This window comes from Channa argus, chromosome 14 (assembly GCF_033026475.1).
Source record: "Channa argus isolate prfri chromosome 14, Channa argus male v1.0, whole genome shotgun sequence".
NCBI classification, from domain to species: domain Eukaryota; kingdom Metazoa; phylum Chordata; class Actinopteri; order Anabantiformes; family Channidae; genus Channa; species Channa argus.
In genome coordinates this window covers 8,256,657-8,317,604 of record NC_090210.1, presented here as the reverse complement: position 1 = coordinate 8,317,604, position 60,948 = coordinate 8,256,657, and the positions used below count along the sequence as shown (strand labels likewise).

General features: G+C 38.3%; 5 protein-coding genes and 1 non-coding gene across 16 annotated transcripts; 1 reads left to right on the top strand and 5 right to left on the bottom strand.

Annotated features, from left to right (window-relative positions):
• Window positions 1–635: 635 nt before the first annotated feature.
• Window positions 636–14,899, bottom strand: kdm4ab (lysine (K)-specific demethylase 4A, genome duplicate b). 5 transcript variants are annotated; one of them, XM_067474507.1, is made up of 23 exons: window positions 14,796–14,899; window positions 13,641–13,809; window positions 13,353–13,528; window positions 13,117–13,231; window positions 12,761–12,954; window positions 12,551–12,600; window positions 12,370–12,473; window positions 12,131–12,268; window positions 11,704–11,930; window positions 10,367–10,530; window positions 9,590–10,269; window positions 9,138–9,245; window positions 8,732–8,849; window positions 8,454–8,629; window positions 7,477–7,690; window positions 6,836–6,915; window positions 5,920–5,975; window positions 4,377–4,485; window positions 3,364–3,555; window positions 1,997–2,167; window positions 1,776–1,895; window positions 1,261–1,353; window positions 636–1,132 (listed from the first exon to the last, which is right to left on the bottom strand). In XM_067474507.1, the coding sequence occupies exons 2-23, from the start codon at window positions 13,779–13,781 to the stop codon at window positions 995–997; spliced, it is 3,564 nt and encodes a 1,187-aa protein (XP_067330608.1). In that variant the 5' UTR covers window positions 13,782–13,809; window positions 14,796–14,899; the 3' UTR covers window positions 636–994. The 5 variants fall into 5 exon arrangements, with proteins under 5 accessions (XP_067330608.1, XP_067330607.1, XP_067330609.1 ...); XM_067474506.1 differs by having other exon boundaries at window positions 14,697–14,856; XM_067474508.1 differs by having other exon boundaries at window positions 8,732–8,846; window positions 14,697–14,856.
• A 650-nt stretch (window positions 14,900–15,549) lies between these two features.
• Window positions 15,550–22,117, bottom strand: abhd8a (abhydrolase domain containing 8a). 2 transcript variants are annotated; one of them, XM_067474515.1, is made up of 5 exons: window positions 21,798–22,117; window positions 18,627–19,445; window positions 18,349–18,519; window positions 17,931–18,147; window positions 15,550–17,805 (listed from the first exon to the last, which is right to left on the bottom strand). In XM_067474515.1, exons 2-5 carry the CDS (start codon window positions 19,439–19,441, stop codon window positions 17,593–17,595), a joined length of 1,416 nt encoding a protein of 471 aa, XP_067330616.1. In that variant the 5' UTR covers window positions 19,442–19,445; window positions 21,798–22,117; the 3' UTR covers window positions 15,550–17,592. The 2 variants fall into 2 exon arrangements, with proteins under 2 accessions (XP_067330616.1, XP_067330614.1); XM_067474513.1 differs by having other exon boundaries at window positions 18,627–19,449; window positions 21,798–22,116.
• Window positions 22,118–26,812: 4,695 nt separating this feature from the next.
• Window positions 26,813–29,749, top strand: LOC137098061 (DET1- and DDB1-associated protein 1-like). The gene is made up of 5 exons (XM_067473827.1): window positions 26,813–27,328; window positions 27,589–27,669; window positions 27,792–27,843; window positions 28,053–28,114; window positions 28,228–29,749. Exons 1-5 carry the CDS (start codon window positions 27,320–27,322, stop codon window positions 28,330–28,332), a joined length of 309 nt encoding a protein of 102 aa, XP_067329928.1. The 5' UTR covers window positions 26,813–27,319; the 3' UTR covers window positions 28,333–29,749.
• Window positions 29,750–30,214: 465 nt separating this feature from the next.
• Window positions 30,215–46,617, bottom strand: ano8a (anoctamin 8a). Of its 6 annotated transcripts, none has more exons than XM_067473822.1 (18): window positions 46,277–46,617; window positions 41,638–41,748; window positions 40,195–40,327; window positions 39,494–39,632; window positions 39,234–39,330; window positions 38,717–38,833; window positions 37,885–38,012; window positions 37,487–37,648; window positions 36,632–36,784; window positions 35,871–35,997; window positions 35,598–35,653; window positions 35,434–35,508; window positions 33,691–34,188; window positions 33,253–33,432; window positions 32,936–33,127; window positions 32,688–32,819; window positions 32,259–32,369; window positions 30,215–31,728 (listed from the first exon to the last, which is right to left on the bottom strand). In XM_067473822.1, exons 1-18 carry the CDS (start codon window positions 46,461–46,463, stop codon window positions 31,069–31,071), a joined length of 3,258 nt encoding a protein of 1,085 aa, XP_067329923.1. In that variant the 5' UTR covers window positions 46,464–46,617; the 3' UTR covers window positions 30,215–31,068. The 6 variants fall into 6 exon arrangements, with proteins under 6 accessions (XP_067329923.1, XP_067329925.1, XP_067329921.1 ...); XM_067473820.1 differs by having other exon boundaries at window positions 30,216–31,731; XM_067473821.1 differs by having other exon boundaries at window positions 30,216–31,731; window positions 33,253–33,429.
• On the bottom strand, window positions 37,094–37,166 carry trnak-cuu (transfer RNA lysine (anticodon CUU)). The gene has a single exon. It is a non-coding gene; the product is annotated as a tRNA-Lys (tRNA).
• Window positions 46,618–52,845: 6,228 nt separating the features above from the next.
• On the bottom strand, window positions 52,846–56,675 carry plvapa (plasmalemma vesicle associated protein a). Its single transcript, XM_067473826.1, has 6 exons — window positions 56,006–56,675; window positions 55,598–55,667; window positions 54,711–55,423; window positions 53,994–54,573; window positions 53,468–53,525; window positions 52,846–53,145 (listed from the first exon to the last, which is right to left on the bottom strand). The coding sequence occupies exons 1-6, from the start codon at window positions 56,396–56,398 to the stop codon at window positions 53,109–53,111; spliced, it is 1,851 nt and encodes a 616-aa protein (XP_067329927.1). The 5' UTR covers window positions 56,399–56,675; the 3' UTR covers window positions 52,846–53,108.
• Between the last annotated feature and the right edge of the window lie 4,273 nt (window positions 56,676–60,948).

Here is a 60,948-nt window from a genome sequence, read left to right as displayed (position 1 = left end):
ACAATGTTGATCTCTATTTAGCTTTGGACAGAACATACAGATGCCCACACACACACACACACACACACACACACACACCACACTGTGTGTGTCCACGGTTTGTCCACGGTGTGTGTCTATGGTTTCTAGTAGAAACCATGAGTCTAGATTAGAAAACACTAAGCATCTTGTGGCAGGAAGTCAGAATAAGTGCTTTTTGCTTAAAAAGGGGAAAGAAAAAGAAAGTCTAAAAATCCAAACAGGATGTCTGAAAACCTATTGATATAATAAATATAAATACATCTCAATTTTTCTACATATTGTGAAAAGTACATGACAAAAATAGTTTTGTTCTCAAACTGAATGCACTCACATAAATAGTATACTAATAACATTAATTACAGAAGTTATAATAAACCTTAAGCTTTAGGAAAAAAAATGCACTTGGCCCTTTGAAATGTAAGGCTAGGGCCTTTAAAGGTCTCATTGGGCTGAAGAATACCATTAAGAAGTCAGTCTAAAGCACATTATTCTTCACTGCAAAATATAATGATAAATTATTAATATAACATGAGTCTTCAAGTTAAAGTACACTGTAGAAAGTTGTTTGACACCTGCTAAATGTGGTGGTAGAGAAAAAGAAACATAATGCCCCAGTCAGATAGGCCAACCATTTCCATATTTAATGATTATTAATGGCTTCTTACTGAGGAATAGAAAAAAATAAGATGAATGTACAAAACAATTTACAGAGCTTGATGGCAAACAGAGGTCTATGAACATTATTCAATGCACACAAAAGTCATTGTATTCCCAGCCGTAGTTTATAAATATGTAGCCTGATAGGCTGTGGAAGAAGAAGATGAAGAGGAAGAAGAGACGAAGAAGAGGAAGTGGAAGAAGAAGAAGTAGTTGGTTGTTGCCGTCAGAAGAAGCCGGAAACAGAGAATCCAGACAGGGACACCTTTAGGTTTCTGTTGAGTCAATGAGTGGGAAAGCATTTGGACAAAGAAAATCACTCCATGATGGCTCGGTAAATGACAGGCTCAATGTAGTCCTCTCTGTATCGAGAGTTTATGACACGCTGCCTTTTGGAGTTCTGTTTCGCGTCATCCTTTGTGAAGAGCTCAAAGCGCATGTCTGATGCCACCGACTGAGGGTGAACAAAATATCAAAAAGACAAAATACTTCCTTAAGCTGTAGTTCTCAAACATAAACATCTCAAATAATCTATGTCAAAAATGGACCTTGTTTAAGATTTTTAATAACGATTTTAATTACCATTCGCGACTTCACTCGTTTGGGCAGATCTTCATCCAGAGTGTAGATATCTTCTCGCTTGACAGTGATTTGTGAGCCATCCTCAAACTCCACCTGCATTCACAAAGTTCATTAAGTGCTAAATCTTTTAACAAGTATTTGCATGAAGGTAGCCTTCAACACTTATTACACAGCAATTTAACCATTCTATTACCGCATACTGCAATAAAACTTTATACAAAGATAAAATCTGAGATAATGCAGTTTTTTTCACATCACGATATCTTTCAGACAGAACACTACATAATTACAGGAGAAATGCTAGACTAGAAAAAAAATGCACTTCACTGTGGGAATCAACATGTGATATATGTCAAACATTTTTTACTTTTAACTAGGCAGATCTCCTACATTCAGAGGTTGTGTAAGAGAACCCACTATTATCTAATGTGGTCTGAATAACAGAGGCCTTATGGGATCGTGCAAGTTCATGTTAGCTGAGACCGAAATTGAGAGACAGACAAAGACGGTCTTACCATGTACATGGGGATGGAATGAGACGCTACAAATTTGGCTCCATATATCAACCCATCTGTCCAACGCACTTGAACAACATCGCCTGCGGCAGGTGGACCGAGACGGACACAGTCACGGTTCTGCCAACACATCAAGGGGTGAATTAGGCTAAGGGTCAGATTACAGAAGTCACTATACTATGGAAATTAAAATTTGACAGTTTGAAAACAATTTTACTAACTTCAATGTCCTCAGGGAACAGGTTGTCACTGTATGACCCGTCGTCGAACACCACCTCGTAGAACGTGGCTGTAGTAAGTTCAGAAACATCGCTGTGGTAGTAACGACCATTTTTGTATTTGCAGATCACCTTCTGCCCCACTGCCAACTCTTGCATGGATGCCTTGTTACGCTATGGGAAAGAAACAGAGCATTACTCTTTAAAACTCAAATGCCACAGTAAAAGACAGTGGTTGTAGTACATTAATCAGCTTCAGTCTCAGTCAGAACATAATAAGAATTAGCTTGTGCTGACTAAAACAATATTTGATCAGTAGTATGTACCCAAGAAATCTATGAACAAACTTAATTTGAACATTTCATCAGGAGATTACCATAGTCAAGCTCAGACCTGGGGTTTGAAGCCATGTGACATCAGCCGAAAAGGAGGAACCGTTCATGTGCATTTGCATTCACTGAACATTAATTTTGTTGTTTCTTGTCTCTTGACAAGTCCAAACACATGTCTAATGTAAGAATTTACAATACAAAGATATAGAGATACCTTCGGATTCAAGATAAATGTTTTTATCATTTAAAATAAATAGGAAGACATATTCTACTTAAGATTGGACTAGCAATTATACTAACCAATGATTCAAATGGTAAAACAAATTAAATTAAAGCAGAATACAACTACATGGTTTCCTACAGCATTACAAAGTGGGATATCCAAGTGAAAACTAGTGTGTATGTGAGAATTAAATATTATTTGGTCTCCAGTGGTATTATGGGGGGAACAATTATGAACCTCCTTGCAATCAAAATAAGATTATTCACCAATTACTAAAATACTCAGATGATCACAGTCACACAGCCCTATAATGTTGTTACATTCTTTTCATGACAACATAATGTTAGTAAAGAACATAATTTAAAGCTCCTTCAAATACACTTTTTATATATTTTATATACAAAGCTTTGCACACTGCTTTGCACAAACTTGCTGTACAGGATGTTGCCTAATGCCCGTCATCTTTTTTGGGCAGTGGACCAGAAAAAAGGATGAAACATTTGAGTAGATTACGTTTGTTCAGAAAATATTAATTAACTTAAAAGAGTAGTAAAGATGATAACTCGTTACTGCATGTAACTGGTAATGATGCGACTAAATTAAAATGAGGTAATGCTTTATATCACATTATATATATTGCAATAAAAAGTGATATATATATATATATATATATATATATATATATATATAAATATCTCTCTATATATAAAATGCTTAACACGTTACTTTGGTAAGGTGTGGACATTTTGGCGCATAAAAAACAACAAAAAAACAATCTAACATTCATTATTAGCTTGACTGTGCTTCGGTGTTACCTCAGGTAAAACAGGGGCTCTGTGTCGGTGGCATGTGATGAAGACTATAAACGGCCAGTCATCTGGGTGCATAAGGATGCCAGCTGCTTGAGCGCAGGTGGGGTGAAATGCTGTGGAGCAGCGCCCATGGGAGCACTGTACACAACAGCCTGTTACTTCCCTCTTGGTTCGTTTCCTGCAGTACACACACTTCTACCAGAGTGACAAATGAACGAGGGTGGAGAAAGATGAGGGGGGCAAGAGGAAAATTGAGAAGAAGCGGGTTAAGGGATGTATAGAGAAAGAAAAGCAAAGCACACACGCCAAGTGGGGAGGATGAGAGTTAGGAAAAAAGTAAAAAAAAAACACAAAAAACAGTTTTAAGGACATGCAGACCAACACACAAACTGAATCACAGACATGCTAGAGGAAATTACAGAATTTCCTTTTGATAATTTAATGAGACTGACATCACTTGTACTTTTTTTAGAAACCTCCCCTGAGATGAGGGGTTCTAACAATGGAGACAATGAAGAAATTGTGACAAACTGCTTAAAAATGTGCTCATACACAACAAAATGCAAGCCTACTGTCAGCCTTTCACATAAGCTTTACGTAAAAACACAGGTAAACACCCAAGAACCAAGACTGAGAATTAAGACAAAGTAACAAGAGTCAACAAGTGCCAGTCAGTTTCATTATAGTGGAAAGTTTGTCCTTAAACAAACTGACACACAGGAGATGTCAAAGTCCACCGCTTGTTTATAAAGAATTTGAGATTTCTTAGAACCACTAAACCAATGTTGCATTTATTGCCAGTCAGTACTATTTATATGAAAGAAATCAGGAGGAGTTTTGAATAACAGAATCACAGCATACATGGATACAGGATTCTGTACATCTAATCAAAATAAATCATCTTGATGACTTAGGTTAGGGGCAGTTATCTAAACTACTGAAGGGTGAAGAAAAAATACATTGAAAAAAAAAAAAAACCCACCCCACAACTATACAGGAACTACAGTGTGTCTTACCAGTCTGAATCGTGGTAGTGGGATGGCAGAAAGGTCAATGGGGCTCCGGTCAGTGATGTTGACAAAGCGAGCTTCTAGCACAGTGATAGCACACAGTACATGAACCCACCTGTTTGAAAGGCAAACATGAAGGATTCAGGATAAACAGTCCAATGGGCAGAGTTGACTATTTCTATTTCTGTATCAAATTTAAACTGCCAAAACTTACTTATTAACATTGTCATTAATTTCAATCAATTTGTATTGACAAAAATTGATTTAGGAACAAAATCTATTTTGTTTCTGTTTATAGGCATTTCCTGTTACCTGACTTAAAATTATTTCTTGGAGATGCACCCTAACATCCCAATTGAATTCAATACCCTAAGCTAAACCTAAACAACTCCTTAGTAAACGGAACATGACAGCCCGCCTTAAGGACTCTCAATAAATAATAATAATTATAAAAAATAATAATAATAAAAAGAAATTCTCTGGTCTGATGAAACAAAGATTGAACCCTTGTCCTAAATGCAAAGTGTCACGTTTGGAGGAAACCAGACCCTCTGGAGCTAAGCCTGGGGTGACGGTTTATCTTTTAACCAGACAACGACCATAAGCACACAGCCAAGATAACAAAGTAGTGGCTACGTGACAACTCTGTGAATGTGCTTTGCAGCCTTAGCAACAGACTTTAACCCAACTGAACATCTCTAAAGAGATCCAAAAATGGCCGTGCACCAATGCTCCCCATCCAACCTGATGGAGCTTGAGAAGTACTGCAAAGATGAATGAGACAAACTACCCAAAAATAGGTGTCCCAAGCCTGAGGATGTAATTACTGCCAAATGTGCTTCAACAAAGTATAAAGTAAACGTGGTTAATACTTATGTACATTAGATGTTTTTTTAAATTTGCAAAGATTTCAAAAAAACTTCTTTCAAGTTGTCGTAATTATTATTATTTGTGGAATTTTGAGAAAAATTATGAATTTAACCCATTATGAAATGAAGCTGTAACATAACCAAATGTGGAATACGTTTTATGAATACTTTCTGAATGCAGTATTTTCTTGAAAGCACAAATGTGGCACAAGGTAAAACTGCTGAGGGCAAAAGGAGATTAAGACATGCACTAAAATTCTGACATTATTCTGACTTTGTCAGGAACAGGTGTATGTGTATCCGGACTTCATCCTTTCAGTCTCCTAGTACAATGTCAACTGCTGTTATCTTAATTAAATGCATGGCTCTGATGTGCTGTAAACAAAACACTCTTTCCCACAGCTTAAATTTTCTACAATGTTGTGTTCTGATCATGCACGAAAACTGAGAGGATTTTCACATGTGAGGACTGTTCTTATACGGACAATCTCCTGTGTGTGTCACATATCTGAAACACCACTCTGAACAATGTCAGAGGTTAAATTCTCTTGACATTGTCCAGCGTTCATACGTAATACAGGCTCTAGAAACCAGTACATCTTCAGTAGTGCCGTCATTATACTTTTAACTAATGTTAAAAAAATGGCATCACTTCATCAATGTCTGCCTGCATTACTTACTTATCATTGTTGGCTTTCTGTAGAGCTCCACCTCTAAGGGAACATAGACAGCAGTCCTAAAGTTAGGGAAACAAATTAATGTATGTTAGATATGAAACAGCAGCTCTGGCAGCTGACTTCTTTATCTCAATAAATCCTGTAATAAGGATAAACAAAGCTTGGCTGTATTTTGACATTAAACTGAGGCTAACGTCTTTTTTCATGTGATCCAGTCTTTTCAACTGGATCACATGTATACAAAAAGTAGCAAACAAAAGTTACATTTTGTTTCCTGTAAGCTGCTGCACAACTGGTATGCCAGGTGTCATTTTTTTAATATCTGTGGCATTAATTGTTTGAATAAATCTAAAAAGACAAATGGTTAAAAAACAATCATAACATGATTTCATCATCACAGCTCAGATTCTTCAACTGAAAACCTAAAAAAACTGCAAAAAGCAACAAACAGTAACAAATAAAGCCCCTCAAGTGTCAGAATAAACTTTACAGTGATTCATAGCCCACTGGTCAAAGGTGTATGACAAGGACAGGGCCACATACCCAGAATTTCTCATGTATTGTTCTGAGCAGAACAATAGGAAGGAATACTAAAAGCTAAGTATTTTTTTAAAGGCAAGTTTCATAAACAAAGTTGCTTTTACAGACAGGAAGAGCCTCTTAATACTGTGCAAAGGGAAGCTCACTTTTATTTAATTCTTAAACGTAATACAGTGCTGCTGTAACAATAAGACATCATTATGAAGTTAAACTGTGAGCACTTTCTTCTACATTAAGCTCCAACATCACAACAGGTGTTTCCATGCTGAAAAATTAAACCCCCCAGATATTATAAAACTTAAGGCTTTCTCTGTTGGCTGTATGCTGGCCAGTTAAAATAATCTGATAACCTATATATTTCTGGGCCAAGTTAACTAACCTCAGTAATGGCATCAGCTTCACAGCGGGCACACAACCATTTATCAAGTTCTGCTTCCTCTGCTGACACACCATAGCAACCTGAACAGGAAACGGAACAGAGCATGTCTCACATACACAGTAGCTATCAGTATTGTATGGCAGCTTTTGTTTTAGAATAATATGGGTCTGGTGGTCTTGTTTTGTTTAAGTGTTGTCATTGTTCACACCTACACTTAAATCTGCTTTTATTTATACAGCCCAGTATCACAACTTACGTATGGCCTGTTCTTATTTTATGTCAAAATTAAGATCTGTGAAGCTTTATAATAGATGTGGTAACGTAAGGAAAAGGAACTTAGAATTATAGTGTGCATAACTGTTACTCAGCGACGGCAAAGTATCTGTGACTATTTGTGGGTTCTTCTTGAAGAGTGCCATTTGAAAAACTATTTTTTACTTATTAATATAGGAAAACAATGTAAATGTATCATTCTAATAAACCTTGGTAAAACAATTCACTGAAGAATAACAACAACCTAATCAAGGGTTTGCAAATTGTTTAAAAATCAGGAGAATCATTAAAATGCAATGCTCATAAGACATATTTAATTTAACAAGCCCTAAAGTATTTTTATCAAAAAAAAAAAAAAAGGAGCTTACTGGTATGTACACAGACACAGCACTGAGCACAGCTGATCAGCCGGCTGGTCCCATCCTCCTCTACATTAGGATTAGACAGCTGCCCCTCCCCACTGTCGTTCATCTTGCTGGACTGAGTGTTGAAACACATTTCTGGGATGAGTGGTTTAGACCACTTGCGGCCCCCTGGGCGGTTCACTAGTGTCACACTGGAACTTCCACTGCTGGACTCAGACTTAAAGGGGAGAAGGGAAAAGAAAATAAGGAATCCGGAAATTAGTATATTCTCTCTCTCTCGCTCTCTCTCTTACACACACACACACACACACAAAAACATTTAGCTAGTACAAATGTTTCTTCATCAGAAATATTAATTGATTCATTAAATGGATGCAGACTTTGGCACCAATACACCAATTTTTCTGTAACTTTTTTTTAATACACTCCTTGACTATTTGTTACATCTGACGATGAAAGAAAATTTGTACTAACTGAGTGTCCACTGTTAATACACTAGGATTAGGGTTAAGTTTGCATCCCCTTACATGCCATTTTAATGTTATGCATGTTATCCCTCTGAGAAATTAAAGAAATTACTTGACTTTTCAAATGATTTTTCTGATGAGGAACATTTGTACTAGCTCAATGTGTGATTTAAAAAAAAAAGTTTTACTCTTTTTGCCATTTCAAAATAAGGTATAAGAGTTTTTAGAACGGAACATTTAGTGTCTACATGATTACAGAGATTTAAATTAAGCAATAAAAAGAGTAGCAGTACTAGTAGTAAGTTATAAATAAAATGCCATTATAAAAAAACAAAAAAAACCCTTGGTTGTACCCCTGCACTACATTGTATCATGACAGATTGTCTGAAATTACCAGTTTTCTGCCATAAATGCTATATTTTGAAGTGTTAGGGTTACTGTTAATTGATAAATAGTAAAATAACCAAACCCCTTAAAATGGATAATATACATTTAGTTCTTATTATTTCTCACCTGGTGGTAAGTGTAGAAGAGCAAGCAGATAGAGCAGTAGGGGGCTTGCTTGCCCATGCTCTTGTTGTACTCCCTCTCAGCCTGAGGGTTAAATGGTCGACACTGCCACAGTTGAGTTAGTGGTTTTGCCCACTCTTCCTTCTCCTCTTGCTCAACCTCCACATCTACATAAATGTCTAAAGACAAGATAGTGACAGTGGGGTGAAGTGTAAATGATGGTTGTTCAAGCATTGGGTTTAGGGTGAATTGAAAATATGAAGATAAAATAAATTGCATACCATCATCACTGTCCACCTCTCTGATTAGAGGATGGTGGCGAGGCAGTTTACGGAGCTCTGCCTGCTGCTGTTGCTTCTTCACCACTGACTTGCAGTATGACTGCTCTTCTGACACCTGCTGGGGAAACAAGTGTATACCAAGAAAAATCTTCCAATACAAGCTTTACACTATTCCCCGATCAGGCATAAGAATATGACCACCGGTGAAATTTATTGCAATCCATTACAGTGGTCATGTTATGCCTGATCGGTGTATTGTCTAGAGCTATTCACAAAACATCAGTTTTCATAACATCTCCTCGTAATGTGTTTTTCGGGAGTTCTGTACTGGTATGCATACATTTCCTGGTAATCATTAGGTCCAATCATGTCTCTGAGATTTTGGTTACACATATAATCTACTTACATGAGTATTCTGAGCCTTCACAGTCTTCTCATTGTGGACTGGTTTCCTTACAGGAATGTTGTCTTTCATGATGATAATGCCACTATCCACAAGGGGGCATTGATTACTCTGTGGTTTAAACAGTTCAAATAACATTGAACAATAATGATGGATTTTGGAATAACGCCTGAGAAAATGTATTCTGCAACTAGAGAGATTTTCAATGATTGGTCTGTTAGTATTAATTAGCAATCATGCCAAGCTGGAACAGAATAATACTTTAACATGCGAGGAAAATACACCAGTACAGAGCCACCAAAAAGTCTTTTTGCTGTTTTTTGTCTACAGCACATTCATGCACAACACTACTATAAGCTAAAAGATGGCTAAATTGTGTTTAATTTGACCAAAAACAAAACAGACAAAAAAAAAAAAAAAAACAACAACAACCAAAAGAAAGAAAAAAATTATACCTTTAGCTTATTACTCTTGGGACCTTCTAACTCCATTTTGCTCAACTCTTTGTCTTCTATTTCTGTCTGGGAGAAAGCAGACTTGCTACTGGGTTCAAATTCAGGTTTCACCACCACAGCCTCTGCCTCAACAGATTTTGGCCTTTTGGGTTTGTCCTCCTGTTGGTCCTGCTCAACAGGACTCTTTGCATGTAATTCATTTGGTGCTGCTTTGGTAAGAATGATTTCAGCTTCTGGCTGCGGTACTGTTTCTTCACACTTTTGTGCTTGAGATGGACACTGAGCTTGAGTATGTGAAACTGCGCAGGTTTTGGGCTGGAGATGACGGGGTTGATGCTCTCTGGCATAGCTATGAACTTGGAGCTGTGTGTGAGGCTGCTGATGCTTCTCTAAACTATAGCTGTGTACCTGAAGAGTGTCTTTTGGACTCAGAGTCCTGTGAAAGAGCAGGCTGGCTACCCCCATTTTGCGGGCTGGCCGAGCTGTGGCATCTGTCCATGTAGGTGCCACTGAAATTGATAGATGTCCATTTCTGGTTTGGGACTGAGACGAGATTGCAGGTGCACGAGTCTTGGTGTAGTGAGGGGGCCGGCCTCCATCACTATGAGTTTGGGCGAAACCCCTGTGAAATGGATCCATTAAAGTGATCTTGGTCGGCGTGACAACCAACTTTGGAGGGCCTGTAAATTTAAGCAGATTTCCCCATTTAGGTTGCGAGGGTAAAAATACACCTTAAATTTGACTTAACAAGAAGTAAGACTGCACAGGTAATAATACCTTTATTTCGCTTCCCATCTTGCAATGTAGTGCGTGGGGGAATAAGGCTTAGTCTTGGGCGCTTTCCATACTGCTCCTCATCTTCATCTTCATCTTTGGGAACAACATCCTCAGGCACCTCCAGACATACTCTATGTCTCTTGGTTTCTATCCTCTGTGTAGTGCTGAGGGTTTCCAAAATATAGATGTAGAATTAGAAATAGCTGAAAACAGAAGACATTAATTACTTGTCCTTTTGCTTTTGACCATGAGGGAACTGTGCAGGGGACTTAAGCTTAGTTTATACTTGCTTCTCAAATCCACGCAGTGGCCTGACATGCACCATTGTTGCACCAATGCAGACCTCAAGAACTGTGCTTGGTCCACATGGTCGTTCTCCCTCAATCTCCTTCACTCTCTGCTCACTTTCCTGCCTTTCAGTAATTTCAGTAAAGGTAAGTCTGTTCATTATCTTCTAGCTCCAACTCAACAAAATCTGCTCGGTATTATTATAGTTTGCAAAACACACAAAAACAAACAAAAACAACCAAAAGAAAGAATGAAATTTTACCTTTAGCTTATTACTCTTGCGACCTTCTAACTCCATTTTGCTCCAAACAAACAAACAAAAAAAAAACCAACAACTTTGCCACAGTTGTGAAGAAACCCCACTGCCAATCACTGGTTTACCAGTGCAATTAAAGCACAAAGCCCACTTGCAAAGCCTAGAGTTAGCCTCAGTGTAGATTTGACACCCGAGCATGCATCAAGTTTAAGGCCATATTCAGACAGTCTTTAACAGAATTCAGACTTTCCTCTCATTCCTTTAATGCAGTGGGGACCAGCCAAACATTGAAAACCTAGCAAACCAATGCAGTTTTGTGAGAAAAAAAAACACAATTATATCCAACAGGGCACTGTGTCAGCAAATCATTTTGATTACTTTGCAATATGATGGCTTACCCTGAGATCAACACGAATGTGTATAAAAAAGTTACTGCCAGGATAACTTTGGAGCTTTTGCAACCTTGTCTGTGACTTACAAACAACTGTACTGTGTGTTGGCATCTCAAAAGGTGTGTAAAGCTTTTGAACACAGACATTTCCATGGTCACATTTCACTTTCTCGCCTGAACATAAAACAACACACGACTGCCAACCCTGCAATCTGCATATTCTTGAAAGTTCTTTAAAAAAAGTGGGAATCTTGGTGGATATAACAATCCAGTTGTACTGATGGAAAACAAGATGGAACCAAATGCATAGAGATAAAGTCATACGGATGATAATGATTTTCAGTGCTTATATAATCTTAAGCTTGCACTACATTTCATTGTATATACTGAACAAAGTCACACCTCCTCCGCTCTCCGTCCTCCCCACAGCTCTCAGCAGAGCTACCGGTATTGTTGGTGGTGAAGTCATTGAAGGAGTCCCCTAGGAACTCCCTAGCCTCTGGGGTGGGCCGCGAGTGGTCGATGGGTACCACATCTCGCCCCGCCAACCACTGCTCATAGCGCTCTGGCTGGAACTTCTTTACAAACACATCCATGGAGATCTTCACCATGTCTTTACGGCATGAGCACTAAATGAGTAAAAGGGTAAAACATATTGTAATTCAAATGATGAATATTACAGATTCTATTACTACTACTACTACTACTGGTACATGTAACATACAGCTTATTATTCTAATATATGTTTATATTCTTAATGACAAGATAAAACTGACATTAAATTATCAAATTAGAAATAGATTCTATTCTTTGATTTGGTGATGCTCACCAAAACTGCTTGTTTGCCATACTCAATCCATCTTTCAGTGGCAAAGTTGGTAGATTCTGCACAGTTGAACCCATGGTTGAACCCAGCATGATAAGCATAGGGAAATGTTATCATGAACTCACCAGCCTCTTGAGTAATCTTAGGAATAGATAATAAAATAATTAGCAACTGCACCTCTATGCAATTAGCTTGAGTTGTGGAGGTCTACACACACTATTTGAAATACATATTAAAAATACCTTTTCAAAAGGAATACCATATTTCTTCAGTATTGAGGGAGAGATAAGAGTCATCTTGTGCCTTAAAAAGGCCTCACAGTTTTGGGCGCTACCGGGAAAAAACCCTAGAACAAGAGAAGGCAGATAGACTAGGAGGTCCAAAACTCCATGATAGTTAACATAGTTTTAAATATTCTCCTACCTTTAGCCAGACGCTCCAGTCTTTTCCCATGTTCTGGAGGAACACAGTACCTGCAGAAAGTTAAAAGATTTAGTATAAAAAGCTAGACTCAACACAGACAACTTTACTACAATACGTGAATATAATTCACTTACATAAGAATGCATACTAAACTAAAGCTTTATTTTCTGCATTTAATCAAGAAAATAATTGTTTGTGTTGTGTCTTTACCATGATTTTGGCTCTCCAAAGTGTAAATAGTTGATGCTGTAGAGGTCCATGTCCTCAGTGTGCCATGCAAAAGTGGTTTTCCACATGCCAAAATACAAGTAGGGTGTATTAACACCCTCAATAGTAATGCCGCTTTCATGTTCAACCGTATCCAAAATGGTACCCAAATGGCAAATGTTCCACTCTTTAACTTCCTGCATAAACACAGCAAATACACATATCAACAGACAAGAATCGATATGGTGAACCCAGTATAGAGTAATATCTGCATTCTGGGTCAAGAGGTTCACATATAGCAAAACAAAACAAATGATGAATATGCAAGACAATAAAATATATCACAAATATTTACTCACAGGGTCATACAGGCTTCCATTAACATCTGCTCCATATATGGGAGGGTTAAATGTAACATTCTTCCAGTACTTCCTTTCCAACTCCTCAAAGTCATCATAGTGTGGACTACAGAATCTATAAAAAGTTAGTTCCAAAACCATAAATCAGCTTTTATCAAAAGGTTATGTAAAGTACATTTGATTGTATCAATTTGAGAACGAAACTGATTTTATTGATAATCTCAATGGTTTCGCACTTGTCACTGTTGGCAATCTTGCGAAACTCTTTGACAGGCATAGACTTCTTCTGAATGTTGTATTGTGTGAAAAGGCCCGACTGGCCGGTCACCACCTGCTGAATGGGTGCAGGTATCACCAAATCGTCTATATCATCATAAGAACCCCTAGGCTTCCATTCCTTTGGAGGGACAATCTTTAAAGGGGGGAAGTGAACAGTGAGTCAATTTGTTTTCCACTGATTAACAAGATTATGCATGTAGCAAACTAAAAATGATGGCACAATGTACATACACTGTATTACTTACTTTAGCTAGGCCTGCTTTATGTGCCCCTTGGGACTCTATAAAAGCAACATAGCGGCTGAAGTTCTTGAATTCTTCTGCAGTGGGGTAAAAAGTCATGATCCCTCTGGAGTTATGGGTTTGGGAAACCATGTCTGACGCCATCCTAAATCACAGTGGCAGCTCCTGCACACTGTAAAAACCAAATGGGTACGTTTATTATATAATATAGCTTATTATTTGGCACACACAAAACAAACAAACAACGTGAGGTTAACGTGACTGATAATGAAAATCAGATCACTTATACCATAATCTTAATATTACTTAGCCGTATGTATTATAATGTTATAATAATGTATGTATGTTAGGCGTACATTTTCTTACATACGTTACGAGGGGGACAGGCCCGCCTAGACAGCACTAGAGAGAGTTATAACCAACTCTGATTGGTTAAGCCCGAGTTTCAAGAGTCTCTTTAATTCGGCCCGACTGTGGAAGCACAACCGCTGAACGTTAGCTAATTTGCTAACATGCTAAAGAAACGAGCTAATTCGGACAGCGAATGTGCAATGACACATTACGTAGCATTAGCTAGCCCGGTAGCCTAGTAGCATAAATAGCATAGTAGTTACATTAAAAGCCCTTTTAGTTTAGGTCACATTCACGGTATAGAAAATTAACGCATGGTACAAAAGTAAACTTGGCATTTTCTTTCATAGTGTGTTAAATGAAAAAACTACGATAACAATACGGCTACGGGATTCGACTATTTCCTGTATCGAAGCAGCATCCCATCAAGCTCAGTTGTACAGTGTGCCGTTAGCAAGCTTTGCCATTTTTACTGCACAACTTAGCAAGTTATACAAGTGTAGCTAACAGTAACATGTTTTTAAAGACGAGAGCTGAGGTGCATTTTACAAGTTGATACAAATCATTTGTCAAGTCGGTGATATGAACCCCGATCCGCAACAACGATACCGAACGGTTCCGGCTAGTTTAGCATTCGGATTAGCATTATGGTTTGATAGGCGACCATTCTGGGACGGCCGTAAAGTAACTCGATGTGCAAATACTCACCCCCTCGTGTCAGGTGAAGTTGAACCGGGCACTGTAAATAGTTAGCAATCAAAAGAAATACCTGTTTTGAACAGAAGAGGAAAATGACCGCTTGCTTACTATGCCCCTTGTGAATCCAGCACCATCCTCCATTACCACTTCTACGCATGTACACGCACCTCGGATTTTGTTTACCACCATACGCATGGGACACGCTCAGCCAATCAGAAGGGGCTTTAGTAGTCATAGTTGGGTTAATAAAAACACGTTTTTTCGTAATTCATGCAGCCTAAAATTTTAACTTGTTATAAATGTTCTTTTATTGTCCTATAATTATACTTTATCAAGATATTGTCTTTTGTCCTAGGACAAGTGGATTTAAGTGATACATGAACATTTTTCTAACATTACCAAAGTTTTCTTACACAAGAAGATGTCCCTGCATTTCAGGATTTTGTAGTTTTTGATATTTTAAACACATCAGAATAATACGTTTCTAACATTTTAAGTCAACCACGTGTTCTTGCCATCTGACAAGCTCATTTAATTTAGTTATATAATAACTTTTGAACACTAACACGAACAACATTCAAATGGATAAATTACCTGCTATAAATGTATTAAATATAATTAGAAACGACATTTTGATTATACTGATATGATTGTACCCTGGATGCTGCCATAGCACCCCTTCTCTACTATAATTATTGTGAATAATCACTCAAAATAGCCTTCCTACAATGTTTACAGTGTTTTCATGTATTTGTTTTTATTTTCCACATTTAATGCATTAGTTTGGTTTTTACTTTTTAGAATATTTCTGCTGTTACAGATTATAATACTGTGAACGAACAAGCAAGAACAAATACCTTAAGACTGTGCGCATCTGTTTTAATTCATGCCAGTAAAGGCACATTAATACACCAAATCCAACTGTTTTGATAAGATATATAATGTTATATGCATCTACATTCTGGCAGTGCATATATTAGGATTTCCATGAATAAATGCAACAATCACATTAACACATTTTTTTAACCACAAAAAGATATACAGTAGCACATATGAGCATTGACAATTTGTGTATATGCACACTTTTAGCATAAGAGGAAGGATATGTGCACCCTGTAGTCCATACAGTTTTACTGACCTTTACAACAAGGAAACATACAGTACATTGCATCAGCAGCACTTGTTGGTTTTTAGGAGTCCATAAAGAATATATAATGTTGTAGAGGCGCTAGGATCAGTTCAGTTTAACTTCAGTTTCCCTCTGTTATGTTCTAGTTGCATAAGTCCAGTCATGTTGCATCCGCATTCCGTCCAAATGCATATACTAACAGACCAGCATGGTGAATAGAATTGTCCCTTTTTTAAAGGTGACCTCCTCCTTTGACTTACTCATATTTGATTTCAAGGATGCCCAGTTTCAAATCCATTTACTTACACCTTGTGCTACTCAAAATGGCATGAACTGTCTAGTCAAAAGATAACCACTGTCAGGGAGCATACTTGACTATGTTTTGCCTTGCACCTTACTGTCCCACTATGAGACAAAGCAACACCCATGAATGAATGTCTTTCATAGAGCATAATATTTAGCTCATTCTTTCAGTCTTACACTATTAAATAAATAGGGTGGACTGGATAATAGTAAGGGGGACAAGCCATTGTTTTGTATTTCTCAGCTAAGAGAAACAACAGCTTCAAGAGGTCAGTACAACAACAGTTTGTTATGCCAGTTGCTGTCATTTTAGAATAAAAGCAAATTAATACTTATGTATAAAGAGAAACACCAATTTTATTAATGAGGTCTGAACTTTTTTTTCAATATGAGAATATATTGCAACTGGCTGAAACAACCCTGATGGGTTTTCACATTCTGAACTTATGCAGGGTTTCAGTACTTTGTATCCTTAGGATATTTTGTAGTATTGAAGAAATGGCTGCTAGAATAAAGAATAAGGGCCTTTTGTTAGCATCTTTGCAACCAGTTCACATACAATAAATCTTTCATGGAATATTATTTAATTTTCATGCAACTATGAAATATTGTAGTTTTTTATTTAATATTAGTGAGGTAAAATGGCTGTAATTTGGAAAGATATAAGTACATTTCATAGAGCACTAATTTTCGGAGATTAGAGAGGTTGTGATGTATACACTCGACATAGAGGTGGTTATGTGTCTGGATTGCAGGCTAGCAATTCGTTTTTATGTTTAGGGAGTAATGTAATTTATGTATTCATGTGTTGCAATTATGAAATACATTTTGCATATATTTAATGTCTTGCCACTACCAACTTGTCAGTATTTGATAAACTATTATTATTAACACCTTAATTGTTTAATAAGCTGTCTATAATGATCATACTGGCAAATAAAATCTGTTCCTCAATCCATTAGATATTTCTTTGCCAGCTTCTTAGTGAAAGCAGTTGTAATATTGGCCCATTTAATAATAATTTCATTAAGGTAGAACAAAAGCTCCACAGCACTTAACAGAGTATTTAAGATAAAGGTGAGGAAACTCCGATACCATTTCTTTGATTTTATGCTTTTTGCATCAGTTCTTCACCAGAAACATTTAATACACAAAAACACAAATGGACATAGTCCCTTTGATCTCCATGTACTGTATCATTTTGCAAACGTGACAGAGCAAACGTTTGTATAAAAAAGCAAAGCAGAAATAACTGTGTGTTTAATCTGTTCCCCTTGTCTTTATGTTAGTTCCATCATTCTGTAGTTGGCACCATGCCTAAGTTCTGCTTTATCTTCTAGCACCAGGGGTCGTCTGCATCCTTAAGATGTGGCCCTGTATTTAACAGCTCTCAGCCTAGGAGCAGCCTTAAGAACATATGCCACCTGCCCAAAAAGGCCTTCTGCTTGGTTCCATGATAAAACTCCTTGCTGGTTACTTGTCCACAGACCTAGTAATTTTCAATGTGTGGAGAGTGTCAATTGTAGCAACTAACTTTTCTGTGTCTGTTTTGCTGCTGTCTTTTCTGGACATGTCAGGCTCCCATAGAAAGAACTCGTGGAGTAGGGTGTTGACGGTATCGGGACACTCCATCATGACCATGTGACTTCCTTCCTCAATGACTTTTAAAAATGCAAACAGAAGGATCTACAAAGGGAGCCAAAATAAAGGCAGAGTTTTACAGTGAGTAAAACCACAACACAAACAAGACATTTTACTTTAAATATCAAAAGAGAAATTAGCACTTATTACCATATGATAACAAACTATACCTCTGCCATGCGCTGGTCTTCATCCATGGGCACGAACTTGTCACACATGCCATGAACCAGAAGGATAGGCACGGTGAGCTCGGCATGGTAGACTTCGTCTCCTTCAGGCCAATACTGGCCACTCATCATGGCTCGCAGGACAAAGGGAGACACATTGAAGGCATTGCCTTGCTTTAACAACTGCTTTTCTTTTGCACCCTGACGGGCAAATCCAGCTCTATTAATGAGAGAGAGAGAAGATGTTGGGTGTACAGTTTAATATTAACATATTTTGCATGGATGCTTTAAAGTTGCAGAATTATTTGAAACTTTTCTTTATTTTACAAGTAATTATATTTTTCTGTGTTGACAGGTGTTATTACTTTATCCTTTATCCAGTCTACTGTCAAGTTTTGTTCCATACAAATGCAGATCTTACTTGAGGAAGCTCCAGGCCAGACAGGGTGACAGACAGTGAAGGACACAAGATGGCAGCTGAAAGATGGAACAGAGACTGGGCTCTAGAGCTGTGGGACCCCCTCCATTGATCATCACCACCTTATGAACCAAATCAGGATATTCATGGGCTAAAAAGGTGCAAAATGACACTCTGGAAGAGATTCAATAGAGTGGGAGAGCATATTAACAGCATGAAAACTTACTAGAATGTTTCAATCAGGTGCGGAATTTCAATAAAAGCCTCTTGCAAATTCTCACCCATATGAGTGGCCGATGAGAATGTTACGTTTACGAGAATATCTCTTAAAGATGGCACGTAGGTCCTCTGCCAGGGCATAAAAAGTATAAGCAGCTGCTATCTTTGGGGCGGTGCTTGCTCCATGACCTGCCAGATCTGGTGCAATGACCTCATAGCCCAGCCGAGAAAAGAAGTCTAGTTGACTGTTCCAAATATCCAGAGATCCTCCGACACCGTGTATGAAGAACAGTGCTACGTCTGAGTGTGTCCCTTTGCAGCTTGAAATTACCCTCTTTGAATCGATAAGCACTGTGCGTTTGGGCTTGCGACGGCGGCGGCGAGGAGGGGGAGCAGGTTTCTGTTCCCCAGGAGGTGGGGGAACTGGAGGAGGAACAGGGTTGGGGTCAGGAGAAGATGCCATTTCTTTGTAGTCAGCCAGTTCTAACTCTACAGTGCTGCAGGGCTCGAGATCCCCGTCCTGACACTGCAGGATCTCAGAATGCAAAACATCACCAAGATTTTCAATCACAAGCTGGCCATTGCGGTAGACTGTGATCTTCCTCTTGCAGTGGACAGTGCTGCCTATGTTGCTTTCATCATTTGAGTCCTCAGGGGAGCCATCGCCACAGTTCATTTTCTCTTTGCCTGCAACTTGCTCTTCTGTTACTGCAGGCTGACGCTCAGGGATGATGTGGCGCACTCGCAGGACTCTCCCAGGTTTCACCTCCACAAACTCAAAACCATCAGAGGGTTCTGATGACTCCAGAGGCAAGACTAGACTGGCAGCCTTCCCAGTCAGGCAGCAGAGTATCCCCTCAGTGATGCTAGTCAGCATAGTGCTTCCTTACATAAACAGCACACAGACAAAGGAAAGCAGATTATCAATCAGTAACAAGAAACAACAAATACCAAAAAACGAGATAGAATAGTTTGATCCAAGGGTCACATGTTGAAGTGTAGTTGAGCAAGACACTGAACCTTAGTTGCTTAGTGTTGGCCAGCTGCATAGCAGCTCCTCCATCGGTTTGTGAGTGTGATTCTAGTTGTGAATGGGTGAATGAGAACCAGTGTAAAGAGCTATGATTACCAATAGGTAGAAAAACGCTTTTACCATAATCATTGTAACTAGGTTCAGATTTATATCATGTTGCAGGATTTGCTAAAGAAATTTGGCTCTTTCTTGGTTGCCTATAAAAACATTATGCAAGCTGTTTCCTAGCAACACTGTTACAATGCCATGCTCTTCTTTATCTTTCTATCAGACCACAGGCAGTTTTGTGTAGAATAAAAACACAGAAAGACCAAGGATGCTTTCAGTTTAACATCCTGCACACCAGTATCTGAAATGGAGATACCTTTGCCAGTGCAAGTGCAGCTGCAACAGCCTCAGGAAAGCTCAACAAAACACTCACTTTGCTGAAAAAGAAGCTAAACAATAATAAACAGATGACATACTCCTACATACTCCTGAGTGCACTTTTAGTGTCATTCAGATGTATTTTAATTAACCTCGCCTTTTCACATGATCCGTATCAGGATATATTTATCTAAACACCAGTCATGGCACATGACTGTGAACATGCCTGTGACCTATATATGTGTCATAACAGTATGATAGAAGTTTTCCCAAATTTACCATTTCAAATGGGACAAAATGGTTGTTGCTTTCAAATCTAAAATGCATTTCTTTAAAAAAAGCTACATGACTGTTCATGCGTCATACAAACTCTAGCTGTTATCTCTAGGAAACAGTGTGGGAGAACTCACATCTATACATGTTAAGGCTTTGTTGTCTTGTTGTCATCTTGTTACAGAACAAATGAGAAAAGGAGTGGAATATATTTAGTACTGCCAGGGAAATATTTCTATCACTGCTCAGAGTACATCATGTAAGATGTAGTTCAGTTTAGTATTGTGTTTCAGTAATGCTCCGTGCTTAATATAGTCAATAGGAATGCTAAACTGCAACCATGCCTGCCCTACCCAGAAGCTGGAACACATCAAATCACCAAGTAGATTTTCTCCTAAAAGTTAGAAAGTGTTGCTGTTTACATAAATAATATATATATTTTTTTATTTACCACTTTTTTCAGTAAATACATTTAAAAAACTACATTTGTATTATTTCATCTTGTTCCATCTGTTTTTGGGTAAATAAAAAGGTAACAAGGTTAAGACTATAACAACAGCTTAGCTCTGCCAAATCAAGTTCCTTTATATTTTAGCAGGTATTATCTCCATGGAACATGCATTGTGTATATTTGCACCTACTTTACACAGGAGGTTCATGTGTGCATATATATTTGTGATTCTCTGCTACCAACAATGTGGTTTTGTTGGTAGCAGCCAACTTCAATGAATTTTGTAAACCTTCAAATATCAGCTAATTAGTACATGTTGTAGTTCTCTACTCTTGACATTGAGCCAAGCAATAAAAATGCCGTTGCACTTCATTAAGACAACCTAACTACATCACCACACTACAGCCTTGTCATTAAGATGCCTGATCATGCCTCATCGGTTCTTGAATATGGCTGAGGGGAGCAAGGGGAGAAGCATCGACCCTAAAAGTGAACAGTCTGAGAGTTCCTTGGCCATGTTTATATTTTGTCTGCATTGCAGTAGATAGCCTATATGTTGTTATGTCTGCAAACTGTTACAGTAACACACATCTACTACGCGTTGTACTGCCCTGTTTCCACATGGCTTGACAGGCACTAGGCCTATTGCGCAGTCTGACATATGATGAATAAAATGCGTATAGCCTATTTGCAAAAATAAGACCTTTATAATCTATTTCAGCCTAAAAGGTCATATGCATGAATCCTCCAGATTGCCTTATCCTGCGACTGCAAAACATCTAGTCATAAACTGCAGTAGAAGGTTATGTATTTCAGTAATTTGATTATTAAATGTTTTGTTTGACTATAATACAAATAAACAACAACAGAAAAACCGTTTTAGCAATGTAGGCAAAAAGGCGAAATGAATAGCAGCACTTTACTGATAAAAAAGATCTGAAAATCTATGGGAATCCCGTGCATAAGAAAATCATTACTAAGCTTGTATCATAGATTATTTTGCGCTTTCACCAGACACTGTGCAGTTTTTTATTGATGCTGATGACAACAAGCTACATAACAAACATTAGCTAATTAGACAACATATTGCAATAGAAATGGCATCCTTACCTGCAGAATCAATGATTAAGGGTGGTTGGAAATATGCACAAAATTATGACAGTCAAGGGCTGACGAATCTGAACTGAGCAAAGCGCTGCATTTGGTGCAACAATTTGCCTACGCTAGAAATGCTGCAAAATAGTGAAGGCGTTTAATGAACCTCATTAGACCACTATCACTGAACACGAAGGGCTTGCACTGATGATAAACCATACATCCAAAGATCTATGCCCAATTTTTTTCAATAAGACACCCATTACGATAACAAACGTTAATGTCTTTTCTGCCTCAGAATCCACTGCGTATCCAGGTCAGACCCTACCCACCCTGGCTGCCCTGCATCCACCGCAGCCTTCGGGCAATGTGTCGCCTGAGTGGCAGTGAAGAGGGCGAATAGAAGAACTGTCTGTTCTGAGAGGAAGCCAATGGAAGAAGCGTGTTTCCTTGTTGCTAAGGCTGAAAAAAGCGCAAAATGCGCGCGTGTGTACGGGTGCATGCAGTGAGGGAGAGTGAAAGAGATTGCAAAAGGTTAGTCCAAGTAATTATCTAATATGCTAACACATGGGCATCAGATCATGTGTAATGCCATTTCGGATTTTGCACCTGAGTTTAAATCAGCCTCTGTAATGCATCATCAAAAACACACCTGAAACACATTTCAGTTGCTGCATCACTGCAGAGAGAATTGACCTTTAAGAATTAACCCATTGCTTTAAGATGTGCTGCCTTTCTCTGTTACCCTTGATTTACTGCTGGGGCAGTCTGGTGCCTGTCACTATGACGTTTATGGAGGGGTGGGGTGGGGGTAACAACTGTGGATTGTTATTGTCCTACAACAACAATTACTGTTTCATATTTACATCAATTACTCAATTATGTTGAAACAAAAAGACTGAAATCAATTAAGGCTGGAAATGTTTCTATAAGTAAACATGAAAACAAACTAGATTTATTTACTAAAACTCTAAAATAACAACTCTTACAGCGTGTAAACCTTAAAAAAAAAACTTTATTTATTCCAGCTTTGACTTCAAAAGGACAAGGAATTAACCAGTCTCTCCTTTTTTGAGATAAAGATATTTTTTTAATTTGCTTGTATCTTGTAGGTGTTTTCTAAACTTGAACTCTGTGGAACTCCCAGGGCCACCAACCTATGATAGATGAGCTTGTTTCACAGTTGTGACACCATTAATTCAAAAACAAAAAATTTTCCGGCATCGTATTTTATGGTTTACATTCTTATTATTTATGTATTGTATTTATCTATTTATGTATTATTTATCTTATTAACACCAAACTCACATGAATTCAATTTACCTGCACATACTAATTGTCTCTCTTGACATGCTCATTGCCTGAATTAACAAATTCCAAATACCAAATATATCCCAGCATAACTTTCGAATTATTTATGAGGACATTTAGGGACATTTATCAAAGGAGCTTGATCTCACAGTATAAGCCGAAAGGACAAAAACAAACAAACAAACAAAAAATTAAATGTTAAGTGTTTTTGCATCACCAGATCTGATTAAGATAAAATGCTATATACTGTACAAGAGTGCAGTAAGTTTTTGCTTTTATTATTTGTTTCCACAATAGAACCTAATTTACTTATGTTTGTGTGTGTGTGTGTGTGTGTGTGTGTGTGTGTGTGACAGAGAGAGAGAGAGAGAGAGAGAGAGAGAGAGAGAGAGAGAGAGAGAGGAAGAGAGAGGGAGAGAGAGGGTGAGAGAGCTACAGCCTTGTCTGGCAGCAAATAATACTGCTTACTGCTTAATTTGTAAATTAAGTATTCCTTTTGTGATTTTAGAAAAGGACTCAAATTGATGATGCCTATATTGAAATTATCCCATAGGCACATATCAAAACAAACTAGAGATGGCTTAGGAGGCTCATTGCAACTTAGTTTCTGTTGTGTAGCACTGTAGCCTCTTTTGTACTCACTCTTTTCTACTCAACTATGACCATTAAGTTAAAACCGTAAACATTAATAATAAACCGTTTTATCAGTAAATCACTAGTAGTTGCTTCAGCGTTGAACCTTAAAGACGCCACTCAGGGAATTTGGCCACACTATCTAGCAACAATCATTTCCATTGGCTGAAATAGCGCAAGCCAATCTCTTTGCTCCATGTACAGAGAGTGCTTGGTAGACTTGTGACATTCATCGTCTCATGTGTTTGTCAGCTGTATAAATATTTAAAAATGAATTTAATTCTGTCGACTTTTTCCCGACTGCTAGGAAGAAACTGTTTCAGCAGGTAACAGTGTTTGTGTATTTGCATGATAACCGAACGAGAAAGTAATTGTTTACATGCTATTAATGCTAAAATAGCCTAGCTGTGCATTAGCAGCGTGGCTAGTAGATCATACATGAAACAAGAAGCTATTAAACTTGACTGAGCAGAAATTATATTCAGTTTGGTGATCGCAAATTAAGCTTGATGTCAGCTACTCACGCCAAAGTTCATGTCAAGATAATATGAAGTCATTACAGTTGTAGGCTGCCTTTGCTTTAATAACGTTATCAGTTAGTTTGCACAAATATCGTGCATCCTCAGAGATGATATGATTTCCTAGAGAAATTGAGTTGAAACCAACGTTGAGATCCACTTGCATTTTTTAACAAGCTTATAATAAAACTACGCTTTTCTAAAAGGTAATAACTTTATTCTAGACTTGAGTAGCTATTAAGTCACATTAACCAAATTTCATTACGTTGTTAGAGAAACTGAGGCATGGGAACCCTGAATTATAACTCTCACTTTAGTATGGTGATATTTTAGCAAAATTTCGATTTTAGAGAATTACATTTGTTTGTAATGTTTTAATCTTTTAACAGCATTCCGGCGGGGAACCTTGCAATGGCTGGCACCCCTCACCTTAGATTATTCAGCAGCTGGATTGTGCCCAGAACAACTGCAGGACCTCTGTTTTCCAGATGTGAGCTGCTTTCTGCACAAGCTGAAGGTTCAGGAGTGTTCCAACAACTTCCGTGGCAACACCAGCAGGTACGGACTCGAAAAAGAGGCACAGAGTATCAGCCAAAGAACATCAAACGCAAAAGGACCCATGGCTGGATCAAGAGGCTCAGTTCAAGAGGTGGCATTGAGGTCATTCTGCGCCGCATGTTGAAAGGACGAAAATCGCTCTCACACTAAGGGTTCCTATTGCAAAACCTGCTATGACTTTCGACCAAGAGACATTATTTCTGAAATGCTTGTGGTGCTGAACAAGCAGGAAAGAACATATATATATATATATATATATATATATATATATATATATATATATATATATATATATATATATATATATATATATATATATATATATGCGCTAAAGCATTGATTCTTGATGTGGGTTTGGCATTCCTACTGCATTAGTAATGGGCGAGACAGTAGAAACTGTCTATTGACAAACATATTGGATTTGCATTTGATTTCATATTTTTAAGCAGTACTCAACATTGACATTAAAGTTTGGTCAATTCATTAACTCCAGTCAATATGTTCATTTTTAAAAAAAAACGTTTTTCATGTGTAAAATGATTTGGTTCAAAGACAAAATGGTATCTTTGTATCTGTCTTTTAATAATCTTTTTTTTCCAAATGAAAAAACTCAGGATGACCTGGAATTTTAAAAATTCCCTGGGCAATGGCTTTTTGATAATGATGGACCTTAACCCTAACCCTAATAATAATACAATAATAATTTTCTGTAAGTTGGCCCAGCCATTCTGCTGCTCTAATTCTGGCATTTAAAATTGGCTGCCATAAATTCCTTTTGATTTGGTTTTAGGAAGTTTTAAAGAAAGATTTGATTTTTGGGGGTGCCGGGAGAGGAATACTTTCAAAGAGTGGAGGCCTTTGTGATTACTTGTTACATATAGCAGGGAAAAACAATTCCATTATAAGCTTTAATATGGAATCCAAGATACTGTTGAAACTAAAAAGCTGACAACTAAAAATTGAAAAAAGAAAAAAACAAATATTAACTGATTAGTTTATATGCCTGACAATAACAAACACTCAAGTATTGGACATATTTTCTGCTTTCACCTTTTAGTTTGTTTTTGCATTTTTGAAAATGCTTTGTAATATTCAGAGGCTATGTATAAAGTGTCTTTATGTGCAGCCTATGGGAGTAATGCAACCACAAGGGGGCACAAGCCACTGTCTTCTTGTGCCAGTTCCAAGTCTGGATAAATGCAGAGGGTTGTGTCAGGAAGGGCAACCGACATAAAGTACATGCCAAATTAAACATGCAAATCAGGACTTCCACACCAAATCTGACTTCCATGACAGATCGGTCGGGAACTGGGTTTACAACGATGCTCTTGACCTAAAGGGTGCCGGTGGAAATTGGGCCAATGTTGGTTAAAGAAGGAGAAGATGAAGGCATGTTCACAGGCAGAGAGAGAAGAGGAAAGTCAAAACTGTAGGACTGACAGCAGGGACCTTGAATGTTAGGACTATGACAGGCAAGGCTAGGAAGCTGGTTGACATGATGCAGAGAAGGAAGGTGGATATACTGTGTGTCCGGTAGAGCAGGTTGAACGGTGAGGTTACAGGGAGTAGAGGCAAAGAAGGTGCAGGACTTTAAGTACTTAAAGTGAACCGTTCAGAGTAACAGAGAGTGTGGAAAAGAGGTGAAGAGGTGCGCGCAAACAGGTTTGAAGGGATGGAGAAATGTGGTGGGGTGAAGAAGAGTGTACAGCCTAAAAGAGTCACATAATTTACTAATAAAAATAATCTACAATAAGCTACTGATATAGTCCGTACGTTTTACAGTAGCTGAATCGGTTTTATGATTACCCTTCATATATCCTTGTATGAAAAGAGAACATTATCCTTAGACAACACGTTTGAATTTCTGTTATTTATAATTCTAGAGGAAGTGTTGAATTGCTGTTTAGGGTATTTTAGAGTTAACCAATAATGTATTCTCTCTTTATTTTAGAAAACCCATAAATATACACGGTACGAAGAGGAGGACATACAGTCAGAATGGCCTACCGGTTTTTTTTCATTAACGTTAGAGCTTTTTGACACGCCACCAGTGTATTGGGAGATCGGTGTGTTACATCATCTGTTTCTAACCAATCAGGGTCTCTCTTCACACAGCCAACACAATTCAGCCAATCAGATATGTAGAGTCTGTCAAAGTTAACGCCCCGAATAGTCGAACAACAAAAATGAAGCTATGTGAACTAGCTTTAAGTTAAGACACCACGGGACTTTAATTTTTAGTTTTTATGTAATGTATTTGGATTTACTTACATTTATGCGAGTGAACGTTTCCAGGTAATTCAAATAGTGTGATGCAAAAATATCAAATTTATTTGCAGTTTGTATTTTGTACCTGTCGAGAGAAGCTGTACAACGAGTAAACAAACCCGGCATTTTGGTTACGACGAAGACATCAAGGCTCATTAGCTAACGTTAGCTAGCAAAATACAGACTATCTGCTCGGTTTGGCTTGGCTGTGCTCAGCTGGTTAACAAGCGAAGAGCGTAAGCGGCAGAAATGGAAAAGGTAGGTTCAAAGCGTATTCTCTGCCTCAGCGTTTTTGCATTATTCTTAAATAACGTTATCGTTATTTGGCTTTTACTGCCTCTGACAGACACGTTACGTACGTAACTTTACTGTTAATACTCTCTGCTACGTCGCCAACTCGTTATTTACTTAAATTTAAGATCTGATTATTCTTAGAATGACCTTTTTGCCACGACTTGCAGCTTTAATGTTGGTTATAAAGGAATATTTTAATCCATAACTTTGTGATCTGGCCACAGGGGGATTTCCTAAAGGGACTGCCTGTCTACAACAAAAATAACTTCAGCAGGTTCCATGCAGATTCCGTTTGTAAAGCATCAGTGAGTACTTCTGTCAGTTTTTATACAAAAGCTGCCATGTTTTATGTTAGAAGTGCAACTTTTTTTGTTTAAGTTTATTGTAGCCAGTGTGCCGGCTAATGTGGATCTCAATGTGGTTTTAGAACCGTCGACCATCTGTGTATCTTCCAACCCGGGAATTTCCGTCAGAACAAAGTAAGCAGTGTCTAATTCAATACATTTAATATTATATTTCACCTATGCCCCACACTTTTTTCCAAAAATAAAAATTCTTTGTTGTAGCGAAATCACATTTAGTTCCAGGAATGACCATGTAGTAATCACTGTATCTTTTGTTGATTTCAACTTTCTGCCATCTGTGAATATCCCATCATCTAATTAGTGTCAGTGTTGTCCCTCTTCAGTCATAGTCACAGAGAAGACAAACATCTTGTTGCGGTATCTTCATCAACAGTGGGATAAAAAGGTAAACGTTTTTAAAGACCTACAGAGAAGTGGTAGTGCTAGTTGTATTGTGTGACGGTAAGTATAATCTGTATTTCTGTCCATAATATCTTTTTTTCTTTCATGACTCTTCAGAACACAGCAAAAAAGCGAGAGCAAGAACAAACTGAGGGGGAGAACACGGCGCCTCCACGAAAAATTGCCAGAACTGACAGTCGAGAGCTGAATGAGGATTCATAAAGCACTGAACTGTTGATGCAAACCCAACAAAGACTGACCTACACAAACAAGATGCACAGCCAGACGCAGGATGCATGTTTGAAAATCCAGGGCTTCACATCGATGCACACAAGGATCAGTACATTTCAGACAACAGCTGGCATGATGCTAATCATAAAACCAGACAGATCCTTTAACCAAAAAACATTTTTATTTTTTTACTGCTTTGACCCACCATTTCTTCCAAAACACCTCTGCCTCACATTTTAGTTGTTAAAAATAACTTGAAACTACCTCCCTGCTCCTCAGTCCGTTTGGTTGTCATTCACTTATGCTCACACAGTTTTTGTTTAATTATCCAAGAAGCTCATTTGCTGCAATTTAAAGGTTTAATGAGTACATGTTTGTAGCATCTCCGAAAAGTTTTAAGTCTGCATACATTATTAAGGAAGATAGCATCTCTTTTTGTTTGGAATTATACAATGGTAGTGACCTTAAAGTTTTATTAAACACTGATCCCTTCTGTTATTATTCATTACAGTTACAGAAAAACTGCATTGTGTTTGTTACTTAGACTTAACCAACCCTCTTTGGGTTTTGTTTGGATTATTAGTGAAAACGCATGAATGCCGAATGAAATGTTTTCTGCAGATGAAAAATAAGGATTGCCTTATATGGAAGCAACTGTATTTTCACTATGTCTTAAAATGAACCAGTTGTTGCAGTGAGTGAATATTAGCATGTCCTTTTAGTAAGAATACATTCAGACAAACACAGCAGGGGGCCTAGTGGCTCAGTGTTGGAGCATTGGGTTGGGATTCAAAAGGCCACAGCTTCGAACCAAGGCCCACTTTGGTGCCGGTTCTAAGCCTGGAAAAAATGGGAGGATTGTGGCAAGAAGGGCATCGAGTGTAAAAACACATGCCAGATCAACGTGCGGAACACGTTTTGCTGTGGCGACCCCTGAAGGGACAAGCAGAAAGCTGTTGATCTTTTGTCATTCAAGTCCTACCAGATGTTGGAATTTTTTTTGTACAATGTAACATGCAGATTTTTGTAACCTTATTCTAGGTCTTTACTTTGAGATCACCACCTTTTAAGCAGAGGTTGTGTCTTTGTAACTGTGTAGGTAGGTATCACAATGTTTTATAGAATAGGTGAAAACTGAAGGTATGCTTAAATGTGCAGTTTACCTGTGCTAATGTTGAGCTACATGTAAAGACTGCTGTCAGTTCTTGTGGCATTCACATTGCTTAAATAGGTTGATTATTTGCGCTGCTCTCATTATAAATCTCCACCTATGTCTTGTGTATTGTGATTGTTGTGATCTTCTTATCAGGAAAAAAGACATCCAATCTGTCTTGTCTAATTTGGCCATTTCACCTGTCTTAATTATATTTTATGCTCAGGGACACAAACTAAAGTTTGGTCTAATCAAGCACACGCATTTTACTTATTTTTGCTCTGCACCTTTAGAAAAAGCACTTGTAGCGACTAACTCTTAGCTTTAGTCAATGGTTAAATTGTCTTCACATTTTCAGTAATATTTGGTTTGACTCAGTCTATTAGTGTGCATTTAAATTTAGTTACAAATTGCCCTTCACTCTGTAATTTAGAACACACTCTTCCACACTATGTTTCTCATTTGTGACTATAAACCACACACCTGGATGTTTTGTTTCTGTATAGAAGAGTGTGAAGTCTGCTCCACACCATTTTTAATTCCCCCACCTGAATAAGCTTGGAATGTGTTTATTGTTGGATGCTTTGCATTGAGTTTACTGTACACTCTTGTTTTGGTGTAGATTAGACTCAGCATAGATAAGAACATTGAGTGGTGTCCAATAACAACTGTTTGTTGAAATAATATGAATATGAACCTATTTAAATGGAAATTATTTTTGGGAAAGATATTGAAAGATATTGTTTATAAACGAGTGTGTTTATAATTGCTCTATTGGATATCAAACATATCTAATTTGTAGTAAAGAAATCAATCCAGGCAAATGTTCATCTAGTGACATTTTAACTGTTAACAAAATCAGCCAATTATCTTTTTATGGATGTTTATGCAAGTGAGATTTATTTGCATCATTGAAGTACATTCACTAATTTATGTAGTAAAATAATTCATAGAAAATCAAATTTAAGAAAAATAGAATATTTTTCATGGTCACAGTGAGTATAATCTGACCTATTGCAAATTAATATGATGGCTTGGAAAGTGCTTCACAACTAAAAATCTAAAAAAAAACAACAACAACAAAAAAACAGACTGATGTGTAATGCATGCACACAATGCAACATGCATTTAATACCAGCATCAGAATAAAATCAAACCTAGTATGGGAAGCTGTTGTTCATGTCCTTAAACAAAAGGGCTCATTGATGAACAGATTCATCTTTCTTTTAAAAAGATCCTTTATGTCAACACATCTGTTCCGGGGCTGTTGAAAACTAGGCAATCGTGCAGCATTTGAACCTTAAGTAAAAGTTACTCAAGTCCCATTCATAGTGTTACACTTACTGTACATGTTTGTACACGGAAGCTTGATAATCAAGTGTTAGGTACAGTATAATACTTTGTGCAAAGTAAGTTGCATGAAGAGTGAAAGTCTTATGCTTGGCGACTTTACATGTGATCCTTGTGATTAATGTGTTCTCCTACAGTACATGTGTGTTGCTGCCTCTGAATGTTGCTCAAACAATTATACATTTCACCATTCGTAATATTACATTGCCTTGGTAGAACATTTATTAACTCTTGGAGCCAGAATTTTCAAAATCAGTTGATTGTCTTGATTCTCCTTTATCTGACTCATAAAAGGATAATTCCTCTGGTGTTGTGTTTAAATCAGATCTTGTAGGCTGTTTGTTAGCAGCTGGGGCTGACGGTTGCATCCCATTCGTATACACAACAGTACCTTCTGACTTACTGAAACTGAACAGCTTCCCAGGGCTGAATGTTCTGCTGGGGGACTGTGACCTCTCCTGGCCACTAGGTAAAACTGAAGAAGTCACAGTCGAACCGGGCGTTGCTCCAACTGCAACTGCTGGCTCTTTTTTCACCTCAGGTGACTTGAGGAACTTCAGAAATCCAGGGAGCTTTGCCTCACCTCCTGTCGGCGACTGGGCTGGTGAACGTGAGTTGCTGGAGGAGAACTTTCCCTGGAGAGGGATAATTTGCTTTAACTTCATCACATTGTTGTTTCCCAGCAGAGAGCTGGGTCTCTTTGGCTTGTCACCTGGCTTGCTCCCTGATGATTTGTCATGGTGATGCTGGTACTGCGCGTCTGCCTTGTGGTACTCGCTCTCCTGACGGGCCTCGGCCTGTAGCTCAGCCTGACGCTGAAGCTCCTCCTCCTCTCGTCTGCGCCTGAGCTGCTGCTGGAAGTGCTGCTGGGCCTGCTGTTCATGCTTCTGAATGGGTTGGTGTATTAAAATGAAGATACAGCAGGGGATAGTGAAAAACTCATAGGACCAAAGACATCATGGAACAGAAAGAGACGAGAAAACTGGATAAGGCAGAACACAAATGTATGTGAGGTAGCAGTAAAAAGAACTAACTCTTCGAAGAATTTGAAGGTTTAACATCAAGTTCTTCAGATCGCACTGTTTACTGCGACTACTTAAAGAAGCTGTTGGTACTTTTTTACACTTAATGTGCAGACTTATTACTTGCCCTGACTAGACTTTTCTAAGATCACAAATATAATTGCCACTAATGTGATACAACACTACAGACAAACATAGGCAAACACATACAGTTAGTTCATATGGACAGTTAGAAAAGGCTGCACTAATGTACATTTTTGGATAATGCACACCAAGAGATCAAGAGGACAAGAGGACAGGATGCACACAGTATAAACAAATATAAACCACACTGGGGACCAGTAGGAGCCTTACATGGGCCGAAGGTCTTTCAAGCTATTGCACAACTATACCTTGAAAGCTTCCCTACGTCGGTACTCTAGCTTGGCCATCTCTTCTGCTACCCAGCCAGGGATATCAGGGATGGCAACATGGATGATGTACTTTAGGAGGATTGCAAAGTGCTGTAAACCACCAAGACCACAAAGGGACAGGCTCAACACACAGTAAAATCAAGGCACAGTCACTGTTTCCTAATCTGTAGTTTTTCTATAGACAAAACATGCAGTTTCATACACATTCCAAAAACTCTCAAGAGGTTTTGCGTTCATTAATGAACCTAGTTCGAAAATAATAGTTTGAAGATTTTATAAAATCACAACAACAAAGACAAAAAAATAGCAGGCCATGCACATGTGTACTTCTCTTTTAATATTTGAGAATACAACTACAAAACTCTTTATAAACAAACCTGCATTTATTCTACACAACACAGGCCATACCTCCAGCAAGACGATTGAAATGATGGTCATCTCAGGACTCAGCCAGGGGAACAGACGCTGAAGCTGCCCACACTGACCAATCAGGTAACAGTTAACCATGATGGCTATCAAGCCCATGGCCTCCATTGCAGTCTGGTGTTCAGAGAAAGAAAGGGACTGAGAAAGAGACATTTTCTGATGCCCCCACTAATGGATACTGTGCCATGTAAAAGCTGGGTCTGACATTTTCCAAAACAAAACACACTAACCTGCCATTGTCCAATGTTCTCTACTCTTTGTCCAAAGGGTCTCTGAAGGCCGGTACAAAGCTTCAGGGCATCACTACGAATCTCGATTATGTTGTTGATAAGAGCACACATGGCCGCCAGGGGAAAAGCAGAGGAGAAGAGCACGACATAGCCAAACTGAATGAACATCTCCTGGTAGTCCTGAAGTGTGTCCTGTTCAGTCAAACATCATCAAACACTTTTTCATAGATACACACCTACATATAGATGAGACTTAAGAGGACAGATTTAGCATTTTAAGATTCATACAAGAGAGTCTGTTATATGAGGAGTCCCACCTCGTATGTCTGCATACAGCTCTCAATCTCAGCCTGGGTCAGTGTGACAGTTTTGGGTTCTTCTGGTGGATCAATCCATGACTTCTTGTCCTCTTTTTCCTCACCTACATTCTTTCTTCTCTGACAGAGAGTGTCAGATTCCTTTGGAGAGGACACAAGGGTGCTGTCTTTTGTCTCCTGCTAAAGTAAAATTCTGGACTAAAATAATTTCTTCAGGGAACCAAGACATCTTAAATTATGCAGCATGCAGTGCATAGATTAATTGTGATAGGTGGCTGAATAAGATGAATCTATACAGAAATAGTAGTTGAAATGAGCTAAACTTAATGTTAGATTTCAGTTTTTCGCTTTTTTATCACAGTGAGAATTACAGACAGACCCACAGAGCTAAAACCACAAAATAAGATTTTAAATCATAGGAACAAAAATTCTACATACCTGAGTCAACAATTCGCTATCACTGTCCTCATCACAACTGTCAAAAATACTGGACGGATCCATTCCTTCTTCCACCAACGTGGGACTATCCTCTAGAAAGCTGTCATCCCCAGTTTGTGTTTCTGTCGTGACATCCTGGTAGTCAACCTTCTCTGTGAAACTGACTTTACGTTGCTTTAGAGCACTATCAGTCATGTCCCACTCTTCCTCCGTCAGTCTGAATCCAGCTTTTAGATCCCCTCTTCTCTTCGGCTCTGGGTTGCCATTAGCTGAGTGATTAACAGGGATCCCTCTGGGACCCAGGAAGGAATAGGCTGTTATTGAGGCCTGAGCCTTTCCAAGAGCTAGGCGGCCGTACTTAAGCATGATGGCTTGCAGTAGCTCCCACAGCACCTTTGGGGTGAAGACACCCAGCTTGTTTTGCTCATAGAGATAAGGCTGGAGAACCTCTTTGATGTTCTGTAGAAACTGGCGGAAGATCAGTAGAGTAGCTAGCATCTGTGAGGAGTAGGAGAACATCTTGTTACTGTGGTGAATGTAAGAAATGCAAAAGAGAAAACATACACACATTTCAAGAAGTGTTTAGTAAGCACGTGATGTAGATATTGGGGCTGACTGAAGCTAGAAATGTGGATTACTGCGTTAAATCATGCCAGGACATCCACAAAATCTGACAACCAGGTGACCTAAAAATGAAACTTTTTAACGTTTTTCAAGGGAGATGTCGACAGGATGACAGGACTGAAGTTTAAGATAGACTAGAAGTATAATAAAATGTGAACCACATATGAAAAGCAGCCTACAATGTTTAAGGTTTTGATTAAGCGTATAACAACAGATTTTACAAACATTTTAGTTAGGGACGGGTTTAATCTGTTATTTATGTTGTTTACGTTGTTATTTATGTTTTTTCTCAATCTTGTTTGTTTAAGTGATTTGAAAATCTTATGGATGTATTTGACACTATTTTACAACTTTAGTAACTGAACTAGTTGGGAGTGGGAGGGGGGAGTGGCAGGTGGAGGGAAAACCCTACAATAATGTGGGCAGCTGCCCCCTGTAGATTTTTCTGCTGAACAGCACGCTGTTTGGCTGTATCCAAACTACACTCCCTAGATCGGAGACACTTAACATTTTATTCACTAATGAGAGTAATTTGAGGTTTCAGAAACTTAGCATCACTGAGTGTAGATGTAGATGTAGATATTTAGTGGACATTCATACACTGTATAACTTTGGACATTCACAAGAGCAGCTCACAGTAATATTAGTGCACCATATAGTGAAAAGGGCCAGATTTAGGACACATGCCTTTCCTGTCGTAACAAAAATGCAATCGTAGCATGGTGGCTAACGAATTTACTACTTACAATAGTATCTGAGTGTAACTTCCATAGATTTTACATTAGATACAGAATTACATTAGTTGTACAATGTACATTAGTTACAAATTGTGTTAATCAAACACGACTAGAAACATAAAAAATTAGTTAACACTTAGATGAAGTTGTAAGTTGTCATTGGATTGGAAGTTGGATTATTTGCCCTGCAACAATGTAAAGTTTAACAAGTACACACAACAATAACTTTACACAATAATAACTAGCTAATAACTAATAACTAACACAATAATAACTAAGATTGGTGGGTTTAGCACGCAACCAGCAAACGTCTCTTCCAGACCAAAAGACCATATTATCATACTATTGTATTTTATTGTTTGCACTACAGCTTTGCTGTTACCTCCTTCAGTCTTTCCATGTCCTTGAGGTAGAAGCCAATGTAGAAAAGACTAAGGTAAGAATTGATGAATTCGAACTGTAAAACAAACCAGAAAATCAAACGGTCACTAAATCCAGGTTATGTTTCTCTATTTATCCCTAGACAAAAGATGAAACATGACTTACAAAAACCATCTTGATGATGAGATTATTCTCATAGGCACTCTGAAGTCTATAGTTTTCTAAATGGAGAAATAAATATAAAAGAAGCAAACATCAGGGTGCAGCTACATTACAGTAGGAAGGCAGTTTTTCTTCCCTGTTTCCTTTAACTCATTTATATAGAGAATTACAGAGAATCCAAAAGAGAGGTTGGAGAAATATTTTACATTTTAATTACATTTCCTATGAAGACATTGCTGTGTAACACTTCACTATTGGCCATTTTGTGTCTCTCACCCATGTCATTGAGCCAGTAGGCAATCTTCTTATACACTTCATCGCATATGGTTACAGTAATGGCCAGAAGTATTTTAGGAATGAATCTCGTAATGTCAGGTAGTTCCTGAATCTCCATCACCACTTCCTGCAAGGTAAATCAGAAGCATAATAAATCTTTAATAATAAGTCCTATTCATTCTTATGTACTTGTAACTGGCACAGATATATCATTTGAATTACTGTTTTGTTTTTTGTTCATCTTGCACATAATCAACTGAAACACCACTCTGTCTGTTTAGATCAGGGGTCATCAACATGGTGCCTGTGGGCACCAGGTCGCCTGCAAGGACCACATGAGTAGCCTGCGGGCCTGTTCTAAAAATAGCTCACCACAGCGCCACTTAGCAATAAGCTGCATCTAATTTTTTTGTTGCCATTCTTTTTGAAATCACATTTGATAGTTATTGTGAGAAATAATTAAAATGGTCTGTGTCTTCACATACATGAATATTATTAATTTAATTAATTATGAATAATAACATTCAATTAAAGGTAAATTAAGCAAATTTGTTATTTCAAAATTGTGTATCAAACTGGTAGCCCTTCGCATTAATCGGTTCCAAAGAAGTAGCTCTCAGTTTCAAAAAGGTTGTTGACCCCTGGTTTAGATGTTATCTAACTCTTGTGGTGTTTTAAACTTCTTTAGCAAGGGTGGGTTTAAAAAGCCATACAGATATACAGTATCATTCCATCCTCCTTTATCATCCACATGTTCAAACCTGAAGTTCCAGGCAGAGGAGCATAGCAAGGAAGACAAAACAGAGACAGAGGATGCAGATGGGCAGGCTGACCAACCATCTGAACAGAGCTCTCTTCCAGGGCGGGTAGTAGAACTCTTCACAGCCTGTTACGGGACTGCAGCGCTTTATACCCTGCAGAGACAGTGAAAGTACGGACTTTTTTCTATTGCTGTCATGATAACTGGAGGCTGATTGGAAACATTTGTAAAAAGTGTGCTTTAAAATGATTGCTTGATGACTGTGTTCTGTGCATTACATAAGAATCTTTATTTGTCCTTTCCAAAACAAAGTCACGGTGCCTCTCTGCATTTGATTTTTTTTACCGTAAAACATAAATTTAAATCTGTGATTGAGCTCCGACAAAATTATTTTTTCTTATCCAACATTATTATCATAGCTCTGCTAATAGTGTTGGAAGTTTCCTCACCAAAATACAATCTGCGCCCAACGTGGGGCTCGAACCCACGACCCTGAGATTAAGAGTCTCATGCTCTACCGACTGAGCTAGCCGGGCCTGCTGTGACAAATATGTACATGCCCTTACAAAGCGCCAACTTACATCCCCTCCCCCAAGTTTTCTTTCACCCCCCCCCCTCCCCTTTTTCTTCCCTTTTCAGTGAGAGTGTGTGGTTAGAAAGACTTCCTGTCAACATAATGACCACATTTCCTGGTATTGTGAGACATGGCACTAGCTGCAGACTTGCTGAAGTGCTAACACACAGCAGTATGGACTGATAACGTTACTGCATTTTGTCTGGGAACAAGGATGTTGAAACCCATAAAATTCTGCACTTTTTCATTTATGCAATAACAAGCTATGGCAACAATCCTCACCCTGAACTGTGGCCTGGGCTCCTCCAAGGACTCGGTAGGAGTGTCCAAGGTACCCCACCTGTAGGCAAGCTCTGCTTCTCGCCTCTTCCACCTTTCCAGGAACAATGTTGCCCAAACAACATTAAAGAGGGCAAAGACCACACAGCAGATGTCCTGACTGGTCTTTGAGAGAGCACAAGAGAATGAAAGATACTGATTCAACTTAGGAAATGTATAATTTCTTTGGGTTTTTAGGTGATTTTTAAAATAGTAGGAATCAGTGAATAATTTTAAAAATTGATGGAAAGAAAAACATTACAAATCTTCACCAAAATTATGTTGTGACTGCAAAAGGGATTTTCCAAGTGATTTAGAAGAAAGACAAATAAAAATCTTGTAAGTTAAAGTGTATCAAATACCTGGTCAGCCTCTGCTAATATCCAGAGCAGAAAGCCGATTACAGCAGGGTAAAGCATAGAGTTGGTGTAGAAACCCAGCCAGGCAAAGTACATGGCAATCTTCACTCCAAAGTAGTCACATATATCATCTGTAAAGCAGATTGTAAACAGCTAATACTTGAGCTTCAAACAGAACAATCATCATCTATTAAACGTTAATTAAATGGACCAATTAGTCATTATTCTATAGTTGATGTTCTAGTTAGTATTAATGTAATGTTGTAGTGCTAGTATGTATAGTGTATACAAACACAAAACAACAACAGATTCAAGATTTAACATTTCATGGAAAACATTAGCTCATTTTGAATTTAATGGCAGTAACACATCTCAAAAACACTGGAACAAGGTTCAGAGCTCAGGAACACCTTCATAAATCTTTGCCTGTGAACACAGTTCGCCATGGTCAGATGAATAAAAAAACAAACAAACAAACAAAAATCTAAATTCTTTTTGGAAACCATGGTTCCCATTTCCTGCAGATTAAAGAGGAAAGGGACCATTTGTTGCATCATAAAACAAAACAAAAAAATCAGGCTACAACATTCTTCTCCTAAAACTCCAGCAACTGGTCTCCTCGCTTCCCAGACATTTACAGATAGTTGTTAAAAGAACAGGGGATGCTACACAACATCAAATTCTTCCAATTTTTTGGGATGTGTTGGTGCCATCAAATTCAAAATGAGCTAATATTTTTCATGAAATGATAAAATGTGTCAGTTTTATCATCAGATATGTTGTTTTTGTTCTATTTTGAACGTACATTTATATAAAATAAAATAATATTTCCTACCCAGGGGTTGCTTTTCACACACAGCCTGAACCCAAGATGTCATTAGCTGGTTGAGGATTCGCTGTTCATGGAGAGGGAACATCTGATGGATCACCCCACGAGCTACTAGCTCAGGAACTAAAGAGGACACACATCAAAAATACCTGCAAAATATCTCAAGTGACATTTGGTGTATGAATAACGAACCTAATAGGGTTAGGAGTGTGCCTGCTTCAGTTTGTTCTTTGGAAATTTGCAATAATTAGCTTAATGTGGGATGTCAAAATTTCAAAAGTCCAACAGGTGACCTCTTTACCTTAAGTGATGCTAAGAATTAAAAAGTCAGTCTGTTTTTTTGCAGAGGGGTGGTAATCAGCTGAAAAAGTTTCAAATGAAACATGAAAATACACCACACAAACCTCTAATGTAATCTCAAAGGCACCGATCAATAAAATGGATTCTAAAGATGCATAAGAAACACAAGAAAAAAGATGTGGAACCACATGAAAAGTGTTAGTCATTAAAAATAACAGCATACTGATTGGTTGTCCCTCCAGAAAGTGAATGTTGTGAAGCACCTCCCCATGTTTAGCTCGAAGGTTGTCCAGCCAATACTTAATGATGCTCTGACGCTCCTGCACACAAAGGTAGATAGAGAAAAATAAGAATTAATAAAGAGTTAGGAAGGATACTTTTTATATTTATACTGACATTCTGGAAGAATCTTTGATAACTATCCAAAATATTCACAGCAACACTGACCTACAACTCACATATGCAATTAATTTGACTTCTAACCTGGGAGGTAAAAAAACAAAGCTCGCTCTCAATGTTCTCATAGATGTTGTCCTCATCACAGGAAAACCGTCGCATCCCCCCACCAAACTGTGGTTTGACAGTCTTGTGCATGCCCATCTGCTCTGCTCCTCGCAGTAAGCTGAGGGTGATGACAGAGGGTAAATGAACTGCAGGATTAAACCTGATAGAGTGCCAACGCTGTGCAGAAACTGGACTGCACATGTTTGATAGATGTGGTGCATTAAGGGCTTGCACAACTATAACATGCATCGAGCTGTAGCAGGTAGGTGATTCTTAGAGTGGTTAATAAACTCTGAATAAAACGGAATTATGTTAACTTGTGCTTAAACGAATAGTTTGACAGTTTATATGAATAGTTATACTTCTTTTATTGCAGACTTAGAAGCAAAGAGTGATGCTTCTTTTATAACTGTGCATTACAAATTAATTTAAAAACTGTAAACTGTGAACACAAAAACAATAAGACTAATATTTAAATGAACATCTTAACCTTTATACAATATAACCATGATTCTCAGAAGTCTATCAAGTACCAAAACTTGCAGCTACTCTGAAAAGTGGGGAGCAGCTGAAATGTTGTTATTGAAAACATGTCAAACAAAGACGTACATGTCCGCACATGCATGGAAGCAAACACACACACAAAAACATAACTCATAGTCAGAGTTTAAGAATCTTACTTCTCAAATGCTGTTGTGATGAAGAAGGCGTGTGCCTGGGTGTGTTTATGCTGGCGAACCTGGATGCTGACTTGTGGGATCCCAACACGAATTTGATTGAGGAGCCACAGCAGAGTGTGATCATCTATTGTATCTGGAGGGAGACATTTTGTTGTTTTTAAGTTAGGAATTCTTTTAATGATTTGCCCATAACAGATTTTCATTGACACTGACTATAAGCAAACAGATACATATTTTTAATATTGGCCTACATTCAGTTTATTCCCTCACATATGCTGGTGTGTGTGTGTAAAGGCTAATGCTGTGAAGTGCTAACAAGCAGTGGGGTGGTGATTATAGTAAAATGTTGCCCCAATTAAAAACCATAGATAGATCATAGATCACAAACATTTTCCTCCATCAGTTGAAATCATAACCCAGACTGATATCAACCTGATTTCAGGCATTTAAGGTGAACATTTGGACTAAATGTCATTTGGTGATTTAGTTTTAGGATCCTGCCCTGATCGGCCTGGATCAGCCTACCATTTTTTTAATAACATTTGTTTTTTGTCTGTACAGCTTTCAGCCCACATATGTAATTATAATATTTCTGAAGCTCTTCAATCTGCTCTCAGGGCCTGTCACTCACTCACGTGGTAAATGATCCTCTGCCTAATATGGATTCAGATTCCATGTCTATGCTTCCTTTGCTTGACACTCACTGTCAGTCCGGCTTCTGACGCCAAATAGATTTGATTTGTCAAATCAGCACATTCAAGACAAGATCAAGATTGTTTGCTTTAATCTGTGTAACACAGCTAAAATTCAGTCATGCTATGTCGTTTTTGGCCAGGACATTGATTCACCAATAACTGTATAACAGTATATTTATACTACAATCTTTTAAACACATTCACTGCAGTAAGGTGATCTTCATCACTAGTGATGATTTAGTTTAAAAATGTGAATAATTATACAGTCACTTATTCTCTTTTTTAGCTTTTTAATTAATTGGGATTACTTTAAAAGGATCTGTTTTCACTTTGACATGAAATGACATGAGTCTTTTTCTGTTGAACATGATTCAACATTCTAAAAAAAATATACTGAAAACTTCCATGGGGGATTAATACACTGTATAGGTACTCTATGCCACTGAAGAGCGGATTTTGCAACATAATATACATGATGTGCTTTGTATGATTTATCTGAAACAATGTACAAAGTTAGTTTAATAGATTTATTCCAGATTTATGTCCAGTCTCCAGTCAAAATACTGCATAGGGGCTTGACTGTAGATACAGGTACTGTAAGTGCATGAGATCTAATTTCCCCCAGAGACCATTCTAAGTCTTATACGTCTGAGTGGCTGGCTGACGAGCAAGGACATTTAATGAGGGTATGCTGTTATTTCCACTGTGATAGACTGGTCACAAGAGGACAGGCCAGAGCTTAATGTACCTGGGAATGTCATCAGGATATCACAGTTTTCGGTTGGCACCATCTTCAGCCAGGACTTCCGAGACATAATGTACTGCCGGGCCTGCAGAAGGTGCTTCCCAAACAGTTTATCTAACAGGAAAAAAGGGGCAGCAGAGGTAATAGATCAGGGTCAGACTGGGGTTAAAGTGATTACAGAAAACAAGTAATAAAGAGAGCTAGACAGAGTGTGTGAGAAAGAGAAAAGGGCAAACAGGTGGTGATATTTTTCCCTTATTGTGATCAAGGACACAGATGACAGAGTTAGTCATTATCAATACACTGTCACCCATCACTGACTTTACTTCTTTAACATATTTGTTGTCCTTTCTTATTTTGTGCTCATTTCACAGGGACAGCATGACAGAAATGTCCAAAATAATTGTTCAGCCAGTGTGAAGGTTGACTGTGCTTCACTAGTCACTAGGACAGCACACAAAATAGATCTGTAAAGTGGCTCGTGTGTAAATAGTAGTTTTTTGTATTGTTTGTCCTTAAATCCACTAAATCAAAGCAAAGCATCACACTACTGAGACAGACTGGTCTGTCTCAGTAGTGTGATGCACCACCAGTGTAGTGTGTGCACCACCAGAGCTTCCTGTTAAAGTTTTACAGCTACATGCCAACTGAGTGACTGGTATGTTAAAATTTTGTGCTTCATAAAGACTGATGTTATAACTGAGCAGTATATTTTGCACAGGTGTATCTAATAAAGTGGCCACTGAGTGGAAGTCACTGAGTAATTTTACTGATTAAACTGTGACTCTACATGTGCGTGACCTAATGATACAATCCAAGCCAGATCACAGATGACGAATCCTTTTTTCCCCTTTGTCTCGGAAACATTTTATATTCCGGAGTGATTGTCTCTCTGCTTATCACTGACGAAATATCTTATTAAAGCTGGATCTGTCTGAAGATATGCAGACATATCCATTCATTATCTGGAACCACCTAACCTGGTCATGGTTACATGGGGAATGGAGCCCAGTTGTTACTGGGCAACAGGCAGGGTACTCCCTGAACAGGTCTCCAGTTTATCTCATGGCCAATACAGAGACATACACAGACAGACAACCATTCACAGTCATGTTTGGATGGGCAATTCAGAATAACTAGTTAACCTAAATTATCTCTGGACTGTGGGAGGAAACCAGAGAAAACCTGGGCAAGCACATGAAGAAGATGCAAACTCGACACAGAAAGACTGCAGGCAGCCAGGGATGCAAACCCGCAACCTTCTAGCTCTGAGGCAGCAACACTAACCACTCCACCACCACACTGCCCACATGCAGATATATCTGTAGTAAATGCATCTGCAGTAGCAATTGTATCCAATTATGGCCACATTAATTAGCTATGAAATCAGTCTTTTCTTTTCTCTCCTCTACCTGCCACTTAACTATCACTACCATTGTTGCTGTTACCCCTTTTTATTCATTTGTTTATGTATTTTTCTTTTCCTAAACACCATTATTATTGTCATCATTATATTATTATTATTATTATTAGTAGTAGTAGTAGTAGTAGTAGTAGTATTATAGTATATATGGAAATGTACATGTTACTTACTATTTTCTCTTCTATTTCTTTTACTCTGTTTCCCCTTTACCTATTAATATTAATAGCTTATTATTTCAATTTATGTCAAGACGTTATCCCCCTCAGATGTTGAAACAGATGTTGAAACAGATAGGAGCATTTGACAATTGATTAGGTTAATTGGCAACAGGTCAGTAACATGACTGGGTCTAAAAGGAGCATTTCAGAGAGGCAGAGCCTCTTTAATATAAATAATATATATGGGCAGAGGTTCACCAATCTGTGACAAACAAATCTAACAATTGTATACCAATTTCAGAAAAATGTTCCTCAACGTAACATTGCGAAGACTTTGAAGATCCCATTGTCTACAATATATGATATCATCAAAAGATTCAGAGAATCAGGAGGAATCTCTGTGCACAAGGGACAAGGCAGAAGGTCAAAACTGGATGTTTCTGATCTTTGGGCCCTCGGCCAGCACTACATAAAAAAAAGACATGATTCTCTACTTGACATTACTGCATGGGCTCAGGAACATTTCCAGAAATCACTGTCTGTAAAAACAGCTCACTGTGGAATCCACAAATGTAAGTTAAAGCTGTATCATGCAAACGAGAACCCATATGTGAACACAATCCAGAAATGCTGCAGTGTTCTCTGGGCCAAAGCTTATTTAAAATGGTTTGAGGCAAAATGGAAAACTGTTCTGTGGTCAGATGAATCAAAATTTGAATTTGTTTTGGAAACCATGGACACCGTGTCCTGTGGACTAAAGAGGAGAGGGACCATCCAGCTTGTTATAAGTGGACAGTTCTAAAGCCTGCACCTCTGATGGTATGTGGGTGCATTAGTGCCTATGGTGTGGGCAGCTTACACATCTGGAAAGTCACCATCAATGCTGACAAGTACATAGAGGTTATAGAGCAACAATCCAGACAATGTCTCTTTCAGGGAAGACCTTGAATATTTTAGCAAGACAATGTTAAACCAAATACTGCATCCATCACAACAGCATGGCTTCACAGGAGAAGAGTCCGGGTGCTGAACTGGCCTGTCTGCAGTCCAGACCTTTCACCAACACAGTTCAACTGTGAATAAAATATGGGTTGATGAGATTTGCAAATAATTACATTCTGTTTTTATTTACTTTTTCACATATTCCCAGCTTTTTTGGAATTGGGGTTGAATTTGAATGTATTATTAATAGTATCATTACTTCATGGTGTCCTCATGCTTTCATAAAATAATAATTGTTTTACAATATTATGCGTAACATGTTAATTGTACTGGTTATTTTCTTGTGAATTAAAAAATGTAAACAACAAAAAAAGCTAGACAATCAGTAGCTATTGTTTATCTGCTATGATTCTAAAAGCTACTTTATGGCAGCCATATAAATACGTGCAACATGAACTATCAGCTATATATATTTGGTGATGCATGGAGATAACAATAAATCAACTAAAACCCTGTAATAGAGTACTAACAGGACAGAAATATCTGCACTGAACCAACACAAAAAAGCCAGTACACTGATGAATACAAAACAAATACATTTATGCATGTATTTAGATCATATTGCCCATAACCATTCCTGATAGAAAAATTCCCTTTACATGGTAAAATCTACTTCTTATTTCACAGTTGGCAGAATCAAACATGTAACTGAAGGATACATTCTTGTGTTACAGCATTGTGGGGTGAGGGTTGGTCTAGTGGTGTTTCCAGCATCCAATGGACAAAAAGCAGCCTGGTGGCCTGGCTGTGGTGCAGGCCATTATGATTATCTATCTATATCAGATAAACTGTCACATAACCACCTGCAGGTGGTTACAATGTTCAGATCACCTCACTTGCATCTTGAGAATAAACTGAAGTACCCAGCATGAACACGGAGCGCATACAAACAGCATAAAGAACAGGGAACCTAACCTCTGGAGACACATCATAATCTCTTAGTTCAATAAATGTAGACACGCCAGACACTTGTAAAATGGGAAGGTGTGATAAGCCTCATAAACCAAACTAATGTTGTCATCAGTAAAATCCTCACTCGTCAGTATTATGGTCGAACTCAGATAAATGATTAGTGCAAAAGACTACATTCACACTCACAGTGTTGTAACAGACAACGGCATGAGAGTCTATCTAATCTAATTTTGACATTACTTCAAATTGCAATATTTCACACTGCAGTTGATAAAGCTCTCAGATGTTAAATGCTGATCCCTCCCAGAGGTGCCGCTGGCATATACCACAGTGGTACAGAAAAACTCCAATCCAAATGTAAAATGCATTCAATTTTTAAAGTTGATTTGAAATTTCTAACTCTATATCTCCTATCGTTATTTTTGTTTTCATTTTGTACACTGATTGTCTTTAAGTTAATATGCAAATCAAAGCAATAACTGCAGTGACACTGTTGGGTTATATGGTCCTATCCAGAAGGCCAGAGTATGACCTGAGTCTCTCCTTTGTACCACTGCTATACTGTAAGATGGGCCTGAAACTATAAATGACTCAGGGGCCCAGAGAGGGACAATATAAAGATAAAAGGGTAATGGACCCCACAGGAAGCCCAATAGTTATAAACATCAAGTTCTGCTGTATAATCCTCATAATGCAGTTCAGTAAAATATATACTATAACAATCTTTAACTCACCACTCATCTATTCCCCTGTAATACTCATGACTTCATCCCCTGAGACAAAACGGAAACCATCCTCGTGACATCTGAGCCTGCAAACCAAAGTGTAAAGTAGCACACACATGCACCTCCGCTGCTCCATCATGCACCTGTGCACCAAAAAGCCCGACTATTCCCGGGCCTGGCTGGATCGGAATGCGTATGTAGCGTGGAAATACAGAAGCGCACCGAAATCAAAACCCAATCACAGACGATTGAGCCGGTAACCCATTTACTGAAGTCTGCACCATATTGGCCATGCACAGTAGATTCATCTTCCTTATCCTCTTTTTTTTCGCAAACGGTCCAAAATACCCAGCTACGTCTGATCTCCACTGAAGGCACGCAGGACACACATACCGTAACGTACTGTTCATCCTGACACTCACCGAGCACACCGGACGTTGTTGAGGACGTTTGCTGCTGCTGCTGCTTGTTGGTCCTGTCCTGCTGATCGCTTGGCACCGTCCTTTCCATCCTCTCCCCTGCCCCGTCGCTGTCGTCGACGTCTGCCACGCCGCTATTGCTGTTTACAGTAGCGTCGGTATCACCAGCTCCGGTGCCCGCCGCCTGCATGTTGGTGTACAAATAGTCCAGGTGGAGGGACCGGAAAACCCCAGTGCACGGAGAACTCTGTTTTTATTGCAGCGCATTTGCATTTACAGGGAAAACCCTAGTATATCTGATAGACGAAGAGGAGGAGGAAGAGAAGGAGGAACATGATCATGACATCTACACGTTACGCGCACCAGTCGTGACTTGGTGGTGACGACAGAGTTTAGGGGAACACCGCGCACGCTACAGGTACAGAGGCTAAAGAGTGCTTTCGAACCCGAGTCCTGCGGGGCAACGTCATCTGCAGAGCTGAGAGCGTCTCAGTCATCACTGGTGTCGATCGTATAGATCATAAATCTGACTCTGCTTCGTGCCGCGCTTTATCCTCATGTACCAACCTTATCAATCAAAGGGCAAAAGGGCAAGTGCTTGAGCACCCCCTGGGGTCTAAGTGTGCACGTGCATGCAGCCCAGCATCATTAATACTTGGGAATTTGGACAACACAGTGTCCCAAAAAACTCAAACTAAACGTCTTGTTCCTCCTTTGAAATCAGAAAATCCATTAAACAATCCAGCATACTGTCTACACTGTGTTATAGCGACATCCTCTATGCTTATGTTGTTGCTACTACCCTTAAACCAATGGATGCTATTTATCGATTTATTACTGCAGACAGATTTCACTAAAAAAGCATCAACATACTTGTGTCTCATTTGAAGCCATGTTATCTAAGTATTTAACATCCTTGGTTGAATTCTGAGCTCATAAGAATGACACCAGATGGAGAGGAGAGACTAGCTTGAGGTTCATCAATCTGAACTTGGGGCGACTGGTTTCTGAGCATGCATCTAATTTACTGGATTGAGCTGCAACACAGATTGAAGTCAGAGCCAATCATTCCTCTGAAAAGGGAATAGGGTGGCCCACCTCTTTTTATAATGCACTCCAGTACATGCAAATGAATGGCAATAAACTTCCCTCTGACTTCCCTTCATTGAAATATCTCCCTACTTCTAGCTGGAAAACAACTCCAGATGACATCACTAGGAGGAACCTTTAGTCCAGATTATGCCGTCTTGTTGCCGTTTGTAATAATGGTCAACCTGTATTTTCAGAGCTCTCTCAGATGATATCGACTGAACTCCTAATGATGAAAAACTCCAGGTGATGTCATGTGGAGGAGTTTTTCAGCTAGAATTTAAGAAATATTTAAATATAGGAAGGTCAGAGGGACGTTCAAAAGCCTTCATGTACACTTGCACACTAAACTAAAGCCACAGAAAGCAAGTTGAAAATTGGGGAAGTTGTCCTTTAACTGTGAGCACCATTTGTTTTACACCCCGGAAATAACATTTGTACCATTTATGATGGAAACACTATGGGGAAACAAACATTGACCCTAAATCAGACAGATTAAAGCCTTCAGAAAAGTTTGACTTTGCTTTCATAACAACAACTTGGGCGTTGAAGTGAACACCATTGACAAATAGGAAACTGGTCAACATGGAAACTGACAAGAAGTTAATGCAGCATAAAGCAGAGATAATTATCTTAGCAGCAATGCTGCTATGTCCAAACGTAAAAACATCCGTCTATCACTCTATCTAAAGCTGGTGGACAGATAACATTTATGATGTTTGCTTAATTTGTACAAAAAATATAACTTCAGCAAGTCATTGCCCCAGACAGCTCTATACTACTACATAATTTGATTGGCGCAAGACTTGTTAATGTGTAACAAAATATATTACGTAAAACAACCAATGCTGTGGAGGCAGTTGTTATACTTGGCCTAGTTGCTAATTCAGTTTTAGTGTAGCTCCTACAGAATGAAACAATTCACAGAACAGTTATTCAAAAATCTGTTTTTGTAAATTCTACCTGAGGGGAAGGCCTCCATAAAGTGCTTCTTTTCTTTTGTACTCAAAACATAGATTTCTAATTTGATTTCTTGGGATTAATTAATCATTCACACCTTCTGTTATAGACATCACCCAATACCTGTCAAAGGTTCTCACCATCATGTCAACACATGGACAAACGCTCCCTCAGCTCTGTAGTGTTAGTCACCGCTTTGAGCAGCGAGCACAAGGAGAGAATACTGCAACTGAGGATTGTATGTGTTTTAAAATTTGAGAAAGTACAGAGATCACATGCTTCAAAAAAAGAAAAAAAAGTTATTATTATTCATTATTATTCAATATAATTATTTTAGCATCATGCTTATAGACTACTGTCCCTGTCATACCTATTCATGACACATTTATGGGAGTATTCGTTTCACTCTAGCTAGTAATACACTACTATAGACACCAGATGGTGGTAGCACACAGACTTAAAGATGTTGGGGAGGCATTGTTCTCATATATTGCCAAATGTGGAGTCTGAGGTTAAAGTGCTGCCCCAGACACCATTCAATTTATTAATATAGCCAACAAATAAATAAATAGATAGTCTTAGGTGAATAAAAAATAGACAAAAAAAACCTCCAGAAAAGATCCCTTTAGAAAGAGGAAGAAAGCTGTAACTAGATAAGGATTAAAGGTTAAAGGTCATATAAAGTACTCGAGCCTGACTGGTTGTAATATTAAAGACAAAAAACCTGAAAGAAATTACAAATTTCAGACAAATTATCTGATCATAGGCAATCCGGAATTAGAAGACAAACGAGTTAAAGCTTTCAGTATAAACGCAGAATCAATACACTGACAAATTATTAGACCGCTATTGAAGACCTGCAGGCCATGCCTATGTGAGAACATATTTATATAGTTTAGCTTCTATTGAAAACAGTGCTGGAACCAGGTGGCCTCGTAATTATGACCAGGAGTTTCCAAAGACATAACTTCTCAGTTTTATTTTGAATTATCATTCAAACTTAACAAAGAACTGATAACCTCCAGATAATTTGTTAGCTACCAGGATACAGACAAAACAAACAACAGTCAAAATATTATATTTATATATTGAGGGACAATCTTTAATGAATATGAACAGGTCAGAGAGTGGACATCCTCTTGCTTAGCCAGGATTGTTCTATCACCTAATGACCTAATGAGTGGCTGTCAAGACTTGTTTAGAAATGCTGATGTTTCTCAGCGGCTGTGAGGGATTGAAACCGGGTGTGGCTTTAGTCTGTTTCTTAGAAGATTACGTGATCAGCATCCTCTACATCCCCGCCTGTGGTGAAGAACCAGTAACACTCTCAGTCTATGCTGGATCATCATTGACATAGTAAATACTGTTGTAGCTGTTTTGGGTCTAAAGCATATAACAACTAACATGTTACATGTGAGAAAAGAAGTAACCTCTTTTTTTCCTGTTTGGACCGTTTTGCATTAGTAGATATTGTAGTAGCCTTTACAAACCAATTGAAAAATAGTTTTTTTTTCTGTTTTGCAAAGACCAATGAGAAATGCTTTGTGTATGGTGTATGGAGTCACAGCATTAGTTAAATGCCGAGAACCTGAGTGTGGTGAATGTGTTTGAAGTATTATAATATACTTATACTATTAAAATACACTTGCATCTGGAAGGCCCTTTTACTGGTGAATCAGTTGTTGTAATTCCTATAATCCTAATTATGTGACCAGTAGCTCCACTTTCTGAATATTTGGGAGGCCCCTACCTAGAAGAAGAAAAATCAGGGCCTGGTAACATGTAAAAATATATAATTTGCACGCTCAACAACAAAACCTCAAACCCTTTTAAACACTTTAAATTAAAACAGCCCACCAATGTAAAGCTTGTAGAGATGTAAAGCTTGTAGTTTTTTTTTTTTTTTAACTTTAACAGCAGCTACAACAAGTCACAAAGAAGCAAACAAGCTTGTGGCTTCATATGTGATGGGTGAAATGTTGTCCATTTCCACTATTGATTCATCTGTCTTTCAGACTCCAACCCTAAAAATTCTTACAACAAGTAATGTAACCAGTTACTTTGACAAGGAGCAATAAGTAATGTTTTGGGGTAATGAGCTGGAAATCTTTACTAATGGGCCCAACACTTGAAGTCAATTGGAAGAAGGTGTGATGATTCCACACCTCAAAGGAGCTTTTTGGCCATCAGACTAGGTGCTATGACTGGTAGAGTTCTTGCGCTGCTGTTATTGTCAAAAAGTCTCTCCTATCTCAGCACCTGAAACGTGTAATTCCTTATAAAGAGACTCTTGGTGTCCTCATCTGTTAGTCACCTTCTTGCATGGTCACTAGGTTTTTGAAGATGTTTTAGGCATGTGCCATAATTCTTTGTTTGTATTGTACATTGTTTTATATTATACTATTTTAGATCAATGTAATTGCTGAGCTTAATGCCATTATGTCCTGCAGCAGTGGGACATCGTATGTATGTATATGGGCCTCAATGTCAGGTAGTGCTGAAACCTGAGAGATACTGTTGATGCTGTATTTTATGTTATTTAACAAGGGGAAATTAAAGACAAAACAACAGTTGAGGCTACATTATAGCTGCCCAATCAGGTTAAATCCAATCCACCCTCTTTAAGCAATAAAATGACATGTTTTCCTTTCCATAATTCTTCTGCTGACAGAGGCCAAGGTGGAAGTCAATGAAGAACAAACAAGGACTCTCTGTGCTGGAACGACATTTTACCCTCTCAGCCATTTCCAGTGTTAACCCCCTGGACACCAAAAAAAGTTTTGCCTTCTGATGTCTTTCTCAGCCATTTAGGAAATGTAATTAGAAGTCACAGTAAAAAGGGAACATAGAAAATGCAGACAAAGGGGACCACAGCCCTGCAAATCCAGGTGAGGAAGGAGGTCGTAATCTTAGACACTTAAGCATTTTCCTGCATCGGGGAGACATGGCTGCGATGTTATGGCTCTTGGTCAGAGGTCTCAGCACTATCAATACTGTTCACCCAGAGAACAGTCAGAGATGAGCCTGGCAATGTGTGAACTAACTTAGCCTTAAAGTGACTTGTGTACGGCATGATCCAGAAATAATTGACACAGGGAACATAAATACAAATAAAGACACATGAAATAAAGTATGGATAAGGCCATAAATGATCATTTACACACACCAAGTTCCACCCAGACTGAGGTGGTAGGCTTCCCTGGGAGATTGATGCACCAGTCTGAAATAAAATGACAGCACTATTAAATATATAGGTAAATGTATACTATAAAAAACTATTAGAAATGAATCAGTTCCAGAATGACTGTATAAAACATACTCAGACTTCTTATAACTTCTATAAAACGCTAACAGGTGTTGCTTTTATGTCCCAACATCTCTTAATGCACAAAATGATGATGTCAAAAGTTATGTCAACACATGTAGAAATGATAATGTCAAGTGTTGTTGAAGTACTCTTGAAGTCCTGAATGTGTTTAAAATGTATATTTTCGAGATGCAGGTTGGTCGACTTCCCATTGTTGAGTTAAAAATATGTAAAAAAAAAGAAATAATTCTTCACAAGTGTCTATTTTCTATCCTGTCAGTTAAAACAATAGCCAACTGTGTCATCTGCGTTTGGGGAATAATGAAATAAAAGTTAACGGGAAAAATGCTCTGAGATGACAGGAAATACATTTGCACAGACCTGAATTGTCAATGAAAATTTTCCATAGAAGTAGTTTTAACATGTCCTGTGTCTCAGTCTACCTACCCACGATTCTCACAGGCGTCCAACAGCTGACCTTTAATTTGCTCACAGGGGCCACTGCAGCTCCCAAATGTGGAAAAACACTTGATGTTAAACAAAGGATATCCTTTAGACAGGAAAGAGCTCTCCCTTCACTCAAGTCTAAGTGCTGTATTTATTAATTGGCACCAACACAATACATTTTTTGATCTTGAACTACCAGTAGGCTCCTGTCCTTTCACAAGGCAATGAACAGGATGTTTGTCTGTTCTCATGATAGTTCATGATGCTCCATTTTGGTTCCTGTTAAATGTTGTTCTAGTTTACATAACTTTCTCCATTCACAAATGTAAAAAAAAATGCAGTATTTCTTTCAACAATTCTATTTATTTTATATTATCCAGACATGTTTCTGTTTGTTTGTTCTAAAAACCAAACAATCAATTGGCTGCTTCAGAACACTCAGACTCCACAACAAACAAACTGTATTTAGAAAGTAGATATAAATGTTTGCTGTTAGAAAATTATAGCACGTTGTTGTCAAGAACTGCATACAACCGGGTTTCCAAAAGTTCTTCTGCCTCTACTGGCCTCCTGACAGACAGGCTTGTAAACATATGGACAGATTAAAAAGGTTTGCCAGTAATCCACAGCAGGAGTCAGAGAGACATTTGTAGACAATTAGCCAAACAATAGGTGACGCACACTGGGATAAACACTTATTTCCGGGTGTGAATAGGGTAATATCATAAATAGCTTTGTTTATAAAGAAGAGACAGCAAGGCTGCAGTGCTTATGTTTAAACATAGCTTTATTTTTTCCATGTTCATGCTTAGATAAATACTTTGTAGACACAAGTCTATAACACAAAAATGTCACATTTTACTTGAAAGAGTACAAAAGGTATTCGAATTACTTGCATACTAAAGTATAAACCAACAAAGGATATCTATTAAGTGGTTTATTATTTGATATACAATAGATTAACTCAATATACGAGAATTGGATTAAGCGTTGCAGCATAAATCTCTTGACTTTTAGTATGTTTCATCTAAACTAGCCCAGAATCCTGGAGATATCCTGTTTGTCCTGACTGAAAAGAAATGAGAAAGATATGGAGAGAATAACTCAGATAAAAATCAACAAAGATATGACAGCTATTAAAAGATGTACTGTATGTGACAGTGTACAACTGGTACAGAAAATCATTAAACTAAATATTTAGTTTTAAATATCTATGTTTTAAGAAAAACTGGTCGGTTTAAGGTTATCAGACAGGTTGGGTGAGACAAGGCACTGAGAGACAGACACGTTTGTTTTGGCGGATTTTTAAATGGAATTTGAGAAAATATAGCCGCTATGTACATGCTGACTGCAGAAAAAACTGTAGAAACACAACAGATAAAGCTACTCACTCTCGAGGAGGTGGGTTGAGGATGAGGTTCAGGTCTTGCAGATGCTGGGCAACACTGACTATTGGTTAAAAATAAGAAAACAGTGCTTTGTCATTAATTAGCCATGGACTTAGTCCATCAGGCTGTGTTTAAACTTTACAATAAAACGCACAATTGTTTCACACATCACAACCATTCATACAAAGTTTCATATAGTGTAAGATTTATTAATAAAAACTACATGCAACAAGTACTGTCCTAGTTGTTACTTGTGATGGTTCTTTAAAAAGGGCCAGTTCACCCAAATTATCTCTCTATTCCTCAATATAGCTTTGGCTGTATTTGTAGCTTTTGTTGCTCAAAATTGAACAATTCAAATTAAAAAACAAAAACACCAGAAGGTTGTTTTCAACTACTGTGGATAGTCCACATATTTGTCAATTAAAAAGATAAGAAATGTTGCTAATATATCTTTCTATCACCAAACCAGAAAAAAAAACAAAACAAAACAAAAAAAAACACCCAATCCGAGAATGGGAATTCTTACCTGAGCCAACTGACACTCCAGATGTTCTTCCTGTGCTAGATGATGAAGTTCCACTTCCTGTTCTACTTTGACCTGAGTTACTACTACCCAATCCAAACCAAGACAGTGAAGAGGTGCCTGACCCAGTTTTACCTGTCGATCCGCTTGACCCGGAGGGTAACCCAAAGCCTGTGGGGCTTTTCACATTAGATGTTAATCCAGTAGTTGATGAGCCTCTTGTAGTGATTACTGGCTTATTTAAACCTGTCACACCTGAGCTAAGACTTCGATTTGACCCTGCTGATCCAAAACTTGGGAAAGTTCCCCCTGATGATCCTGGCTTATTCAATCCTAACCCAGGGGAGCTAAGACTTTGACTTGACCCAGGTGAGAAGGAGGAGCTGGAAGTGCCAGTGCCAGCTAATACTGGCTTATTGATCACAGATGACCCTGCGCTTGAGCCGAAACTAAAAGCCCCTGTTCTAACAGGCTGACCCCCACCACCAGAAATGCTAGATGAAGCAGAGCTGGATCCTACACCAGTCCCCAAGTTCCACCCAGACTGAGGTTGCAGGTTTCCCCGGGAAGATGATGCACCAGTCTGGAATAAAATAAAGGAATATTAATTACATAAGTAAGTGTATACTATAAATTTAATTAACACTGTTTGTTACAACCAATCTTTAAATGATATTATTGGTTTTAAAACAATAATGTTTTTTTTCCCCCCAAACTTACCCTGGACAAGCAGGACATATTGAGCTGCCTAAGTTGCTCTTTATGATAATCCGCCTCTGTACTTTTTAATTTGACACTGTTTTCCAGGATCTCTATTTCTCCATTTAGCTTCAGCTTGTCCAGCAGGAGCTTCTCCTTGTCCGCATCATGTTTCTCCTGAAGTTTCTTTAAGTTCTGTCTGTGCTCCTGTATCAGGCCTGTGCGGTTGTAGCTGCACCAGCGGTAGTCCTCAGACAGTCGCCAGTTTTCTGCCTTTAAACGGCTGTTTTCAGCCTGGATGTCTGACACTTGGTTGCCCACAGTGTTCAGGTAATGCTGGAGCTTGTCCTCCACTTCTCTGGACAGGCTGGTGCAATTGGTGCGAATCTGCTCCAGGTGTTCCCCCTGTTTCGAACAGGTGAGTTGGAAGGCAATATGTGCAGGGAAGAGGGAATCGATCTTCTGTAAGAAAGCCTTGGAGACATTGGAGACACCATTCAAGGACTGGGAAAAGTCATCCTTATTTTTATTCCTATAGAACTGCAACTCTTTTTCTTGAATGGATATTTCCCTCCTCAGTTGAATGGCCTCCAACGTCAAAGAGTCCCGCTCTTTGGCAATTTGGTCCATTTCAATTCTTATACCCCGTGTTGTTTCGGTGAAGTTTGTTTCCACAAGCTTAAGCTTGGCTTTTTGCTGTTCAAACAGCATCCCGCAGTTGCAATGAGTTATTTCTTAAAAAAGAGAGAGAAAAAAAAATAGAACGACTTTAAACATTTACTAATGGGAAAAGAGACAAGATGTAGGTACCTTTTCTCTAAGACTCAACAGTTTGAACAAGATTGGGAGAATAACTCATATATAAACTTAATATTTGTGGGTTTGCAGTGAGGAAATGTTACACTTACGTCTTACTTGGCAGTCGCTAGGACATGGTGGTGAGAACTTGCAATGGTTCAACTCAATACTGCACTGATGCTGTTTATATTAGCAAAAGAAAAGCAATTAGTGTTTTAGCTCTTTTGTCCAGACCATTAGCAAAATGCAGAGAAATAGGGAAAAACAACTGATCATTAATTAAGGTTAGTCACATTGACACCGTCTTAAAAAATACATTTTAGTTTACTGGAATGTATAATTACTTTGTAGATAGTATTTTATTGTATTGTGAATAATTGGTTGTGTTGGATCTTGTTGCATATTCTAACCATTAGCAGTTGAATCACAAACAAAGTTAAAATACAAAAGACTAAACCTGACCATACTAAGACAAGAGATTGCATGATATATTCACAAGGTGTAGCTCAGTTACTCACCAGCTTTTTGTCTAGCTCTTTAATCACGACTTCTGAGATGTTGGTGACGCTGCGGAACCTATTCAGGTCCCAGTCGTTACGGGCCTTGTTGGTCAGGGTGACATTCAGTAAGTTTGTCAGGTTTTTCCTCTGCTGCCGGAGGGCAACATTTTCAATGGACAGTTGACTGAAGGTAGTCTCTAGGTCCTGGATGTGTGTTGTGGAGACTGAGTCTTCCTTCTTACCATAGAGCAGAAAGAGCACGAGGCTAACAATTATAAGAGACTGAATGAGCGAAGAGAAGAAGAAGACAATGCGCATATAGTAACCACAGCTCTTTCCCTTTGAGCGATGCATCCTCCTTTGGGCCTCCGGGCTATATTTGTTCACCTGTGAGTAGCCACTGCTGTACATGGGTGCTGATGGCTAAAGGATGGTAAGTGACAAAAGGGTCTAAGGAATTTGGATAACTGTAAAAGAACAGCAAACAAGGTTACTGTCAGATAGAAAAGTTTCTCCTTAGTACTCTACAAGCCAAATAGATACAACAATGCTCAGTTATTTCCAACCAGCCATTAATTTCATGCTAAGCTTACTGTATGCCCCTTCCTCTATCTAAACCTAGCACACTATCAAGGTTTACTCTCTGCCACGTTGATAACATCAAAATTGATCAAACTGTGGACAAAATGTTAACATGGGTGGGAATTTATAAACCTCCCTGGCCACACACTTCACATAATAGGAAGCTGTCCAAGTGTCAGTTCCCTCCCTCCATCAGATGTACCTCCCTGCAGAGGTCAACACACACACACACACACGTATGTACATCACAACAAAACACACACACACACACACACACACACCAACACACACACCTCACCACACAAACACACACAAATTCACAACAAATAGTGGTAATTTCCTCACCATAAGATTTAATTATGTGAGTATTCAGTATTGACGAATTATGTAGCTTGAATTCTGCTTTTCCTTGCAACAACCTACAGGTCAAAAGGTTGTCACAGAACACAGCGTGTGTTGCTCTCCCATTAATGTGATAAAATATTTTTATGGGATCATGAACACTGTTTCATCATGTACAGCCAAGCAAGAGGACAATGGCTCATGTTGGTCTTCTGATGTTTTGTTTGGTGGCTCTGTGGTGCTGAGTCCCAGTCCAACATATTGACGTCACTATGATGCCCTCTGTCTCATAGGACACACACACACACACACCTTTTCCTGGAAGGCATTGTTGACATGCCACGAGTCATTTTGACAGGAAGCAGTAATTCATAGAAGAGCTCTTGATGGCCAAACTTTAACAGCAAATTTTTCCTGGGACAAGATCTTAGATACAAGGAATGCAGGAAACTACATTACAGTCATTGTACTGATTCAATTAAAATTCAAGTGTGTTGTTGTTTTGTTGTCATCTTCACATCTGAACAATGGTCGTGGGAGAGCTTGTTCTAGTCACATTTTGGATACATTTCAATAATATCAACCTGGCTTTCAAATCAGTGTGAAAGCCTTGTTACATAATTTATATGCCTTGCAATTTTTTTAACAATTAGAAACTTTTCTTGTGATAAAAAGCTTTACGACTTTATGTCCACCAGTCTTAGCAAAGCATGATAGTAATACTTTAAATTATCTATTTAATAACTATGTAAATAATCTTTAAATCTTGACAAGAAGTTCACTTTTATATACTCAAAAGGTTCAGTTAAACCATGAAAATACCAGAAATACTTGAATATTTTAAGAACCATGAGTAACAACTATTTTGCAAAGAGCTGGATGAGAAGATGTATAAAGAAGTATGAATCTATATATGCAGGGAATATAGCTAACCTTTAACAAAATTCTGAGAGAACCTCAAAAGCTTACAAACTAATGATTAATGTCCCCTGTATTCACTCAAACTATGTGTTAAATTAGGCTTTCGGGTGTTACTTTCAGGGGTCGCCACAGTGAATCATCTGCCTCCATCTAACCTTATCCTCTGCATCCTCTCCTCTTCTCTCGCACCAACTAACTTCATCTCCTCTCTCACTATATTCATAAATCTCCTGATTCGGTATGAAAGTCATGATTTGCATGTTTGAGATTGCATTTGTTTTATGTTGGATGCCCTTCCTGACACAACCCTCTGCATTTATCCAGACTTGGGACTGTCACAGGAAGACACTGGATGGTGCCCACCTGTAGTTGCATTGAATGGTAAATAGAAAATTCTCTGCTTATACAGTGCTTTTATCCAAGGTGCTTTACAATGTTGCTTCTCATTGACACATTCTCTCTCTTTCTTTCTTTCTCACACACACACACACACACACACACACACACACAGGGAGCAACTTCGGGTTTGGTGTCTTGCCCAAGGACACTTTGTCACGTACCCAGGAGGGGACGACCAATATACAGAAAGATCTGGTTTAATGCAATGGTGTTTTGCGGCATTTGCCTCTAAAATGAGGAGCCATCTGAATAAAACAAAAGATTAATTGAGTTTGGTTTGTGATGGTTAAAGCACAGAAAAATTACATCAAAAGACATCTCAAAGAAATGCCCAATTACAGACCTTACTTGCAGTAACATTCGCTACTACTACTGGTCCCCAGACGGGCCTTTATAAACACAAAATTAACTGAAAAGAAAACTGTTTACAATTTTTTTATAGATATTTTTTTTATATTGCTAATTGCAGCTACTATATTAGAAATCTTTATCAAATCTTTCCAAATAGATCAATTACTGCTTATTTCTCAACACAGAAACCGTTGCGAAAAGCTGCGCACGTGGGTGTGAAACAGCCTAATTTCACAGGACCTTATTGGTGAACAAGAAAAAGCTGTATCACTCCTACACACCAATGACCAAGTTAAAATGATCTACTTACCATTAAAATACAAAACATCCATTTATGAATATATTGAGAATTGTGTAGCTTGCATAACTGCATGAACCCATGTTGCACAAGAAAACTCTGTAAATTTTAGTCATTACCTTACTCTGATGGCTTGCACTGGATAGAATTAGCCAGGTATGCATTGTACAGAGGCTACCTCACTAGCTTGCTAAAGTTTTGCAGCACATGACGCCATTGTATGTATGCATGCATGCGCGATGACCCATGTGTCAGAAAAAGTCAGATGTCGGACTGGCTGCCCTGTACGTCAATCAAGTGAAAAATTTCATAGTGAGGACAGATGATGGACTGACATCTACTTTGTTAATTCCATGTGATCTACCCGCACTACCTTTGCGATCGACGTATTGGGTACCCCTGGTGTACAGCATCTGCTGCTGTAACTAGGGTTAAACAATTTTAACACAATGTACAATTTTTAAAGGTGGTTCTGGGTGTCACAGGTAGTTGTGGAACAATGTTGTCTAAGTCAAAGTTCAAAGCCTGCCTATAAGACTGCTCTCTATTATGCTAATTTTTTCTCAATTGCAAAACAACACACACACACACACACACACACACACACACACACACACACACACACACACACACACACACACACACACACACACACACACACACACACACACACCAATGCTTCACTGAGGGTCCATTAAGGTCAGCTTTTGTTGGCTAAAAATAAAGGAGCAGCATATAAAAAGTAAATTATTAATAATAAAAAGTATTAATAATAAATACTGATGCATTAAGAATTTGGGGCAAAATAAAATTAATAGAATCTAGAACTAAGAATATTCTAATTATACAATTTTCTTTGATTGCAAGAAAATCTTTACGTTGAGCTGAAATTGATTATTTGAAACTTTTCCTTAATCGTGAAGGTACGTTTTGGAGTGTGTGAAAAGATACTAGAAACAGGAATGCATGCACATATACAAATTAACATGGAAACACTGCCCCTTTGTGGGAAACTAATACTACTGCAGCTGAAAGTGATTCTGAGCCTTTTTAATAATTTTACTATAATTATTAAAGCCTACAAAATCTGTTTTATATTTCTTGGTGCTAATATCCAAATGCAACTGTAACAGTTTAGAATAAAATACAAACTAAACGACAGCAAAATAATATTTAACTGTAGTCTTTAAATTCTAGTGTCCCAAATGGACACTTTAAAATTAGGCGCATTTGAAATGCAATGAAAAAGGGAATGATGCATTTGAGAGTAAGCTGCAATGTTTCATAGGTAAATCTTAAGTAAAGCAGTGAAGAAATGGTAGCACATGAGGAACAGGATAACCAGCTGCATACACCATGTAAGGGCTTTTACTGCTTAGACAAACATTTGTCTATGCTGCTGAATTGTTAAACTAACAATTTCCTCCAAGTACCAACAATATTAAGTAACCTAGGATTTGGCTAAAAATATGCATTTATTGTGGCTGATTTGAACAAAGCTTTACTATGACATGGTATATAAATGTGATGTACCTTCTCCCTACATACACTATCTTGTCTTGTTTTCTAGTTCAAATGTCTAATGTGCGTTTCGTGTGTCGCAAACTTTCATCATTATTTACATTATTATGTATTGGTCTTAATACTATTTCAAGTGGGGGGGCAAGATTAACAAATTTTCAAGTCATTTCAGTTTTGCAAAAGAATAGTTAGATGTTTTGGGGAATTATGTAGAATGAGCAACATATTTCACTGCTAATCTAATCATCTCCTGCATGTTTGTTTCATACAGACTTGAAAGTGATATTCCTTTTTTGTCCAACTCTTAACTCCCACTATTTAAATTTTTTATTAAATCTGCAAAGAAATTGAGTATGTGCTTTTTAATGTCAGTGTTGTCAGGCTGTTTCTCTGCTGGGAACAGTAGGCCCTGGAATCTCCTCTGGTTGCCAGGCAACTTCTCAATGAGCATCCTTAAATGTCTGTTGCTTTAATGAAAAATGGACAATAATCCAATTCTCATGTTATCTTTTAACTCAGGCCCTTCTCTTGCCACTCGCATGCCATG

Bases quoted from the DNA above. Each gene is read 5' to 3' on its own strand.
- kdm4ab (XM_067474507.1), bottom strand. From the start codon at position 13,781: ATGGCGTCAGACATGGTTTCCCAAACCCATAACTCCAGAGGGATCATG. The intron at 11,931-12,130 runs GTGAGCATCACC...TTACTCATTTAG, and splicing joins ATGGCAAACAAGCAGTTTTG to TGCTCATGCCGTAAAGACAT. The intron at 5,976-6,835 runs GTTAGTTAACTT...CCCTAACTTTAG, and splicing joins AAGCTGATGCCATTACTGAG to GACTGCTGTCTATGTTCCCT.
- abhd8a (XM_067474515.1), bottom strand. From the start codon at position 19,441: ATGCTGACTAGCATCACTGAGGGGATACTCTGCTGCCTGACTGGGAAG. The intron at 18,148-18,348 runs GTAAGATCTGCA...TCTCATTAATAG, and splicing joins CTGGCCTGGAGCTTCCTCAA to AGCTGGATTTGCCCGTCAGG. The intron at 17,806-17,930 runs GTATAGTTTGTT...CTCCCTTTGTAG, and splicing joins AAGACCAGCGCATGGCAGAG to ATCCTTCTGTTTGCATTTTT.
- LOC137098061 (XM_067473827.1), top strand. The intron at 27,670-27,791 runs GTGAGTACTTCT...ATGTGGTTTTAG, and splicing joins ATTCCGTTTGTAAAGCATCA to AACCGTCGACCATCTGTGTA. The intron at 28,115-28,227 runs GTAAACGTTTTT...ATGACTCTTCAG, and splicing joins ATCAACAGTGGGATAAAAAG to AACACAGCAAAAAAGCGAGA.
- ano8a (XM_067473820.1), bottom strand. From the start codon at position 46,463: ATGCAGGCGGCGGGCACCGGAGCTGGTGATACCGACGCTACTGTAAAC. The intron at 38,834-39,233 runs GTATGCTGTTAT...TGTCCTCTTTAG, and splicing joins TCTGGAGGGACAACCAATCA to TTCCTGAGCTAGTAGCTCGT. The intron at 37,649-37,884 runs GTATTTGATACA...GCTCTCTCAAAG, and splicing joins TATTAGCAGAGGCTGACCAG to ACCAGTCAGGACATCTGCTG.
- plvapa (XM_067473826.1), bottom strand. From the start codon at position 56,398: ATGTACAGCAGTGGCTACTCACAGGTGAACAAATATAGCCCGGAGGCC. The intron at 55,424-55,597 runs GTAAGTGTAACA...CTCTTTTTTAAG, and splicing joins TAGCGACTGCCAAGTAAGAC to AAATAACTCATTGCAACTGC. The intron at 54,574-54,710 runs GTAAGTTTGGGG...ATTTTATTCCAG, and splicing joins ATATGTCCTGCTTGTCCAGG to ACTGGTGCATCATCTTCCCG.